This window comes from Rattus rattus, chromosome 17 (genome assembly GCF_011064425.1).
Source record: "Rattus rattus isolate New Zealand chromosome 17, Rrattus_CSIRO_v1, whole genome shotgun sequence".
NCBI lineage: Eukaryota > Metazoa > Chordata > Mammalia > Rodentia > Muridae > Rattus > Rattus rattus.
Window position 1 is genome coordinate 42,450,120 of NC_046170.1, and position 57,275 is coordinate 42,507,394.

At 53.0% G+C, this 57,275-nt stretch overlaps 1 protein-coding gene across 1 annotated transcript; it reads left to right on the plus strand.

Moving 5' to 3' along the window:
• The first annotated feature begins 28,974 nt into the window (after positions 1–28,974).
• On the plus strand, positions 28,975–49,261 carry Cdh15 (cadherin 15). The gene is made up of 14 exons (XM_032887988.1): positions 28,975–29,071; positions 36,815–36,970; positions 37,556–37,711; positions 39,988–40,132; positions 42,284–42,444; positions 42,862–42,990; positions 43,367–43,552; positions 45,233–45,486; positions 46,314–46,456; positions 46,568–46,807; positions 47,033–47,272; positions 47,369–47,505; positions 47,640–47,804; positions 48,708–49,261. The coding sequence occupies exons 1-14, from the start codon at positions 29,030–29,032 to the stop codon at positions 48,906–48,908; spliced, it is 2,355 nt and encodes a 784-aa protein (XP_032743879.1). The 5' UTR covers positions 28,975–29,029; the 3' UTR covers positions 48,909–49,261.
• The last annotated feature ends 8,014 nt before the right edge of the window (positions 49,262–57,275 follow it).

The window sequence follows — 57,275 nt, forward strand, 5'->3', positions numbered from 1 at the left end:
ATAGCCCTGTGTCCACACATGGCCCCCAGCAGCCTGCAGACATCAAGTGGTGGACGTCTGACATTGCTGCAGGCCTGGCAGAGCTCGTTAGACTGTGCTATTAATCGGTAGAAAGGAAGATGCTCTGGCCCCGGAAGCCAGGATGCTTAAGGAGCTGTCTGATGTCTGGGCCTCCCAGAGGCTGCCCATTGTGACCCCACAGATCACCTGGGGCAGGATTCCCAAGGAGTCCCAGTGCCGTCTGTGGGAGGGACCCTATGATGCCTCTATCAGCAGCGTCACCCTGTGTTGGGCCTTGAAATCACCACAGCTGCTACTGGGCCTAAGACCCTGCTCTCAGAGGCCAGTGTGAAACAGCCTCAGGAATGATGGGAGGTAGGGTTGACTCCTGTATGTTGAGCCTAAGTGAGCCACTGTGAATGGTTTCCTGAGGTCAGAGGTCACCCTGCCTAGCAGCTCTCTAAATTTCCCTGTAGTCCCTGGGTCTCTGCCTTCAGTGTCGCCGCTGCTGCAGCCAACCTCACCTGGAGCCCCCCTTCCAAAGTGGTGTCACGGGTAATGGCGGTGTCTGGAGCCCTAAGGTGGTCCACCATAGTGAAAGACAGGATGCTGTGGGGCCTTATAACCTGAAGCCGGAGCTACGCTAGCTCAGGGAGCTATGCAGAGTGCAGAGTAGTGTCAGCCTAGCCACAGGGATGTGTGCACACGTGCAGAAACACACACACACACACACACACACACACACACACACACACACACGTCTCCTGCCATTCTCCATGTGGTGTTCTCAAGGCCACTGTGGTTTGACTATTTTCTAGACACGGCGTCTCTTGCCAGAGTCGGGAACATCCATTGTCTTGCTTGTCACACTCCTATGCATGTGTGCTCGTGGCTCCTGGCCCTTTTAGACCCTTCCAACACCCAAGAAGACTCAGTTCCCCGATATTTGGGACCCCAGCCCTCAATGTTGGTCCCTGTAGTTGTTTCCCCATGGTAGCCATGATCGGGAGGTCAGAACCACCTCCACGTGCCCTGGTAGAGCTGAGTGCCCTTGCTAACATCCACCATGCGGTCAATTTAGCTCAGCAAATAGATCGATATCAAATTATCCCGATTCACCTTCCTAACTCTTAAGTGAGCAACAGTGGGGGGAGACAGGGTCACTGGAAATAAATCGCCGTGAAAGGCCTTTGTGATCTATCACCTGAAGACAGCTGCAGCATCCCGCGCCAGCTGCTGACACAGTCGTTAATAAAGCCCAGGAAAGCGCTGTCAGCTATGGTGAAGGATAGCCACAGGTCAGGCATGGGGACCTGCTTCACACTGGCAGGGTACAAGATGCACATTTGTGACCTGAGCCCTTCTCAGAGGTGGCAGTGGGTACTGCCCAAGCAGACACCACGGGGCCCCTGTCCATGAGTGCTTTTTGCACAGAGGGGGCACCCCTGGCCTGTGGATGAGACAACTGAAGCTGGAGGGAGTGGTTGTCCTAATCCTAGAGAGGACTTCAGTGTAGGCTGCACTCATTACTCAGGTCCAAGCCCTTGGCCTTCGTCGTCCTGGCCGCCCCTCTGGAGTCCCTCCCACCTCTCTCCCTACTGCCGAGGGCATTTGTGTGTGGTCAGAGGGAACACCTGTGAGACTGGTGCGTCCATAGGTGGTTGGTACACATGGACACTTGCCTCTGTAAAAGTGAGTGCGGCTAGCGTCCCTGCACAGTCACAGGTGACCGTGTTTGTGTTCAGATTGTACAAGGGGCTTTCCTGAGGACTGTGGATGTTACATGGGGTGCTCGGGTACAGGCCCAGATCAGGCTCAGCTGGGTCAGGCCCATCTGCGTGTCCCATCTTTGGTGGCCCTTCCCCCTTCCCTGGGTCCTCTCTGAAGCACAAGGTGGTCATTGGCCTACAGGTTGATCAGGTGAGGGTGATAGACCAGTAGGTGTCCTTCATCCCAGACTGCCAGAGTTCTCCCCACCCCCACCACCAGTAAAAACCAGCAGCAGCCAGATGCCACACCATCAGTGCCTAAACTGTGCCCTGCAGCACCTGCTCCGACAGGAACAGGCTACCCCTTAAAATGGGGCAACGCTCCGTCAGGCTGGCTGTGCCACCAGGCACACACATGCATTAAACATACATAAAACATATGTACACATGACTGTCCAGGCAACACAGCTCTGGGCTCAGAAATGCCTCACTCGGTGAAATGTCCATCGTCTCAGAGGCCCCAGCAGCCACTGTCAGCAAGAGCAGTGTTAGACGTTCTGGAAGAAGGTGCATGGGGCCTACAATTCCCCATAGGCCGTTCGGTCCACAAAACGTCACCAGTTCTGCATTGACCCTGCGTGTGACACCTGCTCCTGCCCCAGGACAGGGAGCCCAGCCAGTGCAGAGGGCAGTCGCTCTCTAAAAGATATTTTAAGCCTTGTGGAAGGACAGGAGACGCCCCTGCCCCCAGCAGACACAAGTTTACTAAGTAGGAGGTTCATGCCCTGCGTGCTTTGGTCACCGTCAAGAAGTGAGACCCATGGGGCTGGACAGATGGCTCAGTGGTTGAGAGCACAGGCTGCTTCCCAGAGGACCCAAGTTCAATTCCCAGCACCCACATGACAGCTCACAGCTGTGTGTAACTCCATTTCTAGGGGGTCCAACACTGTCTTCTGGATTCTTTGGGTACCAGGCATGCATATATGTTGTGCACAGACTCACATGCAGGCCCAATGCTCGTTTTAAAAATTATGTAAAATTAAAGCGAAACCCAGGCTCTGCTGGTGACAAGGGACCCAGCTGCGTCTGCAGGTTGAGCTTTCTTGACCTCAGATGAACCTCCACCTGAGAAAAGACGGCTGGGGTCCTGAGTGCTCACAGAATGTGGTCCCACCCTGAGCTACCGTTCTGGGATGATTTCACCACAGGGAGGGGTTCCTCCATTCATGAGTCCCAACAAGTCTTTGTGGGCACGAGCTTCTCTATGGCCTCCAGGAGAAGGTTGGGGGTTAGTGGACAGAGAGCTCGTCTAACTGCAAGTGAGAATTTGAGATGTCGGACACTCAAGGATGGATTATAAGTGACGAGTATGAAAGTCAGGTGGCATTCAATGTTCCTAGACGACTGTAGCCTCAGGGCTGTTTGGGGATGTCGGAAAGACCAGCGGGAGCATCTGTGCAGATGAAAGCCCTTGAAGATGTCTGGGTATCACAGTGGGCAGAGTACATGTCTACATACACAGAGTCCCAGATTTGAACCTCCTTGGCACAACGTCTACAGGCCTATGTATGCCTGTAATTCCAGCAACTAGGGGTGGAGGAAGGAGCATTATCATGAGTTCAAGGCCAGCCAACTCTGTCTTAAACAAAGAGGGGGAAGAAAGTGCCCCAGCCTTCGGGGGTTCAGCGGAGACCTAGGAGGGGGCGAAAGAATGGGGGGGCAGGAGGTGCAAAGAAGGAGAGCAAGTCTGTGGTCTGATCAAGCTCTCAAACTTTAACTAAAAAACATCGGCTTATAAAGACGAGCAGGCGGGAAGGTCACCCAGGACCCAGGACCAATTTCACTACAGTCACCACCCGCCCTATAGCCCTAAACCATAAGGTGCAGGTATAGGCTGATAAGAACAGACCTGGAGATGGAAGCTATAAAAGTGATGCTAAGAACGGACACTGGGGGGCTGGAGAGATGGCTCAGCGGTTAAGAGCACTGGCTGCTCTTCCAGAGGTCCTGAGTTCAATCCCCAGCAACCACATGGTGGCTCACAACCATCTGTAATGAGATCTGATTCCCTAATTTAAAAAAAAAAAAAAAAAAAAAGAACGGACACTGGCTAGGAGTCCCAGAGGGTGTAAGTGGGCTTGACATTCCCGAAACTCCCTGAGAGAGAGCATGTGTAAGCAGCTTGGCTCCCGGCAAGAAAGAAAGAGAAAAATAATCCAGACTGATTTTACTTTACCTTAAAGATATGAAAGCAAAACTGGGCAGTGGCGGTGGCGGCCGTGGTGATGGTGGGGCACGCCTTTAAATCCAGCACCAGGATAGGGTGGAGTTGCAGGGCAGAGGCAGAAGGATCTCTGTTAGTCAGAGGCCAGCCTGGTTTACATAGCAAGTTCCAGAACAGCCAGGACATAGACCTTGTCTCAAACAAATTGTGTGTGTGTGTGTGTGTGTGTGTGTGTGTGTGTTCATGTGCATGTATGTGTGCATGTGTGTATGTGTGTTCCATTATATACAGATAGATAGATAGATAGATAGATAGATAATTCCTTTAAATTATCATTGTAACCTAGGTATTCTGCTTGTCACTATTTATAATCGTGGGTTTTTGTAATATGGATGTGGTTGGGTTTGTTCCAATTAGAAACTTCACAGATTCATTGTTTAGATAAATAAGTAAATATGCAATGAATACGTATTTATATGTGTGTATGTATAGATAGATATAAAGCATATATAATTTTTGACCCAATTGATAAGATATAATTGCCCACCTACACATACAAAGCCCAGTACCATCCATCCCTTAGGAACATTAGTAACAACCTGTAAATACACAGAGCGGAATCTTAACGTCAGCCTCCATCGTCCTGCCACGACTTCTCTCACATATATAGTTTTTTAAAAATGTTCCCCTATGGAAACCCACTACTTCATAAGCTAATTTAAGTCAATAATTTAGGGCTGGAGAGATGGGTGCAGTTAAGAGCCTTTGTTCTTGCGGAAGACCCAGCTGCAGTTCCAGGCATCCTGACATTGCCTCACACACATCTGTAACTCCAGTGCCCTCTTCTGACCTGTGTGGGCACCAGCCATATGCGTGTAGTACACATACCTACATGCGGGCAGAACACCCAGACACATAAAGTAATGACTCTTAAGACTAGCGGATTGAATAAGACCCAGCCACCGCGGAAAGGCGGTCATTTGCTGTCTGAGCTCACTATTCCAAGGGCGGCGCTCCTGACCAACACTCGGTTTGCTCTGTCCAGACAGTTCTGCTGGAGTAGTGGTCTCTTTCCTTTGCAGCCTTGAACTTCTAACCAAGCTTCTCTACACGGAAGCTTCTCTAGGATTTTTATTGGGGTTGCAGAATTTATGGGTTAACGGGTAAATCTGACCCTGCGAGCACACACCCTGGAGCCCAGCTTCCCTTCTCTGGGTGGTTCCTGTCTTTGGGGATATTTGACCACGGGTGTCAGCAGCCTTTGACAGACCCTGGGTGGGATGGTTTGGTCTTCCATTTTTAAACTGCTTACTTGGGTCCCTCCCTGGTTTCTTTTCTGAACTGTCCAGAGTTCTGTTTCCTCCCTTACCACTCTTCCCTCTTCTGAGGAACTGCTGAAACTTCCAAGAAAGTAAACCTCCTGCCCACCGTCCTCACCTCCTTCCCCAGAGCCCACCTCACCTCCTTCCCCCAGGGCCAGTGCAAGCCCCTGGCTGCTCTACAGGCCACCACACTCACTGGCTTGCTCACCCGTAAGCTGGTTGAACTCTCTGGGTCCAGCCTCTCTTGGGGACTTCCTCTGCAGGCCCTCCTGCTCCTGGATCTGCTCTATAGCCTCGCAGGTTTGTGGGAGTGTGAGGACAGAGCTCCTCTGTCAGATCTGACTGTGACTCTGCCGGGCCCTAGTTCCAATTCCAAAACCCAGAAGGCTCTGAAAGGCAATGTTGTTTGGATTTTGTTTTAGTGTTTTCGTTTCCCCGCAAACTCATTCCCACAGAAAGCTGAGCCGAACGCCTGAGGCTCCATCTGGTCCTGGACCCCACTTGGTGAGAAGTCATGCTGGGAGCTACAGTATGTTGGCTCTGGAAACAACCCCAGTCCCTGCTGGGTGCCACATACCAGGTGTCTCTGTGCTTCTGAGACAGCCGAAAGTTCAGAATCTGACACTCACACTTCTTGCCCTGGGCTTTGGATGCAGGATGCAGAATTACTTTAATCTGAGATTTTGTAAGGTAGTAAACTGACCTCTGGAACCTCATGGCCTCTGAGCTGGGAAGGAGGAGGGGTGGGGTGTCTGGCTCCAGATTCCATTTCCTAAGGGTTAATGGCACTTAGAATTGCACGTGAGCATATATGGGTCTCATGCAGACTTCGGGCCTCTGTGTCTGTCCGTGTGTCCTGTGTACCTTCCTCTCAGTCCTGCAGGAAGTGTTCAGGTGACTGATCTGTAGACCCATCCTTCTAGATGTGAGCCCAAGCTGAGCTCATGCCTGCCAGGCTTAGACACCATCCTTCCATCATGGACACACACGCGCACACACACACACACACACACACACACACACACACACACACACATGTGGGTGGGGATAGGGGGATGACACAGTTGTGAGTTAGTTGGAAACACATTTCCCCTCAGCAGCCTAAACTTAACCTCTGGATTCATGCCTTTGAGACAAGGTCCTCTGCTCTAAGAGAACACGCTCTGTCCAGTTGGCAGTGAGCCTGCAGGAGCAGTGCCAGGGTCGAATCTTGTCCAGAGTGGCCACCATAGAGCCTGTGGGGCTTTTCCCCAGTCCTTTGGCAGCCCTGAGATCTGACCCTCGTGGATTGTTGCATCCATCCATCCATCGCACTGCTTGCTGGTCGGACGGTCCGAGTCGCCACCTGGCCCATCTTTGTAAGTCTCTCCCCCACTTCCTGCAGGGCTTCACTAAGTGTGTGACAGTTTTGTGACTTTATTTCAATAGCAGGAGGTTTTTGTTGTTGTTGTTTTTGTGTCCCCCCACCCCCACCCCTCCGGAGCTGAGGACCGAACCCAGGGCCTTGTGCTTGGTAGGCAAGCGCTCTACCACTGAACTAAATCGTCAACCCCGTGATTTTATTTCAATGACAGGACTAACCAGTCTAGTGTGATTATCAATGAACGTAGATCACCTGTCTTGTGTGCTGACTGCCCTTTAGGCTTCCGTATACCACATGTCTTGTGTGCTGGCTGCCCATTAGGCTTTGTAGACCATGTGTTTGTGTGCTGGCTGCCCATTGGACTTCCGTACACCACGTGTCTTGCATGCTGGCTGCCCATTGGATTTCCATATGCCACGTGTCTTCGTGCTGGCTGCCCATTGGACTTCCATAAACTATGTGTTATTGGGCTTCCTTGTTCTTCCTTCCTTGCAGTAGCCTCTGCATTTTTTCCCCCTCAGCTTATTTAGAAACTATAAACTAAGCTTATGTTCTTTTAAAAGTGCCTTTAAGATTTCTAAATGCATGTTCAGCACAAAGCCAGCCAAGTCTTCTCTTAACTGAGTTCCCAGTTGTTCACTGAATGGATCCTCGTGGACAGACCTGACTTTCACGGGGTGCCCTTCTGCTGTCTTGGTGCACTTCTTAAAATGTCCCTTTTGTGTTTTGGTTTTTGATTTGCTTCTGTGTTTTGAAGCAGGGTCTCACGGTGTAGCCCAGGACGGACTTGAACTCCGCGTCCTCCCGCCTCAGCCTCCCACATGTCTGTCCGTTTGTTTTGTTTGACGCAGGAAGTAAAGGTATTGTTTCCGGGTGCACAGCTCAAGGGCTGCCCGTCCACAGACTCGGTTCTCCCCGTCCACAAACTGACCTTTGTTCCCCTCACTCCGTGTGGTAGTGGTAGTGTGAGGGGTGACACCAGCTCCTGGCCTCAGCCGCTGTCACCACCTTTGATCCTTTTAACATCCAAATCAATTGGTCCTTTACCAGGGATGCATTTAAGTCACCCCTTGTCCTTGCTACAGTGTTGACCCAGACACAGGTGGAGACCATCCCGCACTGTCTGCCCTCCCTAGTGGCTGAACAGGCCTGTGGCTGTCTCTGTCATCCCCCTGAGTGTACTCTGAACGACCTTCAACTCTAAATTCTCTCTCAAGCGAGAGGCAGAGGCTCAGGCCTTCTGTGACCTAAGTGTAGGAGGCCGGTGGTGGCTTCCTGGAGTGAAGCCAACAAGACTCCCCCACCCCGCCTGACTGCTTTAACAGAGGCCCACATTTTGCACATTCAGATTGCATCATTAGGACAGAATATGTGAGGGGCTATGGAGAGGATCTTGGCCTGTAGAGCCCAGGCCACCTTCTGTGACAGACCACCAGGTCAGGCTCCACTAGTCCCTACCACTAAGCTGCCACTATCAGCAGGATCACTCCAACCAAAGGCGCATCCTGTCCTGCAGGCCTAAAGGATTGTGGCCTGCAATTGGCAGATGCCTGGCTGAAAGCCTAGCTGGTGTGTTTGTAGGGATACCCTGTGTGGAACACCCTCATGAGGGAATCCTAAACAATGTTCCTTGGTACCTTCCTAAGGAACCCCCTCACAGAGTCCCTCTCTGTGTGAGACTCCCTTTCTTGGGATACCCCCCAACTCTGCAGGACACACAGCCGTTCACCCAGAGAACAAGTCCACCAGATACAGGGCCTCAGTGGACTCTGCCTTAAGGCTTCTGTCTGATGTGCAGTACCAACGAAAGGGACTGAAGTAGAGACCAGGGAGGTGTCAGCACGGCCTTGGGAGAAGATGTGACCACAGAAGACAAAGGTGTCAACCTGGATCCTGGCTGGGTACACAGCCTCTAAAGAGCCAATGCCTTGGGCTGGAGAGATGGCTCAGTGGTTAGAGCACTGACTGCTCTTCCAGAGGTCCTTAGTTCAAATCCCACCAACTACATGATGGCTCGCAACCATCTGTAATAGAATGTCCTCTTCTGATGCGTACAGTTATATAATAAACAAATAAATCTTTAAAAACAAAAAAGAGCCCATGCCTCGTCCTTGCCCCCAAGATGACCTTGGTTAACACCTGAGCCTGGTAGTGAGGCTCTGGTCTGGCCCTGTTTGTAGCAGCAATGAGAAGCCAGGAGTGACAGGAGGACTCTGTAGTGACTTAGCCAATGTCCCCTTGAGGAAGGAGAGATAAGTGCTTTGGGTGGCTTGGGATGCTAGAACTCAGCCAGGTTGAATAAAAATGGCTACCATAGCTTCATAGGGAGTGGCATTATCAGAATATGGCCTTGTGTGCCACAGGAGGGTGAGCTTTGAGGTTTCAGAAGTTCAAGCCAGGCCCAGTGGCTCTCTCTCTTCCTGCTCCATACAGATCCTGCTGTAGAGCTCTCAGCCCCTTCTCCAGCACCGTGTCTGCCTGCAGGCCGCATGCTTCTCACCATGATGGCAATGGACTAAACCTCAGAACTGTAAGCCAGCCCCAATTAAGTGCTGATCCTGTGGAGTTGATGCAGTCGCGGTGTCTCTTCAAGGCAGCAGAAACCCTAACAAGACACTAGATATGGCAGAGGTCAGCTAGAAATCTAGAAAAGGTCAGCTTCATAGAGCAGGAGGCAGACACTGACGTAGGAGAGTGGCCTAGAGGCAGCCACAGGGCAGGTTCCTGAGGTGTGCAGGGACTGAGGAAGGAGTCCAGAACATTCTACCTGTACGGAGGGTCTGGAGAGAAGGAAAAGTGACATATTGGTGGGAGGTGACTAGCAGATGGGTGGTGTACCTAACAACCGTCTGAAGTGAGCAAGGCGTGAGCAGCCCAGATGGGTGTGTGCACTGGCACTCCTACCAGAGGAGCCATGCAGGCCCAGCCCATTTCTCTCCAGACCCCAGCACCAGCGACATCCTTGGCTTGTCTGTGACCTCATGGCCACACCCAGCACAGCCTGGAACTCTGGACCTGACTAGAGGCTCCCACGTTGTACTGCGTGGAGCCCCTTCCTGGAATCTGCTGGCCCGTGTCTAATTGTGCAAAAATGCAGCAGGAATTGGCCCCTGGGGTGCAATTTCCCCATCTTTCTCATGGATTCAGTTTTTCTCCTGAGCTCTGTGACTAAAAAGGACTCACAGGTGTCCCCACCCCCTTTCCAAGCTGTGAGGCCATCCCAGGAATCCCTAGAGGAAGCCAGCTCCAAAGCACCCAGACGGGGCAGGGGACGCAGTGACATCTCGTCAGCTAAATGGGTTCGATTCCATTGACTGATTCTATCTGAGTGGTCATTAATGTGATTTATTTGACTGTTTCAGATTCTTCGCTCCCAAATTTGTCACCAACGCTCTTGGTATTGACTGAACAACCACAATCCTAGTTCAGAGTAGAGTGGTAACGGCTTCCTAGCTTGGCTCAGGGCCCCTGTGCACATCCCTGTTCTTTGCTCTCAGAGCAGCTGGACTGGAAAAGGCAGTAAGACAGAAAGGGGTTCTGCCTAACCTCTGGCCTTTCTACCCGACCCCTATGTTGGTGGACAAGTTCTCTCCTCCCTCAACCCCAGCTGTGCCCTATTCTCTGAGATGACCCCAGCCGTGCCCTGGTCTCCCTGGGGGAAGCCTGTCTGAGATGACCCCAGCCAACACTGAACTTTCCTGACAACAGCAGACAATGTATGGAGGCCACTGTGGACCAGAGTTCATTTCCAACATCCTGGCATTAGAGACTCAGAATACCAAGCTCTCAGCTGCTGCTCCAGTGCCATGCCTGGTGCCGTGCTCCCTGCCATGATATTGACGGACTTCTATCCCTCATGAGCTCTAAGCCCCAATAAACACTTTTATAAAACCACATACCCACCTCAGGATACCCTCTGCCTCTGCCCAGCTCCCCCAGTCCAGCTCCAGCTGCCTCCAGATCTTGACCATGCAGCCACATGAGATCCAGTAGCCTGTGGACGCAGCCCTCGGCATGGCCAACACACTAACTGGAGGTAATGCCAGGAGCAGCGGCTCAACCACTGGGTACCCCATGAGTCCCCAGTTCTAGGTCATACTCTTGCTTCTGATCAACCTCCTGCCCCACCAATCCTGACTCAAGGCTCACAGCTCACCCTCTCTCCTTTTGGGAAGTCAGAGGAACCAATTCCAGCTGAACCAGGGGGTGTGGGTAAGTAACTGCCCTCTGCACCTCTGCACCCTGCACCCCTGCCTTCTGCATTCCAGTCCTCTGCACCTCCTGCCTTTTGCCCTCTGTGCCCCTGCCCTCTGCACCTCTGTACCCTGCACCCCTGCCCTCTGCACCCCCTGCCCTCTGCACCCCCTGCCCTCTGTACCCCTGCCCACTGCATTCCAGTCCTCTACACCTCCTGCCTTCTGCCCCCTGTGCCCCTGCCCCCTACCTTTCTGCCCTCTGCACCCCCTGCCCTCTGCCCCCTGCCTTCTGTCCTCTGTGCCCCTGCCCTCTGCATCTCTGCCCTCTGAACCCCTGCCCTCTGTGCTCCTGTCTTCTGCCCTCTGCACCCCCACCCTCTGCGTCCCTGCCCTCTGCCCTCTGAACCCCTGCCCTCTTCCTTCCTTCCTTGACAACAGCATGGGGCTGAGAGGATGAAGGACAGAGTGGTGGGATAGGGGAGGGAAGGAAGGGCCTGGGGTGAGGATAAGCAGGCACTCCAAGTTGAAATGGCCCCACCACTACACATAGCTGTCTATTAGGGAGGCCTGTGGTTTACTAAAGAGGGGGTTTTGTGAAACGAGGCAGACCCGCTCTGCTGTGGGTCAGACCCAGCCCCTGGCTCTGCTGGCTGGGAAGAAGCCACCCATCTCCCACCTACTTTTCTGTCCCCAGGGAGGGTGGCCTGGTTTCTCACCCAAGTCCAGCACCCACGGGTCACGACTGGGAGGGGTTGGGAAGTGAAGAGGCAGCAGCCTTTCCTAGCTGTCCTGTCACTGCCATGGGCTTTCCCATCAAGTGCAGCCTGGAGGCGCTGGTCCAAAGTGAAAATACCTAGAACTGTCCCTTAACCACACACCTTCAGTCCCAGCACGAAGAGGTAGAGGCGGGCAGATCTCTGTGAATTCGAGGCCAGCCTGGTCTACAGAGGGCATTTGGGACAGCCAGGGCTACACAGGGAAACCATGATGCACCTATCCACCCACCCCCCAAAAAACAAAACAAAACAAAAACCTGTGTCCCTTTGGAGGCCAACCCTGCTCACCAGACACCTGACTGGGGACACGGTTTGTTGCTTCTTACACTGGCTTACACACACAGACACACACACACACACACACACACACACCACACACATACACACACCACACCACATACACCACACCATACACACACACATACACCACACACACACATACACCACCCACATACACACCCACACCCCACACACACCACCCACACACACACCACACACCACACACACACACACACACACACACACACACACACACACACACCACACACACACACACACCACACACACACACACACCACACACACACACACACACACACACACCACACACACACACCACACACACACACACACACACACACACACACACACACACACACCACACACCACACACACACACACACCACACACACACACACACACACACACACACACACACACACACACCACACACACACACACCACACACCACACACACACACACACACACACAACACACACACACACACACACACACACACACACACACACACACACACACACCACACACACACACACACACACACACACACACACACACCACACACACACACACCACACACACACACACACACACACACACAGACACCACACACACCACACACACCACACACACACACACACACACACACACACACACACACCACACACCACAACCACACACACCACACACACCACACACACACCACCACACGCACATGCACACACCTCAATACTACCTACACACTGCACACACACACACACACACCACACACACACACACACACACACACAACCCACCACAACCACACCCACACACACACACAAACAAACACACACACCACACACACAACCACACACACCACACCACACACACACACACCACACACACACACACACCACACACACACACACACACACCACACACACACACACCACACACACCACACACCACACACACACACACACACACACACCACACACACACACACACATCCACACACACACACACCACACACACACACACACACACCACACACACACACCACACACACCACACACACACACACACTGTTGCCACATTACAGTTAGATCACAGTAAGACAGGTGACTGACCCACATGGCCAGGTTACCAGTGTTGGGAGAAAAGACTCTGGGTTGATGGATCAGGAAGACCAGGTTAGGCAGGTCCATGAGCAAGGACCACAGAGCAGATGTGGGGCATCCCGGCCTGAAATTTAGGGGGCAAGTGTGACCCAGGTGGAGACAGCACTTGATAGAGCCCATCCCCAATGCCTCAGCCCTGTGTCTAAAGACAGGGAAGCCACAGGACCAGGTGCCTGCCTTCCTCTACTGCGTCCCTGGAGCCACACTGCCCCCTGCTGCTGCGAGTGGACAGAGCAGGGCCGTCTGACTGAGGCTGTCTCCTGATGCTGAGAAGCCAGTTATAAGCTGTGGAGTTTTCTGGCCCCAGCTAAGGCACACAGGAAGCCGAGCGAACTCACGGCTGGCCCTCTGCCTACATAGGTACCCCGTCTGGTGGGAGGGCATATTCAGCCAGTACCAGAGTTGGGGAGAGAACACTTATACCAAAAGCCAGAGGTTTGGAGCTCAGGAAAGTCCTGAAGAGGCCAGCATCCCTGCAGCCTGTCCTAACCCCTGTGGCACTGGGACTTGCAGCCCTCAGGGACACAGGAGCCTGCAGGGCAGCAGCAGCAGCAGCAGCCAGTCTACTGGCTCCTACCTGTTCCACCCAGCCTCTCTGTCCATAGATCTAGAACGTTCCATACTTTCTTCCCTGCTGGTGAAGACCGAACCCAGCCAGGGTCTCATGTGTACCACTGCGGTGATGCCACTGTGGACGGTAGAGCCCAGGACAGGGTGGGTCACACCATATCCCTAAGCAGCACATACCTGGGGTTGGCACAGGAGCCAGCATGGCATTTCCACAAGAGGCAGGAACCGGCCACAGAAGTGGGAGATACCAACAGGCTAAGGCCTAGGAAGGAAGCCCCACCAGCGCCAGGCTGATGGGGAGAGATACCACCTGGGAGGGACCCCACAGCTATCGATGGTCCTGAAAGCAGGTGCTGGCCTCGTCACCGTAAAGACCAGCCACAGGCATGCGGACAAAACACCCATAGACATAAAATAAAGGAATAGAGGTGCTGTCATGCACCTTTGATCCCAACACTCAAGAAACAGAAGGTGGATCTCTGTGAGTTCAAGGCCAGCCTGGTCTACAGAGTGAGTTCCAGAACAGCCAGGGCTTCCTGTATTGGGGGAAAAAAGATTCCAAAGAAAAGTAACCAGTTAATCTCTTTGCCAGAGATGTCCTCCGACAGCCTCATCCTTGCCAGAGGCCAGAGAAGTCAAAAGTGTTTGGAGAGCTCTTATCTGGTTCGTAAACGATTCCAGGGCCACCTCTTTGGAGAGAGTGACGCTACAGGAGCAGTGAGGGCCTACAGAGAGGAGAGAGTCCTCTGGTCAAGAGAATAGGGTTTCTGGCCTGAATGGAGACCAAACATTCTGGTTGAGCGAGGTCAGCCACCTGGTCAAGGGACCCCGAGGAGGACAGGCTCACTTTAAGCCACACTAAAGAGCTAGAATAAGAAACTCCTTGTCCTGGGGGCCTAAAGCCTCATCGAAACCAATCTCCAGTCACTTATAACAATAATTTGCTTTTAATGGAGACTTCAGGAAGTCGACATATGCCAGATGAGTTTGACGGGGTTGGGAGACGGCAACCAGAATGTATAATAAGACGGGAATTGTTAGAATTCCTCCCCCGACCCCCGTCGATCATAGGTGGCTTAGCCTGCTAAAGGCCAGAACCCCATAAATCCCTACTGTCTTTCGAAACTCTCCGTCTATCATGCCTGATTGCCCAGCTCCCAGACGCTCTGGAGACTCGACTTGCTTTTACACCCCTCCCCTTTGTGTATGAATCACACAACCACGTCAGGCTGTGAGGAACTCTTTCACGAGACAGATCTGAAAGCCTTCGCTGGTACTGGGTGGCTCTGGCACAGCCTCCCTAGGCTGGGGAGAACTCCCGCGAGTAAAGGTCTGGACTTCGGGGTCACTCAGGAAGGCGCTTATAGTGATAAGAGTTTGAGGTTAGGATGCCTGTAGGGCCGTCTGTGTGCTGACATCACTACTGAACGTTGCTTATTTTAGGACAGCATTTCTGGAGCCAGGGGGTTCAGAGGTAGGGCAGCTGAGACACTGGGCCCCTACAGGTTGCGCGGGGCCCTTCCTTTGTGGGAAGATCACGTTGCTCTGAATCTCTTTGCCTGTTCACCCAGGATAATGGAGACCATTATGTTACAACCTCCTTGTGTTATAGGTGATGGGTTTACACATACTGAACCATTGCTTGGCCTGTGGTTTACCGACACACTTGGCTTATTAGCAGGGGGGCCGGCCCAGGTGGGCCCTGAGCAGGCGAGAGCAGGCCATGAGGTGTCTGTGAGAAAATGCTCGTCTAAGGCTCTGCCTAGGAACCAGATCTCCGTGCCATGAGCCAATCCCGATTTCCTGCTTTAGTAACGAGGGAAACATTCACACACTCACTGCATTAATCCACCTCAAATAGCGCACTGGAGCTTCCAAGTCACACGGGTCCTCGCCGGCTTCGCGAGTATTGTTGCCGGGTTTTGTCGACTTAAGACAAACAGGAGTTGTCTGGGAAGAGGGGATCTGTTTGAGGAGTTGCCTCCACCTGATTTGCCAGTGGATATGCCTGAGAGACATTGTCTTAATTGCTCACTAATGTACGAGGAACCAGCCCACTGTGGGCGGAGCCATCCCTAGCCCAGGTGAGCCTGGGTTATGCGAGCAAAGTAACTGGGCAACCCGGGGGTTAGCAGTGTTCCTCTGCGCTTCAGGTCCTGACTCCCGGTTCCTGACTCAGGCTTCGACCATGTTGCCTCTCTCTCAGTGATGGACTGCGAGTGGTAAGATGAAATCCTTCCCTCCCAAGTTGTACCTGTGGATCTGCCTGGGTCTGCCAGCATCAGTGCCTAGGAAGCCTGGCGAGGCTGAGGGAGTTTTGAAGTGCTGCTCAGTTCAGTGGGAGCCAACAGACATGATGCCTCTACCTTCCCCTCTGTCATTCGATGGCTTTCATCCCCACTCAGCACAAGGTGGTCACAGTTGTTTGTTTGTTATTTTTCCAGGCGGGGCTTCTCAATGTGGCCGTACTTGGTCTGTCCTGGGCTCCCTATCGGATGAGTAGACATCTGCACTGTCTCCCCAGCAAACTCCCTCTGTAAACCAGGTGGCCTTGAACTCAGAGACCCACCTGCCTCTGCTTCCCCAGTGTTAGGATCAAAGGTGTGCGCCACCATCGCCAGGCTGCAAGTGACTGTTCTGGACAACAGCCCCCACTGTGGGTCCTGAAGGCTACAGAGCGTCTTGCACTACATCCTGTGACCAGCAGGGGGCAGACAGAGCCCCTGGCACTGGATAGGGCATCTCAATACCGCTGTGGACAGACCCCTCTGTCCCTGGGAGGTGCTTAAAGATCCAGAAAACCTTCTATAGGAGTCGCCCACCACCCCAGGCCACTGCACCAGGTCAGCGCTCATGGGCCTTCCTAATTTGGCCCCTGCACTCTTTCCACTTCTGGTCTGGCCCTGTTGTCTATCAATACTTCCTGGAGAGACAATCCACATGTCTACTCAATCAATATGGCCCAAGACAGACCCAAGTATGGATACCAGAAAAGCCCAACTTGGTGAGCCAATGAGTTTTATTGGGATTTCTTATGGGAGAGAAATGACTCAAAGACGGTTGTATCACCAAAGCCCACAAAGGCAGCTCAAGAGGTTGGAGAGTGTTCTTTCCAGACAGTTGGTCTAAACCTCTTCCAGGTAGTTCAGCTGGTTTCTTCTTCTTCCAGGTAGTTGGTCTGCTCTAAGAGTCTTTGGAGCTTGGCTCTGCTCTTCTGGAGAGGGACTCTCAGTTTTTATTGCTTACTCTGGCATGGATGGGCCTAGTTAATCTAGTCAGTTTCAGGGACTTCCTGAAGCTCCCTGTGTTTTTACTGTGGTGGTTTGAATAAAAATGGCCTCCATAGGTCCACAGGGAGTGGCACCACTAGGAGGTGTGGCTTTATTGGAGGAAGTGTATCTCAGTTCTCTTCCTGTGGCCTACAGATCCGAATGTAGAACTTTCAGCTACCTCTCCTGCACCATGTCTACCTGCACACTGTCATGCTTCCCACTCTGATGATAAGGGACTACCCCTCTGAACTGCAAGCCAGCCCCAATGAAATGTTTTCCTTTATAAGAATTGCTGTGGTCATGGTGTCTCTTCACAGCAATAGAAACCCTAAGACATTTACTCTCCTGCTGAAGGAGTTCCCTGAAGGATGGAATGTTTTAATCTGGGAGGAAACAGTTATGCAATACCCCCTCCTCCCTGGCCTACCTTCCTATCCACCCTCCACTTACAAACAAACCCCAAGGCAGCAGTGTCCAGGGAAGCAGAGAGCTCTCAGGGGCTCTAGGGACCTCTGTCAGTTCATCGTGTTGATGCAGCATCAAGGGACAGCTCTGGCCCTCGGTGGGTGCTTGTCTATGCCACTCTCTGCGAGCCCACCTTGAGTTAACGTCACACTAGTGTCACCTGGCTACAGAGTGATGGCACTTCTCAGAAGGCTTCATTTGATCTCCAGAAAACTGAAAATCACTTGTTGTATGAGATGATATCACTATGTAACCGTGGCTGCCCTGAAACCCACTGTGTGGACCAGGTCGTGTAAGTGATGCAACTCTGTCGGGAGCCGAAGATCACCAAAAAGTCACACAGAACAACAAACTCCACACAGAGATGTGCTGGGAAAAACACAAGAGGGTGACTGTCTCTGCTCAGGTGAGAAGCAGTAGCCAGGAACTGAGTGGAAGGTAGGCTTCCGTAGGGTTTCTTGGGGATGGTGTTTTCCAGGGTGGAGACTGGTGAGACTTAAAGCCCTGAATTTAGGGGCTGGAGAGATGGCTCAGTGGTTAAGAGCACTGACTGCTCTTCCCAAGGTCCTGAGTTCAATTCCCAGCAACCACATGGTGGCTCACAACCATCTGTAATGAGATCTGATGCTCTCTTCTGGTCTGCAGTCACATATGCAGGCAGAATGCTGTACATAAAATAAATAAATAAATCTTTAAAAAAAAAAAAAAAAGCCCTGAATTTAGGTGAGCTCAGGGATTGGTAGAATTTCCAATTCTGGAATTGGGCTCAGATTTTTACGCTAATCCTCGCCCCCCCCCTTTTATGACCATTGTAAACAGCCAGGGTTGGAAAAGAGCAGCAATGTCAGCATTAAACTACTTCCTGCTGAACGGGGGGGGCATCGATGTCTGTCAGGCAAGCTTGACCTTCACGTCAGAGTACGATTGGAGGCCACAGGCCTCTGGTCCTGTAGTTAGGAGCTACATAATAGCAACTGATTAAAGGTCCGGTTAACAATTCTTTGAATTTGCTACTGTAGAAATCTACACAAGAAGTTCATGAGGCTGCAGTTGGTAGGATCCGGGAAAGGAAGAGGAAGGAGACTGGGAAAGACAGTGTCCAATCCCACACTGGTCGGTCAGTGATCCACTGGCCAGAGGCATCGAGCTGTTTCTTATGTCTGGGGAGATCTGTCTGGAGTTGTGGCTCTTGTCTTTTACTGTACTTGTCTGGTTGACATAAAAGCAACATTCCTCCTCCTCCTCTCTGCTGTTAGTAGACCCTAAAGGTGCTTGTCTATTTAGGAGAAAGGGGAGATTGTGACCAGGAAGAGAGAGGAGGACCAAGCTCCCCATGTTAATTGGAGAGGAAAAAGATCAGGATGAGCATAAGGGTCTGGAAATCACTGAACGAAGACCCCGGAGTCAGATAGTGTCAGGCAAAGAGCATTTATTCTGCAGAAACAACCAGCAGGTGGGGTTCAACCATTCTCCAAAATGGCGACCCCCGGCAAAGGCACACAGGTCTTCTTATAGGGAAGGATTAGGTAATCTAAAATGTGATTGGTGGGTGCTAGGGGGTCACAGGTGGTCAGTGGTCTGCATTCCTATGTCGTGAATGCTCAACCATTGGATTGGATAGGTCTGGCCAGCGCAGAGGGCCCATCCTGAGATAAGATGTTTCCCCATTTTTGTGGCTATCCCCAGGCTGTTCTTTGGGACGGGGTTTATGGTCTTATTCTGGATTTTATAGCCTGTTCCTGGAACTGGTGCCTTAAGCCTTTTTTCAAAATCAGGCATGGCCTGGTCCTTAAACGGAGACAAATGGGGTTTATGCTGTCCTTCCAAAGAGGTTGAGGCAAATGGTGATGGGTGAAATTCCAGAGGAAAGCACAGAGGTGGCCCAACAAGGTGGCAAGAAGGTGGTGGAGAGGTGACAGCTGGGACGAGGCCAGGAGGCAATCAGCCATCCATGAGAAAGGTGTGGAGAGAGTTACATGGAGTTCTCCTCCAGACAGGGGTTCTCTGTGCAGCCCAGGCTGTCCTGGAACTCATTCTGTAGACCAGAGCCTTGAGTTCACAGAGCTCCACCTGCCTCTGCTTCCTAAATGCTGAGATCCAAGGTATGCACAATCACCACCCCCATTACCATCACCCCACCCCACCCCACCCCACCCCACCCCTGCCCACGGCTCAACATGGAGTTCTTGAGAGAGCTCGGTAAGGATGTTTATAAAAGAGAGCAGTTGGTTTATTGAACCTTACCCGAGGACTGGGGATGACAGGGACTATGGAAATGCCATGGGCTATTAAGGGCTTTAAGCTAAAGTTTGAGGGATTTTAGAGGTAAACTTGGGGTCACTGTCTGACTGAAGGGAGGTTGGAACTCTGAAACAAGATGATCTCCCTGAGAAGACTGGAGACGGTCTGTGACCTTAGAGGTGGGGAAAGCTCCACCCATCCTGAAGATGTGTCTACCAGAGCTAAAAGGCATTTGAAACGTCTGGTGGTGGGCACATGGGTAAAGTTGAGCCACAGGCCATTCCAGAGAGGGATCCCATGAACTGAAGAATGAGAAAAGGGAGATCCTAATGCCTGGAGGTAGGATTAGAAGTTTGACAAATTTTACAAGAAGCAGTGATCACTCTTAGAAAGGAGAGGCCCCCAGGGGTCGGCTGTAATAGATTTAATAAGGTGACACAAAGCCTGCCTTTAGGGTGAAAGATCGGTGCAGATAACACTTGCCTAGCATCTGGGGATGATGATGAAAATGTGGGTTGTAAAATGAGACTTCCTGTGGCATATGAGTGGGATCTGGACCTCTGATAGCTTTGGCTGGAGACACCCCGACAGCTTGGTTACTCCCCTTGGAGACAAGGGGATCACCTGCTTGGTGCGATTGACGATATGGCCGTAGGACAATGCAAGGCCTTTAGTGTGGCCATATTCGGTTTGAGTTGGTTATTGTCCCTTTGTCCTTAAGTCCGTGCTCCCTCCAGCTGCGTGCGACAGGAGAAGGTAGAAGGTTATTTAGAGTCCGTGTAAAGGTTTAGGGATTGTCCCTTTGCTAATCGAAAGGCGTGGGTAGGAGCCATTAGTACAGCTTGGGGGTTTGTGATTCAGGCTGGACGAGCCTGTGCCTCAACCACCTGGCTGTCCAAAACAGTGGCGTAACCTGCCTTTCAGACACCTCTGTGTCAGAAGGAGCTGCCACCTGGGCACCAAGTGTAGGTGTCCTGCGGTAGTGCCCCCTCGTGTATGTGTGCGGGATGAGGTATTTCTTCCAGGGTCTCCATGCGGTTGTGAGATGAGGAGTCTCCAGGATTGATTGGAAAAGGAGACTTGAAATGTTGAGAGGTGGGCATGGCTGATAGGTAAGTGTAGTGTCCTCTCCCAGTGCTACCTGAAGAGAGGGAACTCAGGAAGTGGGATGTAGTGTTCGGAGACCCTTGTATGTCAGAGGGTGGGCCGGTGGGGGGGGAGAAGACAGCAACAGGCAACCTGAAGGTTAACTTTTTTGACTTGCTTATAAGACGTCTGGCTGTGGCTGGAGCATGCAGGCAAGGTGCCCATCCTGGGATAGATGGTCCAATTTTTCAATGAGTCTGCAACAGGAACAAAGAAGGGTACTGGTTGGCACCCAGGACCCCAAGGCCATGTCCTTTCTTCTCTGTGACACAGGGAAGGAGCAAGTCAGATCTGAAAGGTGTAGGCCTGGGGCCTGCTGAAGCTTACACAGGGTCTAGGAATGGGGCAAGGGGGGTATGTGTGAGAGGCCAAGGGTCACCTCGTATAGGGGGTGAGCGTAGAAAGAGGGGAGGCAGGAGTGTAGGAAACCCGTCATCCCTAGTGACCACAGGTGACTGAATTAAATGTTTTCCATCTAGGGCAATGGCCTTGTAGCTAGTGCAGGTAAGTAACCAGAGGATGGTCAGCTGGGCCTTAGAGGGTGAATTCTCTATCCCCGGTCAAGGGAAAGTTTAGTAAGGTAGAGGTGTCAGTCTTTTAGGGACAGACTACACAAGATAAATCCATCCATATATTGAATAAGCTCAGGTTTAGGACGAGACAGAGTAAATCAGAGGCCAGGGCCTGGCCAAGTAAATGTGGGTGTCCCCAAACCCCTGGGGTTGGACCATTCAAGTGCATTGGGTAGAATGGTGGGCGTCCAGGGTGGTCAAGTAAAAGCAAAGATATCTTGTGAATGGGATTGAGAGGAATTGAAAAGAAGGCATCCTCGAGGTCTACGAGAAATGAGAGGTCCCTGAGTAGACCACAGAGAGGAAACTCCTGGGGTGAGGAACCACGCAGAGTTAGCAAGTTGGAGGTCCTGAACCAAGCTGTCGGTGCCACTGGGCTTTTTTTTTTTTTTTTCCGGAGCTGGGGAACAAACCCAGGGCCTTGTGCTTGCTAGGCAAGCGCTCTACCACTGAGCTAAACCCCCAACCCTGCCACTGGGCTTTTAACTGTGAGTGAGAGCGTGTTAAAGTGAGAAGACACGGGGCACAGAAGGCCTTTACTCAAGAGGTCAGAGATAGGGCAGGAGAGATGGCTCAGCAGTTAAGAGCACTGACTGCTCTTCCAGAGGTCCTGAGTTCAATTCCCAGCAACCACTTGGTGGCTCACAGCCATCTGTCATGGGATCTGATGTCCTCTTCTGGTGTGTCTGAAGACAGCTACAGTGTGCTCGTATAAAATAAATAAATAAATCAAAAAAAAAAAAAAAAAGAGGTCAGAGGTAAGGGGCTGAAGCCCCTGAGACTTTGGAGAGGGCCGGGTATGAGCCTGGATGATGTGATTGGTAGGGTTTGTAATTGGGTAACAAGAGAGGACTGATTGTTGTAGATCTGTATTATGTTAATTGGGTTCCCAAAGGTTACCTGGGAATCCGCACATCTACTCTTAAGAAGACACTGATGGTCCCTGCCCCCAGTTGGCTTTGATTGGTAAATAAGGTTCTCGGTGGCCAATGGCTGGGCAGGATTCCCAGGCAAGGACACAGGAGGAAGAAGAAGGCGCCATGTCAGGGAGGGAGAAGGTCCTGGACAGAGAAGTGCAGGACAGAGAGACAGACAGACTGCCACCATGTAGGAGTCAGGAAGCATGGCCCAGGCGGGCTGCAGGCCTAGGTCCGGGGTGGCCGGGATGGAATATAGGTTTCAGTAAGTAATAATTCAGGAATATTGGAGGGGAGAGTGTGCTAACAACATGGATGGTCCAGCCATCGAGTAGTTTAAGGCATATTAAATATAAGGTGCCGTGTGTGTGTGTGTGTGTGTGTGTGTGTGTGTGTGTGTGTGTGTGTGTGTTTCATTCCCAAATCCAGAACATCAGAGTGAGTAGCCGCCACTGCTGCTGCCACCACCAGAGAGATAAGAGAAGGTCAGTCAACTACGGCAACAACTGATGTCCGGCTGCAGAGGGGTTCGGGTGTCCCATACTTGGGGACTCACCTCGGGGGCTGGTAAAGGGAGAAGTGTCTGGTTGTACAATTTGGAGGAGGAAGAGAAGGGGAGTGGCTGGTGAGCCTGGGGTCAGGTGGATGGGGGAAGGCAGCAGCCATAGCCGGGAGCCCGAGCAGTTGCTGAAAGGCCTCAGTGAGCACCAGGGGCTTTGTTTGGGCCTTTCTCATCTCTCCCATGGTGCACCTTCTGCCTGTGGAATCAGAGGTCCCCTCTCGAGGCGTCTTAAGTTTGGCCCTAATAGCAGGAAGCTCTAAAGGGCAGGCTCACAGAGACAGCTAGGGGGCAAGCTGCCTGGACTTCATCTGCACTTTTCTAACCTAGGCCCAGACTTGCCCGCACTCCTCAGGGACAAGGTTGGGAATCATGTAAACATTGTAAAAAGAAAGGTTTTCTGTATGAGAATGTTTGCCCAATGAGTAGGGGACATGTCCCCTAACCAAGCCATCCACCCTGGCACTTGCAAAGGGAAATCAGAGGCTGAGTTAGGTCGGGCAGGGGGAGGTAAGGGGGGGTTCCCATGGTGGGTCAGGGGGAGTGGCAGGAGGGCTGAGGGCTGCTGGTGGGCTAAGAGTGAGCACCAGGAGAGTTCACTTGGGAGACCTGTTGCTGAAGAGGGAGAAAGAGAGACCAAAGAGGCCCGAGAGGGAGAGAAGGGACTGTGTGTTGAGGCCAATAAGGGGAAGGCTTGTTAGCAAGATCAAAAATAGTGGGGGAGTCATCTGGTTTGGGCTGCACACATGGGAGGAGTTATTTTCCCCCTTAGTTGTCTTATACCATATCTTAAGAAAGGGGTGAATTCACATGGCATAAGTCATCGTTTCCAACCTCAGCAAAAGATGGCTGCCAGCCCCGTGGCTGCTTCCATCCTGATGTGGGGACAGCAGTTAAGGAAGAGGTAAGCCCTAAATTTCCTTTAAGATTACCTATGCATAGATTTTTTTTTAAGCTACCAACCTCAGCGTTTTGTTACACATTTTACAGATTTTTTAAAATCATATCCAATATAATTGTAAACCCTGAGGTACAGAAGGTTTACATAATAGTCTTACAAATCTTAAGATAAGATTTATTTATACCTTAGCAAACGTCTTCAAGAGTCAACCAAACCCAAAAGGGCGTGAGATGAGCAGACCCAGTTCCTGCCCGGATAGTCTGTGCCTTCATTTTGTTTTGCTCTCTTTCCTCTGTCACATAGGTGGATGGCCGATATGGGACAGAGATTTAGAGGAAGGCTTTAAACGAGCATTCTTGGTTCTAGAGGAAGGGGAATGAACTTTTTTTAAACCGGCTTAATCAAAAGCCAACTCCAGAGCCAGCTTTTAACTAAAGAGAGTCAGCATAAAACAACGGTCTCATGCCAATCAGATCTAAAAGATACTAAATCCCTGAAAAACTGAATCCAGTAAACTAAGAAACAAAGACTGTTTAGGGAATTTTGAGCCCTGCCTATTGACGGAGGATGCTGCAGCCAGAAAGGAGGGCGTGCCCTGTGCCCACGCTGCAGTTGACCTACTCCTTTGCCCCTCCCCCCAGGTCTGGCTCCCACTCTGCAACAAACTTACAGATCTGTCAACAGTAACTTAAAAGACAGGACATTTACACAGTGTAGGTGGAGAGACCAGACACAACAAAACCCGGCTTGGAGCAGACAAAAGAGAAAGCTTGGGTTTAGGGAACAGGGAATCTCTTTCCATTTCTCCAACTGCTCCATGTATTTGTAAAGATTCAATATTGGGATCTAGGGTCCATTCATCAGCCGTTTGGACTGGTAATCTATTCTTTTTTTTTTTTTTTTTTCGGAGCTGGGGACCGAACCCAGGGCCTTGCACTTGCTAGGCAAGTGCTCTACCACTGAGCTAAATCCCCAACCCCTGGACTGGTAATCTAAAGGGCATTGAGGCTAAATTGGATGGCACAGGTGGCATATTTAGTGCCCTTCCAGTCAGGTGCTAGGTAAAGAGGCTGGAGGGTTTCTAAGAGGCATCCGAAAGGAGAAAGAGGATATGGAAGAGATCTTTCCCATGGATGAGGAAGAGAGTGGGTAGGAAAAATGTCACTGCAGCCTGTAGCATCGGGACTCATAGAGGACCAGAAGAAGACACAGTTGTTCAACGGATCCTAACCACACCTTAGTGAGGATCAAGGACTTAGCCTAAGTCCAAGGAGGGTCTCAGTGCTTGGTACTAGGGTGTTCATGGAGGCCAGAGATGAGAGGTGAGGACAAGAACCAAGCTCTGAGGGGTGGGGGTGTGGGGGAGGAATTCACCCATAGGAAAAGGTCTGGAACAGGGTTTCGAAAGCCATGAGGGCTTAGAGGAGCTGTAGAATTCATGGAGGCCAGAAGGTGAGGAAGACCATGAGCAGATGCAAAGAGAGGGTGGGAAGAGAGGGCAGGAAACAGGTCCAAGAGCTCAGTCGGACCTAAGAACCTGCAGGATTGAGGCCCCAAGGATGGGAGAATGGGGCTGAGTTAAGATGGCCAGCTGGGGATGCCTCCACCCAAAGGAGGAACTTACCAAATTACTGCTGGTGGATGGGATGCGAAATGATTGGTGAGTTGAAAGGTAAGTCTGTTGTGGGCAGACTAGATCTGAAGGTCCTATTGCAGCTCAGACCTGGACGGGGAGGGCAGGCACCAGGAGAGCCTCTCTGAGTTATAGTATCAATGCATTATAACTCTGCTCCAGGGTTGGGAGGTTTCCTCACCACAAGTGTTGCAGCTCAGAAGGGAAAGGTATCTTGGAGGGCTGGAGAGATGGCTCAGTGGTTGAGAACTGACTGCTCTTCCAGAGGTCCTGAGTTAAATTCCCAGCAACCACATGGTGGCTCACAACCATCCGTAATGGGATCTGATGCCCTCTTCTGGTGTGCATGGAGACAGTGACAGTGTACTCTCATATTTTAAATAAATAAGTCCTTAAACAAACAAAAACAGGGAGCAGAGACCTCTGACCCCCAAGGCCCTTGGGGTAGACAGAAGCCAGAAAAGAGGGTTATCCAGGGGAGCCTGAGAGGGCCAGACTCTTATCAGGGCTTGGGGTTAAAGGGGCCTGTGGGTACCAGTGAGTATCTTCAGTCTGGGAGGAGGTGAGAGGGCTCAGCAGCATGGATGGAGGACTGAGGGTGGCCCCCCTGCCCATGTTTCTGTCCCCTCCATTGCTACAACTGTCTGGCTGTCTGGAGCTGCCCAGTGTGGGGATCACAGCTCAAGGTTTGTGCTGTTGAAGGAGAGTTGGTAATGCCCCAAGTCTGACAGTGAGAAGAACTCTTCCTCAGATGACTGTCCCCCATGACTGGGGGGGGGGTCCTTCGCCCAGGGAGCCCAACACACTCTTTCTACTCCCATGCCAAAGAAGGGCTTGCCTGAGTCTGAGTCTGAGGCAATGAGTTAACGTGAGGCTGGGAAGCAGAGACGGATCTCCCAGGTGGGGGTGGGGCACTTTTTCCTCCTGGATCTAAAGCGTGAGGCAGACACCCACAGGCATCCAGAGAACTTGGCCATCAGAGCCCCCAAGGGGCTGTCCTCCTGAAGGGACCTCTTCCCCACCCCCTCATGTGTGGGAGAGATCAATACTAGGGCCGCTACCCCCTACCCCCGCAGTCTGGCCACTCCCCCAGGCACAGATGGTGTCACACCTGCTCTGTTCTGTCACTGTGGTAAAATGCCTGACAACATAAAGGAAGGAAGAGTCAATCCATCCTGAGGACCATTGATGTACATCAAAAAGCAGAGTGGTAGATGCCGGCGACAGGCCAGCCCAGATGTGACCGCTGCTGCTGTGCAGTGAGGAGGGAGACTCAGCTGAGAAAATGCCTCTAGAGGACTGGGCGGCAGCCAGGCCTGTGGTGAGGGATGGGGAGGGCCCTGGGTAGGGTCGCTCCTGGGCTGGTGGGCCTGGGTGCTGTAAGAAAGAACAAGCCATGAAGAGCAAGCCAGTAAGCTGTCCTCCTTCACGGACTCTGCACCAGCTCCTACCTACAGGTTCCTGCCCTGTGTGAGTTCCATCCCGATGTCCCTCAATGTTGGGCCATTACCTGGAAGTTTTCCCCTTTTTCCCCCAAGTTGTTTGGCCCTGGGGTTTCACTACGGCAATCGTAACCTTAACAGTGCAGCTGCCCAGTACGTCTCTCCCTTCCTCAGTCTAGAACTCCAGCTCATGGGACTGTGACCCCCACACTCAGAGTTGGTCTTCTCCGTGCTGCCAAACCTTTATGAAAATAGTTGACACATCCACAGGTTCACGACAGCATTTCATCTGGTCTGCAGGATCCTGTGTGGGAATTCCTTTTTCTTTTTTTTTTTTTTTTTTTTTTTTTTGGAGCTGGGGACCGAACCCAGGGCCTTGCGCTTGCTAGGCAAGCGCTCTACCACTGAGCTAAATCCCCAACCCCCCATGTGGGAATTTTCATTCTTCCTCTTTCCCTATCTCCCCACACTCTTCCTCTCCCCTCCCCTTCCTGTCCTTCCAGGTCCAGAGGACAGCATATATTGCCAACCATATAGGGGCTGTGCCCACTAGGAGGCGAGAGGAGGAAGGAACAGCCTTGGCTGAGATGGGGAGAGTGCTTCCTTGCAGGCCAGCCGTGGAGCTGGGCATTGAGGGATGCATAGGAGTTCTCTAAGTAACAGTGGAAGGAAGGCGTGCTCCAAGCAGGGCACCTTAAGGGACGAGGTGACCCTGGAGGAGAGGGTGGGTGAAGGGCACTTGGAGGTGAATTAACAGTTGTGTGTGAGAACAGCTGGTGGGACAGAAGAGGGGGAAGGGTGTGGTGGACCAAGAGCCACCGGGACAGAGAAGGCTGGTACAAATCTGTCGGGGTTGGATAGGCATCGGGTCAGATGGGTGCGAGTGCTGGTAAGTTGGAAAGCCTCTAGTCGATGGATAGTTTAAAGCTACTGGACCAATGGGGGCCTGAGGAGGAGTAAGGAGAAAACACCCTGAGTCTGGAGTCTCTGGGCACTGGGCCACTGCCTGGGAGATGAGGGTCCTCTGGCCGGGCAGATGGGTTTCAGGGAGCATATAGATCTCCTAGGCACAGCCTTTATTCCTTCTTTCCAGGGTCTGGGACCTCAATAAAGTATGCAAGTCAACCAAGTCTCTACCAATCCACACGGGGTCTGTCCAGTACAGTGGAGTAGAGCCCACAGGGACCTGGCACCATCCGCTCCTGCCTGTCTCGAGCCTCCGATCCAGTAACTTCTCTGCCTTCTTCAGTGCAAGCCAGTCTGCCCCACATAGCCACAAGGATCACAACCAGGGCCAGCTGATGTGAGGAGGGACCATGCAGAAGCTATCGCTATCCTCAGAGAAGATAACTCACAAAGTCATGGTGGCCGCTAAATGCATGTGGTGTGGCCGTAGGTGCAAAGGGTAGGCAAAGGAGCTCCGTCCAAAGCCAGAGTGGCTAGCGGGGTGAGACCTAGGTCTGAACCCCTCAATAATAGGCCACACTCCAGTCTTCCTCACCTCTCACTCAGCTTTCCATGGGCCAGTGAGCTCCCAGGACACTGCTAACTACCCCAGGACTCCATCCAGGACATAACACAAAGGTTACTTTCTGTGGGTCCCCCAGGAGTGGTGAGGTGCTATTAGAACCCTAGAACTCACTATGTAGAGCAACGTGGCCTCTAACTCACAGGGATCTGCCTGCCTCTGGCTCCCAGGGACTAGGATTAAATGTTTGGGCCCCCATGCCTCACTCCCTCTATTCTTCTTCAAGCCTGGGTCTGAGGCCTCAGTCCCAGCCTACTGCATGCTGAGTACTTGCCCTATGTCTACGCCCAGTCCCAGTACACGCTGTCACTCAGTCCAGTTACCCCCTACCTCACATACGCTGACCTCAAAACTTTACAGAGCCTCCCTCTGGTACTAGCCACATAAGCTGTCACTCAGATTCCCCGGCCCCGCCCTATCACTTTGCTCTGGCTCTGCCCTGGTACCTTCATACCACATTCTTGTGGCCATCCAGGCCCACCTACATGCGCTACCATTCATATCTAGCCCCGCCCATGACCCAGCCCCTCATGCTGCCACTCAACCTTAGCCCTGCCCAGATTCCGCCCTAGCCCGGCCCCACCACACACGTGCAGTCCCTTGGCCTCCTGCCCAAGCACTTGCGCTGTCACTCAGCCCAGTGCTCTCAGCGTGGGGGTAGAAGCGCCACCGCCCGTCCCACTGGCCGCCCAGTCGGTCCCTTGTCCTCTGCTCTCCCGCCGCTGCCCCCATGGGTTCTGCTCTGCTCTTCGCCCTCGGGCTGCTTGCCCAGGTAAGCTTCCGAGCCCTGTGGCATCCCTTCCTCTAGCTTCGGGATAGTTTTCCTGGGAGCACTGGCCTGGAGTGTCTTTGGGGGAACCTGAGAGCTGCGGCCTGCAGTGTCCAGGGTGGGCCACACTCTCTGATGCATTGTAAGAAGGGGTGTCCTGTGTCTAGGGGCTTCCAGAGGGAGGGTGACCGACCTGCACACCAGTGAGCAAAATTGCTCAGGACTGGGGAGCATCTCTGAGGCGTGAGAACAGCCATGGGACTGTCCCTTCAGTCTGGAGTGTACCACATGTGCCTCTTGGAGCCTCCCAGAGCCTAGAGGTGGCCAATCTTGTGAGGTCTTTGTATTCCAGAGCATGGGGCAGAGAGAAGGGGCAGGAGACTTATTATGCCCCTGGTTGGTCTTGGTGGTGCCTCAGTCTCTACCCAATGGTCCTGGAGTAGCTGCAGGACCCTCCAGGACCTAGGGATCCAGAGACAGAGCAGCCCAACACACACTCAGTTCACACTGCCTTTGACCTGGCCGGGCCAGCGGCTGTGCCTGCATCCACCTGGAGATGTCCTGACTTGTGGTCCCCAGATCTTTAGTACCCTGTCTTCTTAACATGGCCCAAGGAAAGGGTAAAGCCCAGGTCCCCAGCTTTTCCTGCTGTTGGCACTCCCAGACAGGCTGCTGAGTGGTCCTGGGCTGGCCAGGATGGGGATGTGGCTCCTGTGGTCCCTGCCAGGGTCCCCTGCCACGGAGATGGCCAGCCTCTGCACCCCAGAGCCAACAGGTGGCAGGCACAAAGATGGCTGTGTTCAGAGAGTGGTCCGCCAGCATTGCATGTGTGTGTATGTGTGGGGGGATTCCTCCCTTCTGGGAACACACTTCAGGACTTCCTCGGTCCCCTCAAATTCCCACAAGCCTTGCAGCTCTGCTCACGTTTCAGTCTTGGCAGCTGACGGGAGCCCAGCGAGAAAGACCCTCTAACAGCTGGGTCTGGGGCATGAGCCCTACATCTCCAATCACCAACACCCCCAGCTTTGGGGGCCCACATTCCCTTACTTGGGCATATCTGCTGGCCTATTAGAACCTAGCACCCCTCTGGACCCTAGATAGAAGCCCAGTCTTGTGCATAACACCCTGACCCATCAGAGGCCCCTCCATACCCTGGGCTGGGATCCGCTCCCCACTGGCTACAGTAACCGCATTCTTTACCCGCACCCCCAAGGCTGGAGGGTGGGTGGTGTTGGTTAGCATTCTTCTTCCCCTCCCTGCCCAAGCCTCCCCTCTCTGGTGCACTAGGGCAACTGCACAATACCCCTCCCCCAGGCATCTGGAGGCCCCAACAGTCAGGTGGGGGCAAGGACACGCCCCCGAGGCCTGGCCTCCTGCACTTGCTTTAAGGCAGCACTCAAATTAGCTCTGGTGCAAGGGGAACTTTTCCTACCTCCCCCAAATGTACCATCCCCCCTCCCCAGCTTCCATGCTTCTGTCTGCTCTTGTCCACACACTGGGGTCCTGAGTCTGGTCATTCCTGCCTCCCCACTGAGCTTTTCCCTGGTCATCCTGGCCCAGCAGCTCCATCTAGGGCTCCTCCTCGGTTTGGGGTTGGAAGTGCATGGATTCACACCTCGCTCCTTGTCTCCCTACCCAGGTTCCCTCTGGAACCTGAGCTTCCGGAACTCCCAAGTCAGAGGCAGGGGGTTGGATTGTGTTCAGAACTGGTCCCTGCCAGGCCTCCAATTCTAGCTACTCAGAAAGCTGAGGCAGGAAGATCACCAGGTCATGGCAATTTATTGATACCGTCCCTCAAAAGAAGAATAAAAACAGCCGGGGATATAGCCTGCAGGACACTTGCTAAGCATGAGAGGTGGGGGCTAATCCCAGTATCACCCACACAGTACCAGTGCTCACAAAGATGACCCCTCAGCCCCTGCACGTGGGGTCCCATCTCTCTGATTGCGAGTCCTGAGCTGGACTGAGGGGAATCATGGGTAGTTCAGAGACGCCTGCTCACCTCACCTTTGTCTAGGAACTGATGAAGCGTGGGGTGTCTGAAGGGAAGATGGGCGCCAGGAGTACTTTGGGGGACTAGTCACTGATGCTGGGAAAGGGCCTGCGGTGGCTCAGGCCAGAGGCAGTCTCCTCATGGTTCGAGCACTGCTCCCAGTCTGTGCTGGCAGGCAGGGCCCATCTGATCGGAGGGGGCAGCTGCCTGTCTGCCCCCTCCTCATTCTCCTCTGATGACTGCGGCAGCTGGACAGGGTGGTCCCATGATGGGAATGTGGGGCCACCCTAGGCCAGGCCAACAGCTGGGCTCATTCCTGGCATGCTGGCTGTCCAGGAATGAGGTGGCCATGGATTCCTGCCTGTGGGAGCTGTGCAGGCCTGAGAAGCCTGTGGGAAGTCAGTGCAGGGGCTTCCTGCCCTCCACTCCAAAGGCCATTAGCTCTGCTAAGATGGGCAGACACCAATGACTGATGCTGTCCCCGTGGGTAGTGTTGGTGATCCTCTTGCCTCGCCAAGGCACACATTGCATGGATAGTAGGACCCTGGTCACTCTACAATGCCTTGGGGTCGGGATGGGGTCAGGAAAGACCCCAGAGGGTGGTTGGCTGAGGAGTGTGGGTTCAGAACACTGGCCCTGGATGTCTCTAGAACTTTCCAACTTTTGTCTGGGTTGGTCCTTGGTCAAGAGCGGGCCTGGGATGAGGTGAGGCGCATTGGGTATCTACTGTGGGGAGAGAGTCTGTAATCATTTCCTATCTGGCTTCACATGGGGGGACAGAGGAGTGGATGGTGGAGAGGAGGGGAGGAGACACCTTCTACAAAGTCGCCTTCCAGGTGCCTCTGTCCTTGTCCTCTGCCCTGGCTGTGGCCAGCCTGTGAGCCCGCTGTGGCCGTGTAGCTTTGTCCTAAACACCAGATGCCTAAAGACTAGCTTCCCAAGGAGGCCCCCAGCCTTGCCTCCCGCCTGCCACGTCTTCTGGGAAGCGGGAAGAGTGAGAGAACATGGGGTGGGCCACACAAATGCCTCCCAAGAGCCGGAAGCTAGCTGTGGCCTGCCCATTGGACGCCCACTCATACCCCTGCAGCCTCTGATCTGGGAACCGGGCCCTGCCAGGACATTGTGGTACTGTGACCTCGTGAACTTGGTCTGTGGACCCAAGGTTCCCAGGCCCTGCCTTGACCACACCCGGTGAGTGCCAAGCCCGTGGGCACTGGCTGACAGGGGCAGCAGGACTAGGAAGAGGGAGGGAGGGTGAAGCCCCGGGCCATGGGGGCTTCAGAGAGCCTGGGAATCCCATTCTCCACAGGCCTTCCCAAGGCAGACACCACAGATGACGTCAGCCCGGCAAGCCTTCTGGTGCCAACTCTGCCTCTGTGGCTTTGGGCAAGTGGCTCGGCCTCTCTAGACCTTAGAGCTGTGAGAAAGGTGCTCCTTCCTCTCAGGCTCTGGTGTCGTCAAGAGCCCCAAATCCCAACCCACAGGCTATCCCGAGGGGAGGGAGATAGAGCCAGTCTTCCCCCAAAGTAGCCCCTCAGGCACATCTCAGTGTCTGCCACCAAGCTCAGGCAAAAAGGCCCTGTGCCCATGGAGGCTGTGGCCCAGGTTCCCCATGCCAGGCAGGCAGGTGTGTACCTGGTAGGGACACTGCCCTGACCTAGAAGTGGCTCTGCATGCTGGCCTTGGCAGGTTCTAAGGCCTAGGTGCCATCTGTGAGGACAGATGCCCAGGCAGGACTCCAAGCCCACCCTCCTATCCTGTACAGGGTCCTCTGCTCTCTGGACTCCAGGACTAAGTGGGCGATAGGACTTGACCGCTGCCAGGAGGGGCTGAGGAGTAGGTTCTGGGGTCCCCGCTGGTAGGATGGAAACAAGGGTTCTCAGCACGGTGACTCGGTCTGGCTGGGAAACAGGACAAGAGATTAGAGATGGAGCCAAAGCCTTTGATGTCAAAGCAAGCTATGTGCTGGTGCCCGCAGGGCCAGTACCTTCCTGTGCCTTGGCCATCCATGGAAAAGACGTGGAGAGGCCAAACTCTAAGTGGCCTCCTTGCTGGCTGGCTCTCTCTCCTTTGACTCTTGGCACCCTGCCTTCCCGAATCAGTCATTGTGTTTCCCTCCCAGACAGCCAGCCTCCACGGAGGCCCACAGATCCAGCTGAAGTAGAAGCCAGGGGGTCTGGGTAGCCAGCAGGCAAGTGCACGAGGAGGGAAGCCGGGAGGGAAGCTCTCCACTCTGCACGGAACGAGCAGATGGGAGCTGTGTGAGCTGACGGGCTCTGGGGAGGAGGCGGTGCCCATATGGCCCGGTCCCACCCATCTCCTTGGGTGTAAGTGCTATTCACACAACCTTCTTATAACTTTAAAACGTATTCGTTTTTATGTGATTTACCTGGTGTGTGTGTGAGCGCGTGTACCACATACATGCAGTCCCGGAGGAAGCCAGAAGAGTGTATCAGATATCGCCCTCCCCTCCCCCTCGGGTCCTGGAGTTACAGATATCTGTTAGCTACCATGTGGGTTCTGGGAATCGAACCCTGGTCCTCTGTAAGAGCAACATTTGCTTTTAAACACTGAGCCAGCTCTCCAGCATCCGTGCTGACAGAGAAACAGGTTGCCTGCTTTCTGGTCCCTGCCAGGGCCTCTCAGTTCTCTTGCTTGGGGTGGAGCCAGGCGGGAGTTTCTCTAGGTGTGGACACCCAGTGGGCCTTAAACATGAAAGCTATGATGGGAGCTCCTTGGAGCTCCTGATCCCCTCCCACCTGTCATTCTGAGGGACACAGTCAGGGGCAGATTTCCCTCCAATAGCCGTGGTGATACGGAGGAAAGAATGGCGTTCTCACTGCTTGGGAACCACGCCAAGGCTGGGGCTGGCATATTCAACGCAGTGTTGGCATGCCTGGGTGTGGTGGCTCTGCCCTCCACACTCCCAGCCCTGCTCTGTCCTGAGGACCACCCCCTGCTTGCCCCTCCACCCGGGCAGCCCAAGGATCTGTTCTTGGTAGGAGGGGAGGGGTGACCCCAAAGAGGGAGGCTTCTCCAGGAACCTGCCTATAGAGGGTGCACATATCCACATGGGAGATAGAGGCAAGGAGTTCAGGGTCATCTTTAGCTACATAGTCAATCTGAGGCCAGCCTGGGCTACATAAGACATAAAAAAAACCCCACGAAGCAGAAGTCTGAACTGAGGGCTGTTGGGAGCCTGAGCCCTACCCACCTGGGGATCTGCCACTTCCCTACAGCAACGCCTACTGACCCTTGGGTCTCTGCCATGCTAGGGCTGGGCATAGTTCTGATTGCTGGCTTCTGGTCCTGTGTATAGCAATGGAAGCCGCTGGCCCCGAGTACTTACACTACGTCCCCGTTTCCTGTCCTCTAAGCTGTGCACAGGATAGAATCACAGGATGGTAAGGTCTAGAAAGCACCCTCCCGCAGGACAGAACCTCGAAGGAGGGAAGCCATTAAAAAAAAGGCAGGTACCAGCCAACAAGACAGCTCGGTGGGTAGGGTCTCAGCCGATAGGGGAGTTTGCTATCGAAGACCCAGAACCTGCCTCCCGGAAGGAGAGAGCTGTCTCCTGTAAGCTGCCCTCTGACCTCCGCCCGTGTGCCGCAGCATGTCTCTCCACCCCCAAGGTAAATAAATGTGAAGAAAAGGATGTGAACAGCCCTGAGTCGGAGACTGAATCTCCCAGGCTCTGTCCTTGGCTCAAGAAGACCAGGCTAGCGGGGATTCTGAAGGATCAGCTGCTTTGCTTGTCCTGGAGGCCCCTGTGGACCTGGGGGAATGTAGCCAGGGATGGCTACGAATGCTAAGAGCATTTCCAAGCCTTGCAGTCCCCATGTGCTGGAGCCTTCCGCACCCAACACTTCCACAAATGCTGTGCCCTGTCCAGCATTGGCCTCCCCGCCTCCTGGACGCATCAGGTTGCCCTAGGTTTTGTTCCCAGCCAACACATGCTGTGGAAGATGAGGTCAGAATGTGACCAACGCCCACACCCATCATGGCGGCCTCTGCCAGGCTGTGCTTAGTGAGGAGGAGTCATTCAGGAATAGCAATGGAGCCAGGAATCCAAGAGCACCTCCAGCATCCTCAGAACAGCGGTTCTCACCGTCCCCACCACATCAAGGGGCGGGATAAGGAACAATTGGTGCGGGTCCCTTGGTGAGATCCTTTCAGAAACTGGGGTGAAAGCCACCAGAGAAGCAGGACAGTACCCCAAGGGTGGTGATGCCTTTGGGGAGTTTCCATGAATTCTGCCATGTGCTTGATCCTCTCCAGGCCTCAGCTAACCCCTCTGAGGGGTGGGTTATCTGAGAGCCCAGCCAGGTAATGGCGATGGATGTGGGGAGAATGGGTGTCAGTAGAGCTCCCTCTGAGCGTGGAGACTTGGCTTCACCTCCTGTCTGCAGCCACATAATCCTGGGCACTCTGCCTTTCTTTTAAATTACATTTATTTCCTGTGGCGGGAGCACGTGCCTATCACACAGAGGTCAGAGTGTGAGTTGTGGGAGTCGATTCTCTTTCTGCCACGTGGCTTCCAGAGATCAAGCCCAGGTTATCCAACTTGGGAGCAAGCGTCTTTGTCCACTGAGCCAACTCTGGTCTCGAGGTCGCTGGTGACCTCCCAGGTGTGATGAGGAAGGATGGAATATATTCTAAGAGCTCTGGGTTTCCAGAGCTGGGATGCAGTTATGAAAATCACATCCCCTTCCCCTGGCCACCCTCTCGGTTGAGGCCCACAGCAAGCCCCCGTCCCACCCTGTGCCCTGCAGCAGCCCTAGCTGTAGCCCAGTCCCTGGCGTCTGTAGGGCACATCCTCCCTAGTCCCATCCCATGCTCCAGTCCTTGTCACAGACCAAGCTGGCCAGCAAAGTGACCGCAGACACCAAGTCCCACTGCACAAAGCAGCTTTGATAAGTTCCTCGATGCCTTGAATTGCCCACGGTTCTGGAAGCTTGGGCATTCCTTCTGTGACACAATATTGAGACTTTGGATGGCTCTCCGGAGCGTGGCCCTTCTCTGTCCACACAGCAGGCTGTAACAGAGGAACCATCAAATCCTCTTAGGCTCCCTAACCTGTTTTCTGCAAGTGTTAAAATGAAGCCCCAGGCCTGGTTGGCAGAGGGAGGTTTCTGACACGGGGTCCGCTGTGCGCATGGCCGCCCTGGGAGGCTAGGGTGTGTGTGTCAGGTAAGAGTTAGACATAGATTCTTAGGGGCGAGGTCTCTCTGCTCCCCTAGTCCTTTCTAATAAAAGCAGGTACTGTTACCGTTAACTTGTGACACTCAAGCTGTGAGGCTGAAGAGGGACACGTGTCACCTCCCACTCTAACTCTATAGCCCCTTCTCCTACTGAGTCCCTGGCCCCACCAGCTGCTGTCTTTCCTCCTGGACCCTCACTCCCAGGAATCGAGAGTTGCCCTCTGGGCACTTTCCTGGGCCTGGTTGGCACCTGACCTCTCAGGGACCCCAGGAAAAGTGCAGACCCTCACACTGCCTCCAACTACCCGATAAACTGTGTCTACCATAGGGATCTGGTAACCCTGTGACACAGCCCATATTCTGGGCTCTAGCCAAGAAGAGACAGATATCATTATAGGAGCTAAACTCCCCAGGATGTGGCTGTCATGGCCCACACAGTCTGAACCCTGCAGGGTGACACTCCTGGTGGTTTAGGGCCCAAGCACAGTCCTGGGAATGATGTCATCCTGGTGTTCCTGTACTCTGTGTGATGGTATTCTGTTTGTGTTTTAGAGCCTTGGCCTCTCCTGGGCAGTCCCTGAGCCCGAACCCAGCACCCTGTACCCCTGGCGCCGGGCATCAGCCCCAGGCCGTGTGCGGAGAGCCTGGGTCATCCCACCCATCAGTGTGTCTGAGAACCACAAACGCCTCCCCTACCCGCTTGTGCAGGTAAGAGAAGGGGGGGTGTCCCCATAGGTTCCCCCATTTCTTTTTTTTTTTTTTTTTTTTTTGGTTCTTTTTTTTTTCGGAGCTGGGGACCGAACCCAGGGCCTTGCGCTTCCTAGGCAAGCGCTCTGCCACTGAGCTAAATCCCCAACCCCTGGTTCCCCCATTTCTTAAAGATCCTCTCGGATCTGGGGAAGCCCCATCCACTGTCAGGAGCTAGTTGTACAGCCTAGGAAGGACATTCTCACTTTGTGAGACAGAAGCAGGGATCCCATAGCCCTGAGCCACAAACACCGAGCTACTCCAGTGAGCATGGCCCCCAGGCTCTACGTCCCCACCCCACCCCAGAAGGCATACACTTCATCACCAGTACAGGTAGCCCTGTGACACAAACGCTTAGCCACATACGTCCTCAGAATACATAACTGGCTACCAGCTCCCAGGATGCCCTGCAGCTGGGCCACAGTTGAGGGGAACAGCTTGTTAGGATTCAGAGCTTTGGTTCTCTGCTCATCTGGCCGGGGTGAAACAGGAAGATATTGGGGTGCTCTCTGGCCCTCACTGAGCCCCACTCCTCCCCCACAACAGATCAAGTCTGACAAACAACAGCTAGGCAGTGTCATCTACAGTATCCAGGGTCCCGGTGTGGACGAGGAGCCCCGAAACGTCTTCTCCATCGACAAGTTCACTGGGAGGGTGTACCTCAACGCCACGCTGGACCGCGAGAAGACGGACCGCTTCAGGGTAGGGCCTGGGGGGGAAGCCAAACTGCTTAGCTTCTGTTCCCCACATGACAGGCTCCAGGTCAGATGCTCCTGAAGCAAGGTCTGGTCCTCAAAAGAGCCACCTCAGAGCATTACGTGTTTGGGATCATGTTACCACATAACATAGGGCCACCTTGAGGCCGTGAAGTAGGTGGTCTTTTGGAGGGCAGAGCACCATTGCAACTGATGAGCTGACATGACAGCCAGTTCTCCTGGGATCCAGGTTCCGTTTGGTGGATAGGTGTGTAATGAAGAATTCCCAAATGGTGTTACCATCCGCTGCAGGGAATGCTCTCTGAGGAGCGATTAGGCAACAAGGGGACTCCACTACCACTACACTGTTGGGATTCAGGAAGAGATGTGAGAGTCACAAGGTGTGCTCGAGGCCAAGAGACGAGCCCAGGACCTCCTTTATGTGTCAGGCTGAGATGTAGTGCGTTTCCCTAGCATCTGAAGGCCCTGGTTTCCATTCCCAAACATGGCTAGCTAATAAATAAATAGCGCTTTGAATAGTATTACAGCCTATGACACTTAGAAGGTTCAGGAGAATCATGAGTTTGAAGCCAGCCTCAACTACACAGCAGAAACCTGTCACAAGAGTAAAACCAAGCAAAAACCCCGTTGACTGTATCCCAGCTGGCCTGAGGCAGGATAGCTTTCTACCTCCCCTTTCCCAGGGGCCAAGATTTCTTTCTTTCTTTCTTTCTTTTTTTTTTCTTTTTTTTTCGGAGCTGGGGACTGAACCCAGGGCCTTGCGCTTGCTAGGCAAGCACTCTACCACTGAGCTAAATCCCCAACCCCAAGATTTCTTTTACATCCTCGAGCTATTCTTCCAAACGTAAAAGACTGCTATGGCATTCTTCCAAATGTACCCATTAGATGATTTTTTTATAAGATTTATTTATTTATTATATATAAGTACACTGTAGCTGTCTTCAGACACACCAGAAGAGGGCATCAGATCCCATTACAGATGGTTGTGAGCCACCATGTGGTTGCTGGGATTTGAACTCAGGGCCTCTGGAATAGCAGTCAGTGCTCTTAACCACTGAGCCATCTCTCCAGCCCAGATGATTTTTTTTCTTTTTCTTTTTTCTTTTTTTTTCTGGAGCTGGGGACTGAACCCAGGGCCTTGCGCTTGCTAGGCAAGCGCTCTACCACTGAGCTAAATCCTCAACCCCCCCTTTTTTTTTCTTATATGACTTGCAATATCTTGCCATGTATTTCTAACTGGGCTTGAATGTGTTATCTTTCTGTCTCTGCCTCCCAAGTGCTTGGCCACGCCACTCTCTGAAAAGAAGCAGGTTAAAATGTAATCTCAGGTGAAACCCTGTTCCAAAGAATAAAACAAAGCCAGGCATAGTACAGGCAGATCAATGTGAGTTCAAGGCTAGCCTGGTCTACATAGCGAGTTCCAGGGCACCATGGCTCACAGAGAGACCCTGTCTTTAAAAAAAAAAAAAAAAAAAAGTTGAGCTTCCAGGGACTAAGCCACTACCCAAAGACTATACATGAACTGACCCTGGGCTCCAACCTCATAGGTAGCAATGAATAGCCTAGTAAGGGCACCAGTGGAAGGGGAAGCCCTTGGTCCTGCCAAGACTGAACCCCCAGTGAACGTGATTGTTGCGGGGAGGGTGGTAATGGGAGAGGATGGGGAGGGGAATACCCATATAGAAGGGGAGGGGGAGGAGTTAGGGGGATGTTGGCCTGGAAACCGGGAAAGGGAATAACAATCGAAATGTAAATAAGAAATACTCAAGTTAATAAAGATTAAAAAAAAGTTTTAAATTAAAAAGTAAGAAAGCGGGCTGGAGAGATGGCTCAGTGGTTAAGAGCACTGACTGCCCTTCCAGAGGTCCTGAGTTCAATTCCCAGCAACCACATGGTGGCTCACAACCATCTGTAATGAGATCTGATGCCCTCTTCTGGTGAAAACAGCTACAGTGTACTTATATATAATAAAGATAAAAAAAAAAAAGATATACAATTGAAAAAAAGTAAGAAAGCAAAATGAATGACTTTGACAGGAGCGGAAACCACAGAGAAAGAGAGATAAACCTTAGTAAGAGCATTACTTCATATACAAGGATGCAGTGAGCATCCTGGCAGCCAAGGGAAGAGGGGAAAGTTGGAGCCTATGTGCCCAGTGCACACATTCCATCCTGTGTGTTCCTTGCCTGTGCTCGGCCCTTGCTATTCCTTCTGCATGGCTTTAGGAGCCACAGAGCCATTGTGTACTCTCTGTTTGTTCAGCTGAGGGCCTTTGCCCTGGACTTGGGTGGCTCTACCCTGGAGGACCCCACGGACCTGGAGATCGTCGTGGTGGATCAAAATGACAACCGGCCAGTCTTCCTACAGGATGTGTTCAGAGGCCGCATCCTGGAGGGTGCCATCCCAGGTGAGGTGGGAGCGCAGCCCCATCCAGGGGATTGGCTTTCAGAAGGTCTGAGTCCCAGGCTTCCCTACAACCAAAGGACTAGAGGTACAGCCTCCCCCTCCAACACCAGTGCTTGCCTGGTTCCTCCCTGGCGCTGCAGACGTGGCGATCCAAAGGTCACCCAAAAGGTCGGGTGTAAGAAAGCCATCTCTCACACTTCTCCTGTCGACGTTATTTTGATCTGCACAGAAAGGCTTTGGGTGGCTGGGTTCCGGCTGTGCCTTCCCCGGCTGCTGCTTCAGGTGCAGACTGGTCTCAGTCTACCTAGCCCGTCGTGGTGGCACATGCCCCGTGAACACGGCACCTGGGAAATGGAGACTGAGTTTAAGGTTGTTTTCAGTTACTTAACCAATCTGAGGCTAGCCTGGACTACTTGAGACTGGTAAGGGGGTGTTCTTGAAGACCGTGGAAGTAGCCTTGGCTCTACTCCAGCCCTTTTCAGTGGGCAGGAGAAGCCTGGCACCAGGGCAAGGATACTCTCACAGTCCCAGCCCAGACTGCATTGTCTCTCAGTATGCCTCAAGCCTCCCCTGCCAGCCTGTCCTTATGGGATGCTGTGGTACTTGTTAGTGACACAGTGACCAGCTAGAACTGGCCCCCCAAACCCCACGCAGCTTTTCACTGTCCTCTGGACGCTCTGTGTGTGTGTGTGTGTGTGTGTGTGTGTGTGTGTGTGTGTGTGTGTGTGTGTGTGTGTGAGAGAGAGAGAGAGACAGAGAGAGACAGAGAGAGACAGAGACAGAGACAGAGACAGAGAGAGAGAGAGAGAGACAGGGAGAGAGACAGAGACAGAGACAGAGACAGAGACAGAGAGACAGAGAGAGAGAGACAGAGAGAGAGACAGAGAGAGAGACAGAGAGAGAGACAGAGAGAGAGAGAGACAGAGAGAGAGAGACAGAGAGAGAGAGTTGGTCTGAGCACCATGTGCATGAAGCTAGCTTAGAGAACAGAGAAGGGCCTCAGGTCTCTTGGGACTGAAGTCATGAATGGCGGATTGTCATATGCCTGTGGGAGATTAATCTTGGGCCCTCTGGAAGAATAGCGAGTGCTCTTAACCTCTGAGCCGTTGCTCCAGTCCCTGGAATATTGATTCTCGCTTCCATGGTCTGATGTCCGACGGACACACATCCAGACATGCACACATGCGTGAACACTACATGCAAACTCCCTCATACCCACTTGAGTTATAGCACACTAGGTCCAGCTCCCAGTGACACCTCTGCTTCTGGGTCAGCTCTAGGGCCCCTTCCCAGGCTACTGTATCCCTCCTGTGATGGGGGAAGTGGCTCCTCGGGCCTATATGTACTCACCCGCTTGCCAGAGAACCCGCACTCAGCACAGGACTGGTAATGAGTCCCCTGACCAGGAAACACTGGTGTCACCCTGGGGTCTGGTACTATGCATAAGTCATCTGCTCGATAGCTCCTGCCTATGCTAGGGAGGCCTGGAGTACTGGCTGATATTTGCCTGAGAATATGCCAAGACCTCGAGACACAGACTTCTCAGACTCCTCTCACCCTGACTCATTCCATTGACTCAAGGTTCTTACACCTGTTCTGGAGGGAGAGTCAGACCACGTCTCTTCTGAGGGAAGAGTGGGTGACGGGTGAAGAGGACCTCGTGCTGGGGCCTCGACCAGCAGCACCTTCCCAGTTGTGGCAGCTTCCCTGGGGCAGCATCTTGGAGGATGCTTTGCTCTGTACCCATTTGTTTGTGTATCTTTACCTGGGCTAGCGTCACGCCCTTACAGCAGGGATCAGGGCCATCTAAGGAACCTGGTGTGTTTAGCACTTAGACCTGGAACATCAGCTCAGCTTGCTGACCCAGAATCTGGTAAGAAGGTGCATCAGTTCTCCGCCGAGAGCCCACTGCGATGTCCCTGCGATGCTCCACCTTCTGTAGGGAAGGCAGCAAGAGTGCCCTGGACTTGAGGCTGGTACGCACTGCCAGCCCCAGTGACCCCCATTATGGAGAGAGCAGGCTGCCCACTCTGTGGTCACAGTGTCAGACCTAGGGGATCTGCACACTCCAGGGGCACTGCACACCAACTGGGTTGCCCCAGTGCAGCCAGCCGCCCCAGTGGTTGACCACACTTCTCTCTGTCATCCCCAGGCACCTTCATAACCAGGGCTGAGGCCACAGATGCCGACGATCCGGAGACAGACAATGCGGCCCTCAGGTTCTCCATCTTGGAGCAGGGCAGCCCCGAGTTGTTCAGCATTGACGAGCACACTGGAGAGATCCGCACAGTGCAAGTGGGGCTGGACCGTGAGGTGAGGCCGCCCCACGGACAGCTGAGGGCCTGGGGCCAGTTCTCCATGTCTGGTCTCCTCAAGCCCCGGGGCTCGTCAGGGGTGGGGAGGGGCCTTCCCACCTCTCAGCCTACACTCTGGCTATTATGCTCACCCTGGTCCTACCTCGCTGGTGTAGTGGCTTCTGCCTGGGAGAAACCTCTGAAACTCTCCTGTGCAGGTGCACCTGGGTATTCCTATCCCTGAAGTGGCTCTGTCAGCCAGGGATCTGCTTTCTGCTGCCCCTAATGTCTGACATTTCCGGTACCACAACTGACCTCTTGCTCACCCACTGGCTTGGGCAGGGGGCAGACCCCATAAGGGGTAAGCCTGTAGGTGATTTTGCTGTCATCCTAAAATAGGCATCCCATCTTCTAAGACATGTCATACTGTCCCCAGGTGGTGGCTGTGTACAACCTGACCTTGCAGGTGGCAGACATGTCCGGAGATGGCCTCACCGCCACAGCCTCGGCCATCATCTCCGTAGATGACGTCAACGACAATGCCCCCGAGTTCACCAAGGATGAGGTGCGAGCTCTGCCCACCCCCATCGGCTTAGGGCTACCTTCCCTGTGTAGGTTCCAGGAGGGGACTCTTCGAGGGTGGATGGTTTCACGGCATAGAGGAGGGCAGTGTAGGAGCAGGGAGCCTGAAACAGGACACGTGTGAGGTTCCTTAGAGAAAAGCAACTCCAATGGGTCCTCAGCTCAGAGTAAGTCTCCTGGGCCCTTGCTGTGTGAGGAGAATGGTTGGTCCAATATCCAGGAACAGCTCTGGCAGGTGGGATCCAGGAAAAGACAAACCAGTGAAATATGCAGCAGCGTTAAGCCGGAGGCAGGGAAGATACCCCGAGTCACAGGGCCAGGCATTCTAGTCCAGTGAGTAACGGGCCGGGGTCTCCCAGTTCTTTATGGAGGCTGCAGAGGCTGTCAGTGGAGTGGACGTGGGACGGCTTGAGGTGGAAGACAAGGACCTGCCCGGTTCCCCCAACTGGGTGGCCAGGTTCACCATCCTGGAAGGCGATCCTGACGGGCAGTTCAAGATCTATACAGACCCCAAGACCAATGAAGGTGTGCTGTCCGTGGTCAAGGTAAGCCGTGTCCCTGTCGTGCGAATTCCCTCAGCTAGAGTCCGTCACAGGTGTCTTCCTGTGACAGCTGCAGCTCGGGCTGCCCTGGGTTCCTTCCTGGTAGTGCTGTGCTAGCCGACCTCCTGCGGTGAGGGCACAGGAGGGACTAGGTGCTGACTACAGGTCTCTGCCCTAACTGGGCAGCAGGAAGCACCACAGAATGACATTGCTACAGCCTTTTCCTTCCTTACTAGGGTGGTCCAGATTCAAGTAAAACTGCACCAATGAAATCATCATTCCTACTAGAGGAACAGCTGACACACACACGAGCACACACACACACGAGCACACTCATATACACACAGTCATATACACACTCATATACACACACACTCACACACAAGCACACACACACACTCATATACACACACTCATACACACACTCATATACAAACACACTCATACACACATACACACTCATATACACACACTCATACACATATACACACATACACACACATATATATACACACACTCATTCACCCACTCATATACACACATATACACACATATACACACATACTCATACACATATACACACACATACAAACAAATAAAAATGCACATACTCCTATACACATATACACTCACACACACTCTCCCACACTCATACATATACACACATACTGTCCTAGTCAGGATTTCTATTCCTCTACAAACATCATGACCAAGAAACAAGTTGGGGAGGAAAGGGTTGATTTAGCTTACACTTCCACATTGCTGCTCATCACCAAAGGAAGTCAGGACTGGAACTCACACAGGTCAGGAGGCAGGAGCTGATGCAGAGGCCATGGAGGGATGTTACTTACTGGCTTGCTTCCCCTGGCTTGCTCAGCTTGCTCTCTTATAGAACCCAAGACTCCCAGCCCAGGGACGGCACCACCCACAATGGGCTGGGCCCTCCTCCTTGATCACTAATTGAGGAAATGCCTTACAGCTGGATCTCATGGAGGCATTTCCACAACTGAGGCTCCTTTCTCTGTGATAACTCCAGCTTGTGTCAAGTTGACATACAAAGCCAGCCAGTGCGCGCGCACGCACGCACGCGCACACACACACACACACACACACACACTCACTACACACACATGCACACTCATATATATACTCATACACACATAAACACACTCACTATACACACACATACACACACACTCATGTACACTCACGCACACTCATACACACACATTCACACATACACATACACGACAACAGCATATGTAGACACAGATGCATTTGGTTGTTGGAGCATTTGAAGATTTATTGCAAGAAACTGGTCAGACAAGTTGAGGTAGGCTGGACCTCTCCAGGGAGGATTTTTTGCACGCTGCTCACGAACCTGCTTAGTGGACGACCACCATGAGCCAGATGGCCACTCTGTGGAGCGTCAGCTGACACATCGACCACCCAGCTATGTACCAAGACCATAGCTGTTGAGTAACACACGAAACTACCACACCACACTCAACAAATCCATTGGCGCCACCAGAACTCATCTTGTCACCTATTAATATTTGAGCCTTGCATAATGTTTTTTCAAGGTTTAAAGGGAGAGGGGAAGGACAGACGGACTTTCTGGGCAGACCTGGGCAAAGGCTCCTCACCCTTAGGATTTCAGCTGTCTCTGTCACTCTCCTGCAGCCCCTGGACTATGAGAGCCGTGAGCAATATGAGCTCAGAGTGTCTGTACAGAATGAGGCCCCTCTGCAGACAGCTGCCCCTCGGGCCCAGCGGGGCCAGACCAGGGTCAGTGTGTGGGTTCAGGACACCAACGAGGCTCCAGTGTTTCCAGAGAACCCACTGAGGACGAGCATAGCTGAAGGAGCCCCGCCAGGCACCTCTGTGGCCACCTTCTCTGCCAGAGACCCTGACACGGAACAGCTGCAGAGAATCAGGTGGGGTGCCCTGGGCTCTTGTGGGTTCAGGCCGAGGGATCAGTGACTCCATTGCTGCTGAGGACGCCTCTGGATTATGAGGGTGGGAGAGAAAGGCCATTGGTGTACATCCTTGAGGGTGCACCCTCAGGGCATTGAGTCCCTCAGATACCTATGTGTGTATGTGGAGTGACCTTACCCCACAGGGCAGGACTGGGCTCCCACAAGGGCACGTAGTCCAAGACAGTTCTTAGGCAGCCTCTGATTATTGATCTGTCCTTTTTCATGGGTCCTTGTTTCTGCAGAGAGCTCTAAAGCTTTAAGTTTACCACCAGTCTCAAGCCTGGCCCAGTGCTCTCACGTGTCTCCATGGCACCACCTCTGAGCAAGGTCGAATAGATGCCAGCTACTGAGTGGCGCTGGACAGCAGCACAGCTTAGCTCAGGTCCAGTCGGGTCGATAACCAGCTTGGGGTGGTGGTAGCTGGCAAGATGGCTCAGTGCGTTAAGGTGCCTGCTTACCAAGCCTTACCAGCTAAGGTCATTTCCTGGAACCAACCTGGTTGGAGGAGAGGCTCGATTCCTCCATGTCCTTTGATCTCTTCTATGTCCTGGTGCTCATACATGTGCACTCACATGCAAATAAATACGTGTGTAAAATATTAAAATATAAAATGAAATAATTTTTTTAAAAAGTTAGCTTGGGGCTGGGAGGCCCCGAAGGCTGAATGCTGGCCCACCACCGTTCGCCTACGGGTATATGCGTGTGATAGTGTGTGTTTGTATGTGTGATATGTGACCCATGTCTTGGGTGAGCCTCATCCCACTCGTCCCCCTCCCCACCAATAGCTACTCTAAGGACTACGACCCAGAAGACTGGCTGCAAGTGGACCGGGCCACAGGCAGGATTCAGACCCAGCGAGTGTTGAGCCCTGCCTCACCCTTTTTAAAGGACGGCTGGTACAGGGCCATCATCCTAGCCCTGGACAACGGTGAGGGCGGACAGGTGGTGTCCTTGGGCCACGGCCCACTGCTTCCCTCAGTGGACTGACAGAGCAGGTTGTTGGTGGGCCTTGAGCTTATTAACTCTCCCTTGCTTCCAGCCATGCCTCCCAGCACAGCCACAGGCACCCTGTCCATTGAGATCTTAGAAGTCAACGACCATGCCCCTGCACTGGCCCCTCCTCTGTCTGGCAGCCTGTGCAGTCAACCAGACCAGGGCCCCGGTCTCCTCTTGGGTGCCACGGATGAGGACCTGCCCCCGCACGGGGCCCCCTTCCACTTCCAGCTGAACCCCAGGGTACCAGATCTCGGCCGGAACTGGAGCCTCAGCCAGATTAACGGTGCGCTCTCCCCACCCCTCCTTCCTTCACCCTGTAACCCTGGGACCTAAACGATAGGCCGCTAGAATGTATCGCCATGACTACATCCTTGGGCAGAGCTGGGATTCGTTTCCACAGAGCCCAATGGGTAGATGGGGAAACTGATGCCCAGTGACTCAGGTACTCTCTGGGCGGGAGCGGGGTTATTCTGGAGAGCTTCCGCTGACCACACTGCTCCTTCTGCAGTGAGCCATGCACGCTTGCGGCTCCGACATCAGGTCTCTGAGGGCCTGCATCGCCTGAGCCTGCTGCTCCAGGACTCTGGGGAGCCGCCCCAGCAGCGAGAGCAAACGCTGAACGTTACCGTGTGTCGCTGTGGGTTGGATGGCACCTGCCTGCCCGGGGCCGCTGCGCTGCGAGGAGGAGGTGTAGGCGTCGGCTTGGGCGCACTGGTCATTGTGCTGGCCAGCACCGTGGTCCTACTGGGTGAGTGAAGGTCCTCCCCCACCCTCTGTCCTGGGTCCCTTCTCCACCCCGCATCCTTTAAGCGCCCACAGTCGAGCCAGCCTCTCCTGCTTCCAGTTCTCATCCTGCTTGCTGCGCTCCGCACACGGTTCCGGGGGCAGTCTCGGAGCAAGAGTCTGTTGCATGGGCTTCAGGAGGACCTTCGGGACAACATCCTTAACTACGATGAGCAAGGAGGCGGGGAGGAGGACCAGGTGAGGAGAGGAGGGGTGGCTTAGACACACAGAACCCTGGGAGGGGATCCCCAGAATATCCATCAGCCTCCTAGAAGGTCCTCTGGCAACCAGGAGGTCCCTTCTCTGACCTTAGCTGTTCACTGCGCACACAGGATGCTTACGACATAAACCAGCTGCGCCACCCAGTGGAACCGAGGGCCACCAGCCGCTCTTTGGGCCGGCCACCCCTGCGCAGGGATGCACCCTTCAGCTATGTGCCACAGCCACATCGAGTACTTCCTACCAGCCCGTCTGACATCGCCAACTTCATCAGTGACGTAGGTGCCCTGGGGTGGGGAGGAGTTGTTGATCACGGAACGGGGCACATGCATGCTTGTGTGCATACGTGCGCATGCGCACAAACACACGTGATCCAGACCCCATGCTACATACAGGATGAGCTCCCTACAGGGGCTGAGCTCACCAGCAGGACCCTGTCTGAGCCTTAGGAAGGCCCCAGAGGGTGAGTGAGCAGGTCGGCCAGGCACTTCTCAAACCCTGTGGGTGGGAGTTGAAGCATTGGCAGCCGCATGGCTAGAGAAGGGCAGCCAGCCTGGCCTTAATGGTTCTGTTTCCTGCCCCTCTGGGAATCGTGCGCTTACCGGGTTCCTGACCTCTTTGTGTTTACTATGATGAGGTAGGAACAGGACTCGCATTGTCCTTTGTCATCTGGACAAAGCATCACTTTGAACACTTTGAATAGTCACACGAGTGACTATTGTCTATAAAAAAGATGATCAGAATGGAGGGGGGATGGCTGAGTCCAGCCATGCAGGGAATCCCCTAAGGACCGGCCCGCCATACAGCCTGGAGTAAATCTGGGGCATTGGGAATGTTGATTCTAGCGCAGGTACCGGTCACAAGATGACTGGGTGCAGTGGTCATACTGCCTCTGGAGGGGTCTTTTGGAAAGGTGCCTGAGAGACTGGGGGTGGGTAGGAGGAAGAGCTGCTATGACAGGAGATAGCTTTTCCCCACCCTAAGGGGGAGAAAGGCTGGAGGCAGCAGACCTTCTCTGTCAGCCCATTCTGCACAAGGAGGATTCTGCGTGCTGGTCAGTCTTAAGAGAGGCTTCCTTCTGCGGGGACACCTGAAGCAGAGCTAGCCCTGCCCATGGCTGAGCACCAGAGGGCTCCCAGCTTGCCTGAGTGGTCCTGAGGTCTGTGGGGGCTTTTCCACAGGGCTTGGAGGCTGCGGACAGCGACCCCAGCGTGCCTCCCTATGACACAGCTCTCATCTATGACTACGAGGGAGATGGCTCTGTGGCAGGGACCCTGAGCTCCATCCTGTCCAGCCAGGGAGATGAAGACCAGGACTATGACTATCTCCGGGACTGGGGCCCCCGCTTTGCTCGGCTGGCAGACATGTATGGGCATCCATGAGAGCCAGAGCCAGGGGCAGAGGTCCTGTGTGGACACGCCCACTCGGCCCAAACAAGGAGGCTCTCTCCTGGGACATGCACCCAGAAATCCTATGAGGGTCAGCGGCACGGCCCATCTTTGGCTCCATGGCAGATAAGCTCACTGAGGTCATCTGTGTGAGCTCCAGGGGAGGACTGAGTCTTGTATGGACCAGGCAGCAGAGGGAGAACACTCTCCCTCTGGAGTGCAGAAGTCACCTTCAATCGCCCTGCTAGGGTTCATCCCATCTTTGTGTCCCAGTTGTGACTGTCACCTCTGTATGAAAGCAGGCATCTAAGGAGCGGATTGGAATTAAAAACACACTGTTCAGTGGACCACAGGTGCCCAGTGCCACTCTCACCACAGAGGGTGTAGTGGCCCCTGTCCCAGGCCTAGCCTAGAGAGGGACCTCGGGGTCCTGCTCAGCACAGTTGGTGGGAGCAAGGGGCAGCAGGCCCAGGACTGGTCCGACTGCATGTGTGCATATGTGCACATGCATGGGAGGAGAGGCATCAGCAAGCTCCCCTCCGCCCCCCACAAGCCCCAGGTTTAGACAAAGAGGCCTGAGTTCTACCTTTGACCCTATCCTAGTGGATCTGGCCAGAGAGGAGACCAAGCACCCCCCACTCCCTCCCCTGCTCCCTCTGGTTCACGGTCTTCTTGGGGATGATGTGTCTACCCTGGTGTGAGTTACCCCAGCTCCAGGCATCTCAAGTGCTCAGCGGTGTCCTTTGTCCCAGTTTATAGCACCCCCCCCCACCGTGGGAATTGTGAATTCTGGGAATGTGGCCAGATACAGAGTGGTGGAAGAAGTGGGTGTCCTTCAGAGATGGGTCACTCCAGTCACGGCTGTGCGGCAGCAGGAGGAGGATGACCAGGGAAGCCAAGACCCTGTTTTCTATTGTGTGAGAGGTGTCCCCTTGGGAAAGGGTACCAGTGTACAGCTGGTGGGTTAGATGACACACTACAGTCAGAATGTCACTGGGTAGCCCCAAGGACAGAACTCAACAGAGCCCGTGGCAGGCTCAAGGAAAATAAAAGAAAACTTGGGGTACATGCACCCCTGTGCTAGAAAACTTGCTGCCCTTCTCACCAGAAAACCAGAAGGTGATTTTTTTCCTCGGAGTCTTGCTATCCCTCGGGGCTTCCTGCTCTCCCATCGAAAGCTTCCATGTTCTGTGCTGCCTTCCCTGATACTAAGCCTGAGGGCATCTCTGTTCACATGGGAGGGAGGGAAGGATCACAGACCTAGGGGAGGGGAGGGCCAGCGTCCTGTCTGCTCCAGACTACTAAACAGCTATGAGGTCACTGAGCACAGCCACAGATCGGAAAGTTGTGAGCCTTGGGACAGTGTGGTCCGTCCTAGCATCGCTGGGCACAAAGGACAAGGCGAATCCAGGTGCTGTCAGGCTTTACCCTGGCTACTCAGAGCCCTCTCACCTTGGGGCAGCCATCCCTATCCAGGCACATTCCTTCCAAACCCCCACCCTTCTCCAAGGACAGTCTAGACTATCCGATGCCAGCCCAGTGTAGCACGGTGCTTCCTGACTCAAGATGACAGTGTAAGTGTGCACCTCTTACCGTGTGCTCCAATGTGACCCACCACCAATGACTGCAGGACCTGTGCACCGTCTCTGCTAACCTCTGACCCTTCACCCCTGCCCTGCACCTTGTGCCCAAACTAGGTCCTTGTGTTTAATCCTGTCCCAGAAGATCCTCTTGGTCCGCAGCTCTCTGCGCCTCAGTTTCCAGGTCTTAGTTACTCCTTCAAATTTTTGCGTAGAGACACCATGACCAAGGCAGTTTATTAAAAAAAAAAAAAAAGTGTGAGTCTTAATGGAGGGCTTTCTCACACTTTCAGAGATCGTCACGGTGGAAAGCAGGGCAGCAGGCAGGCAGGGCACTGGAACAGTAGCTGAGAGCTCATATCTGATCAGTAAACTGGGAGAGAGAGAGAGAGAGAAAGAGAGAGAGAGAGAGAGAGAGAGAGAGAGAGAGAGAGAGAGAGAGAATGAGAGAATGAGAGAATGAGAGAATGAGAGAGAGTTCGCTCACATGGCTAGGCCTGGTATGGCTTTTGAAACCTCAAAGCCAGCTCTGGTGACACACCTTCTCCAAGAAAACCACACCTAATCCTTCTGAAATAGCCCACCCACTGGAAACCATTCAAAAATAGGTGAGCTTCTGGGGGCTCTCCTCCTTTGTAAGTTGTATATGGGAGTGTTCCTTTATTTATTTATTTTTCATGTTATTTCAAGAGCAACTCCAGACACCAGGTAGGCTGGGCTCAGGGCCTTCCCGTTCTAGAAGCCAAGGCCCGGGTTTCTGCCTTTTCTGGCCTAACCCACCGTTTAGTAGTGCTAGGCCAGTTTATTTCAATGGCCAGTGGCTTGTGAAAGCAGACAGGGCACGGATAATTCCTGAACAGGAGGGCAGGGCCAGCCGGGGCAGATCTTAGCACCTCTGGTGGGTCTCACAGAGATGTGGTCACTTCCCAACCTCCGTCTGGCCCAGGGGAGGAGCCATGGCTGTGTGGCTGTGAGATCAAGGCTTCCAAAGGAGACAGGAAGTGAGGCAGGTACTAGGTGTTAGCCCAAGGGTAGGGAGGATTGAGGTTGGCTTGAGAGGCCCGCTATCCCTCCCCTTTCTTTCACCCAGACCATGAAGACTGCCATTAGCTCACACCTCACTGACAATTCCCTTTTGGTATGCCCCTTAACCTGAAATGACCAGGTCATTCCATCAGTCAAAGCCACCCCCTGTCACGGAATTCCAATTGTAGCTGTACCAGTCCAAACACAGGCTGCTCAAAACTGCACACAGTATGGCGTCCAAGCCCTCACTAATCCCACCTACCTGCTTCAACACGGAGCCTAGGTCTTTCTTCCCAGGACCACCAACCTGCCAGCCATAGACCTGATGGGAGAGCCAGCCTGTCATTGAGTACCTAGGAGCAGCCTGAGCAAAAGCATGAGAACCCCATGAGAACCCTAGCATGACACCCCATCAGACAAAGGGCAAGAGACCCAGGGGACCACGTAGAAGAACGCAGAAAGCAGGCTGGGTCACTATTCTAGGGCAGGTGTGTCTGGTTGACCAAACTGTGCAGAAGGCCAGAGCTCCACGTCAGCCCCAGAGCCACCAGGAGTCAGACAGGGTTGAGCCCAACCTCGTCAAACCTCAATGGAAGCCAAATTCCTGCGCACAGGGCCGGACGGTGGGCGGGCCTCGTAAAGAGGAACCCTCCTGAGGGCGGGGCCAGTGTCCAGGAAGCGTGGAGGTCACAAGGGGGCGGGGCCGTGCAGGCGAGCGTACCCTGCTGTCTGCGGGCTGAGCTGCCTGGTGATCCTCGCTGGGCTCGAGTCCAGAGGCGACTGCCAGGCCTGGCCTCCTCGCCAAGGCGAGCCAGCAGCTGAGCACGTGCGGCCCCGGGTGGAAGGTGCTGTCAAGCTGGTCTTCAGGTCTTCGGGCCTCTCTCCCCGCAAGCGGTGTCACTGCGCTGGGGCGGCGCCAGGTTTCCTCTGCGAGGTACAGGCAGGTAAGGTAAGGGGCTGAAGTCTCAAGGTCCTGCTCTCTGGCCGAATTTCCGAGGTCAGCCTTCTGCGGGTCTCTCACTGATTTCGTTATTTGTGCGCGATGGACGGGCTTTGCGTTTTCATGAACACAGTTGACGGGTTTCGTATTGGACATATTAATTTATTGTTTCTTTTTCGAGTTTCTCTGTGTATTCCATGCTGTCCTCAAACTCCCTTTGTAAACCAGGCTCGCCTGGAATTCAGAGACCCGCCTGCCTCTGCCTCTAGTGCTAGGATTAAAGGCGTGTGCCGCCACCGCCCCGCCTTTAGTTTTTAAAAGTTGAAGTAGGATCACAAGTCTACTTCTGGCTCAGTGTCGAGAAGCTTTGCCTAACGAGAGTTATGACCTAATTCGAGATATCCATCATTCCGAGAAAAAAAGGGGGGTGGGGGGTGTTCGTTTGCACGGAGTATGACCGTCATAAAAGTCCAGCATAGACCTTCTTCCAGGTAGCTTCGCTACCTCCCTTCTTGCTCCAGCAACCACTAGTCACCAACCAGAGGCCTCTGGTTTGGATGCTTCACGCGAGGGGATCTTAAAATTCTCAAGCCTGAGAGCTACATGCGTCAAGTCCACTTCACACCGTGTCTGCACGGTCCGTCTCTACGGCTGACTGGTGTCCGTCTCGGTCTCCGGTGACTGTTCACGGTCTCCGGTGGGTGGCCATCTGAGTCGACCCCATTTTGTGGGTTAGAGTCAGCTGTGACGGTTTGTGCAAACGATCCACTTGAGACCCCCAGAAAAACCTGGAAGGCCGACTTCTGAACAAGGCTGAGGGGGATTATCTTGATTATGCTAATTGCGGTGGGAGGACACTCCCCGCTGGGGGCGGAGCGATTCTCTAGGTGGGGGGAGCTGGACTGTGGAGAAAGTGTGCTGAGCACCGCCACACAGCATTCTCCATTGCTCTTTCCTGGAGTATGGTGGTCAGCCGCATCTCGCTCTGTCCCTGTGACCCTCTCCCTAACTTGATAGGCTGAACTGCGGGTCAAGCAAGCCCTCTTTTCCCTAAAGTTGCTCCCTTCCGGGTTATTTTCTTGCAGCGCCAGAAACAAAAAGGAAACCAGCTTCGCCGTAAACTTCTGAGTACGGGTATTTACGGCAGGTTTTTCCCATTTATTCTGGGTTTCACCTGAGTGGCAGCTGCAAATATGGGCTTCATATCTTTCTGAAATATTTCCCTTTTGGGGGCGTGCAGGAATCTCTGTAGCCCAGGCTGCCTCGTGTAGCCAAGGCTAACCTGAACTTCTGATCATCCTTCTGCCCAAATGGGAATGCTGGGATTTTGGGTGTGTAGTTCCACACCCCATTTACGCACACTCGTTCTACCAACTGAACTACATTCCCAGCCCTCTTATTTGTTTGAAAGAATAACTTTGGTCTTTTAAAACTGATGTCTATGTTCTTTTCTGTGCCGCTTGTCTGTTTTGGGGTTTTTTAGATATTCAGCCCTTTTTAAAAAGGAAATAATAACATTTATCTATTTGTGTGCAGAGGCATGTGGGCGCGCCTTGGTTCAGGTGTGGGGGTCAGAGGACAGTTTTCAGGAATTGGTCCTAGGAATTGAGTTCAGGTCTTTGGGGTTGGGGGAAAGCACCTTTACCGGCTGAGCTATCTGGCATCTTGTGTCTCTATGTAGTCCGGCTGTCTAGGAGCTGTCTAGGCTTGGAACTCACGACTTGCCTCTGCCTCCCCAGTGCTAGAATGAAAGGCGTTTGATAGCAGGCCCAGCCTTCCCTCTCTCTCTCTTATCTCTGGATTTTCCCTTGCCCCTGGCACCGTGAGTTTTCTCACTCAAAGTCATTTGGAGGCTTCTAGCGCAACACAGCCCAGTCCTTGTCCTCGAACAGAGATCATAATCTTAGTTCCTGCTGAGAACGGATTTCTGGTATTACGCTGTTTTCTGTCCACCATGGTTTGGTTTTCATTTCCTGAATTACCATCTTTTTGTTACACTTTTCTTTTCTTGTAATGAAACAAAAGTGTTTAGCTCCTTGTTCAAGTCTTTCTCTGTACAACCTGTCACTATCTTCTTTAAGGTTACCATGGAGATTTTTTTTTTCCTTTGAGCTAGCGTCTGCCACATGCTGTGGGCCAGGCTGGCATCTAAAAGACTCCTTCTCCTCCTGAGTGCTGGGACTGCAGGTGTGAGCTGTCACACTGGGCCGGAGTGAGCGTGAGTCAGAGGTGCTAATGCTCTACTCTGGATGTAAAGCAGTCGGATTTCTCCGACAGTGTTCCCACGTAGCTCCTTCCCCATCTGCTTTGATTATGGGTATCACAAGATCCTATCTTTATCGGTTGTGCTGGTCAATATAAACCAATCAAGTACACTATTCTCTTAAATCAGTTAGGAAGCAAAATTTGGAGTCACAAAATAAATTACATTGTGAATACTTGTTTCGGAAAGTATTAGTTTCCTAAACATGAGGATAGAACACCAGTGAGGCCACCAGCCCTCTCTTGGGACTTGCAAGTTTTTGGCAGACGAGGAGCGCTTAAGTGGTTGCCTCTCAGGTTCTGTTTAGTCTGGGGAATGGATTCTTGGTGCCTTCCATTCTGCCAGTTTCCAGAACCTTCTTTGTCTCTCCCTGTCCCCAGTGTGTCCAGTTCCTCACAGATAGGACCTTGGTGCTGTTTCTAAGTCACTGTCAAACCCAGGGCCAGGACATGTATGTATTATTATCATGTGTTATTTTATGTGTTTTTACAATGTTTTTTTGAACATACCTTTTTGACCTATTTTGTGGGTGTGAATGTTTTGCCTGCATGTATGTATGTATACGAATCCCACGAGTGGGTGGTGAGCATTGAAGTCAGCAGATCCACTGGACCTGGAGCAACGGGTGTCTGTGGACAGCATCTGGGTGCTAGGAATTAAGCCAAGGTCCTCGGGAAGAGCAGCACGTGCTCCTAGCGAACCACCTTTATGCTTCCAGCCTCCTGGGGGTTGGGGGACTTTGAGACAGGGTTTCACTGTGTAGCCCTGGCTGTCTTGGAACTCACTCTGTAGACCAGGCTGGTCTCAAACTTACAGAGATCCGCCTGCCTCTGCCTACTGAGGGCTGAGATTAAAGACATGTGCCGCCACCATCAGGCTATAAATGTAATTTTAAAAAAAAATGTTTTTAATTTAAAACTTTGAGCTAGTCTGGTAGGAAACACCTTTTAATCCTAGCATGAGGGAGGTGGTGGGATCTCAGTGAACGTAAGGAAGGGCCAGTCAACCTGGTCTACATAGTAAGTTTCCAGGCCATGCCTCGTCTTCCACCCTGGTGCTTTGCGCCAAAGGATTTTGAGAGTTTTCACCCATTTTCTTATTTCTACTTTAATCTCACTGTAGTCTAAGAACAGACCTGGTATGGTTTCCTTGGAATGTGTTAAGGTAACAATGTGTTCTTCCACACGCTCCGTGTGGACCTGAGGAACTGTGTCCTGGGGTTGGAAGGATCTGGAAAGGCCGCCCATCCAGGTTGGGGGCACTGCTTGCATATGATGCCATTACTGACTTTCAGCCCGCAGCAGGACTGTTTCTCTGTCATTCATTCCCTTCCTTCCTCCCTCCCACCCGTTCTGTGTTCACTGTGTAGCCAAGGATCACCTGAATTCCTGATCTCTCTGCCTCTGCCACCAAAACCTTGGGGCTACAGAGGAGCACCCCCACCCCAAGTACAACTGCTTCTGCTGGCGCTGATGTCTGCTTCTCCTCTAGCGCCCCTGCTCACTCTCTTGCTTTCTCTCAATCCCTGCCCCCTTCCTTGTCACCATGGGTGCCATTTATTTACCTTGAGACAATGTCCCATGCTGTCGCTGGCCTCAAAGTTGTAGCAATCCCACCGCCTTTGTTTCTAGATTTGAGAATACAGATGTGAACCACCGTTCTTGGCTTTGTTTAGATGTGGGGAGGGGTGTGTGTCTTCTTATAGATTGCCCAGATTGGTCTTAAATGTGAAGCGACCCTCCCGCCTGGCCTCCTGAGTACTGGGATTATAGGCTGCACCACAGAGACTTGACCAGTTGCAGTTTTCCGTGTTTATGTGCTCAGTGTCCTCTGTGCCTCCCCTGGTCTGGTTTTAATTTAATCAATTTGACTGCTGAGGGAAGATGGGAACTTGTAAGAGTGGGGCCATGACCCCCATGCTCCAGAACTGTTCCTAGTGACCAAGTATCTGACCCCAAGAGCTCCATGCAGTCCACACCAAGACTCATGTCTTCACAGTGGGGGGTCTCTTGCATGCCTGTGAGGTAGGGGCGTGGAGAGGGAGGAAGAATGGAAGGTTGGAGACCGAGGACACTAAGGTTTATCATTTTAGCATTTCCTTGAGTGGAGGTCGAGATAGGATCTTGCTGTGAAGCCCTGGCTGGCCTCAAACCCACAGCAACCCCCCTGCTTTGGTCTCCTGAGTGCTGGGACCGCAGCTGTGTACCTCTAGACTTGGTCATTTTCCTTTCTTTAATGCAGATCCGCGTTTTTGTTTTCTTTAAACCTTAGATTTCTTTTTTTTTTTTTTTTGGTTTTTTTTTTCGGAGTTGGGGACCGACCCCAGGGCCTTGCGCTTCCTAGTTAAGCGCTCTACCGCTGAGCTAAATCCCCAGCCCCAAACCTTAGATTTCTTAATGCATTGTATATGTGCAATATACACAAGATAACGTATACATGTCTGTATGGGCAAGTCAGGTCCTTTAGAGCTGGAGTTTCAGGCAGTTGTGAGCTGACATCCTTTTCTGGGAACCAAACTCTGGTCCTTTGGGGGTCTTAGCTATTAAGCCATC

Excerpts from the sequence above, each read along its gene's own strand:
- Cdh15 (XM_032887988.1), top strand. The coding sequence starts at position 29,030 with ATGGGTTCTGCTCTGCTCTTCGCCCTCGGGCTGCTTGCCCAG. Across the intron at positions 46,457-46,567 it reads CATCCTAGCCCTGGACAACG|CCATGCCTCCCAGCACAGCC; the intron begins GTGAGGGCGGAC and ends CCTTGCTTCCAG. Across the intron at positions 47,273-47,368 it reads CAGCACCGTGGTCCTACTGG|TTCTCATCCTGCTTGCTGCG; the intron begins GTGAGTGAAGGT and ends TCCTGCTTCCAG.